Below are 72,089 nucleotides of genomic sequence, written 5' to 3'. Positions count from 1 at the left end.
TCCAATTTGGCTCCCAAAAGGCAATCAGAACCTTCAAAGTGCACAACAACGGGCTTCACACCGGCGCAGCGGGCGCGGCGGTAGCTGCGGGCGCTGCAGACAAAGTTGTTGGCCGGCTCTACATTAGCAATGCTAATCAAAGCATATGAGCCGCTCAAGTGAGCTGACAACCGAGCCCACCTTTATCTCTATGCTAACTTTGTACTTTGTTGCATTTAACAAATATAAGTTGAAGCTGCTGGTACCTACTTTGAGTAAACAAGTTATGTTCGATTTGCATGTTGATAGATAAGTATACCACTAACAAAGGAAGATTTTTGAATATATAATAAAAAGATGGGATATTTCATTCTTTTATTATTAAAAACCAATCATACCATATATAATTTATTTTACTAATCTTACTAGAATTATAAATGCGAAAGTTTGGATGTATGTTTGTTAGAAGGTATCTCCAGAACGGCTTAACCTCGATGAAATTTGGCATACACCTTACACTATACGCTAATTAAGTCTATTTTAATTCCACGCAGACGGAGTCGCGGGTGACAGCTAGTCTACAATAACTGTCCTTTAGTTTGAATTGTTATAACTTATTGATTTCGTCATTTGAGTCACGAACCTAAATGTCTTTTAATTTGTTTACTTGTTGTATTTCATTAAATTCTTATACGAAAGAAAAACAAAAAATAAAGTCAGATAAAACTTTTCCCTAAATAATCTAGTCACAAAGTTGTTCCAACACTTTGAGTCGTGTTATTCACGCGGGCTGTTAATGTTTAACCAGAGGATACAAAAACTACTTAAAAAAAGTTCGACAAGGCAATTTCACGGCAGCTCTTAAGGTTACTTACTGCTAAGAAGTTTCGCCGAGATTTATGTAACGTTTGTTTCGTGACTTAGAAATAAACGTAACGAGATCATCCCCTGCGACCGAATGAGGCTTGTTCTCAACGGAATTGAATGATTCAAATAAACAAGTGAGTCAGCGCGTGAGTGAGTCACTAGACATTTTGTGATCTGCAGCTCCGTAAACGTCGCTGTGTATAACAGAAACTTTTAGTAACTGCTAGACGCTATCAGTAAATAACATTATGTGCTCCGTAATGTATTAAGATAAAATAGAATTGTGTATTTTGTACTTGGATTAATAGACAAAAGTTGAATAAAAAGGTACATTGGTTAAATAATAAATAAGGCACTGTCAAAATATCGTCTATATTTGTACTGGTCGTCCATCATGGAAAATTGAGGGCGCGCGAGTAACCGGAAGTCGATTATAGAACGGAAATGGCTCGTAGGCCGACGCCATCGCATCAGCGAATCCGTGGATTACACTAAAACCGTTTTGTGTTAACGGATTTGCGATTGGATCTGCGTTGATTGCTTTAAACTTCAATCGGCCGGGTGTTGCGATCAACTACGAATAGTGTTGACTCAAGTTTATATCAATATTTAAAGCAAACAGATCAACCGAACTTCCTGCAATTAATTTATCATTAACTATGTTTACTTTCCATCAAGAAGTTATAGAGATTAATTAATTGGGGTTCTTTTGGACATGGCACGGTTTTGATTGAAAGCCACTCAATACATAATCAATCAACATCGAAGAAAAAAAAGATTTATTCTTCGCTATTTTTTGTGTAAATAAAGTAAAGCTTCAAAATCCACAAAATTCCACATGCTAAGTCTTTAGGCTAGTGTCTGACGAAATGGTAATAATTAATTTTGTTTTGCAGCGAGATGTATTAGGTCGTTCGGAAAGACATTTCGTTTTTTCTCGACTTAGGATTCGTTTATTTTCGACGAAGATGCGCCATGTCCTGGAAGGTCGGTTGGAACTGATAAAGGCATTATTAAACACAGAAAATAGAAACAAACATAGAAATAATAAATTTAAATGAAATGATTTTCCAAACAACCATAGTTGTGTGATTACGCAATTTTTTGTGTCATTTTATTATAAACTATTAAAGGAATACTAAATAACGACAGTAGAAACAAGTGATTGACAAAGGTCCAGGTTCAGACCTCGGCCGTCAATACGCACAGCAGAACTAACACGTCAAACCCTCCTCACTGTCACGACACACGTATTAATGTCCGCTTGATCACGTGATACAAATGTATTCCTATCGAAACAATTTTCATACGTTTACTTGACAACCATTCAGTACATAACCGCTTCTTAATGTTTAGGAAAAAAATTAAATAAGATTTTACATATCTGAATAATTCCTAGAGTCAGAATGTCTCTAACCTAAGCCGTATGAAAAATATTATTCCACATATAAACCCAATAAACTTTTAAATGTTATGAATCGACAAAGTAAAGCCGAAAGCAAAGTCATTAATTCTTCGGAGGAGAAATTAAAATCCGATACGACACAAATTTTCTTTCCTCATTACGTCTCGGAAAAACATTTACACTCGTTATTTACAAACTAAATTGAATTCACTGCCTATGTAAATACAGTTCAATTTCGAATAAAAGATTGTTACACATGTAACATTTTGATTAAAAAACAAAATGAAGTTTCCAATTTAATTTGCCGAACACTGCCTTATCTTTTTTCAGCATTTATCTGACTTTCATTACATTAAACCGTAATGTTTTCTCCCGTTACTCTTGGGCACGCCTGATTTACGCTGCAGCAGACTCTGGAAAACACATTTGCCTTCTGCAAAAGTTTGGAACCAACGTTTGGCCAACATACTGAGGATGGTGAAACTGTGTTATCCCGATCGGAAATGGGTCAGCGAGAAATTGCAAGCATTGTTTTCTTCCGCTGACAAATTGAAAGTTATTTTTATAAAAGACATCGAATTCACTTTACCAGTAAAGCATTTTCAATTTAAAGGCGTCAAAAAGTCTATTGCTAAATTTTTGTGCATGGCCAGAGTATAGAGTGGAAAGCGGATTGAATAAGAGACAAATACGTCAAGATTATGAAGTAAAATGACAACTAGCGTCATACATATTTTTAACGCTTCACACGATGAAGTAAAAAAGATTTAATTGTTATTTTTGATTTAAGATTTATAAGTATATATTACTGTGAAACTTAAACACACATATGTTACAGGTTTTTATTTAAATTTAACATAAAATACTAGAAATAATACCGTATATTTACGGAAATCAGTTACTGATGTATCCCCGTAGTGCAAATGTTATATTCCTTTTGTTTGCTGTCTCATTTAAAATTGGTGCATTTAACAAATACCCGATGTATCCCCAGCGGGGGCTGTACGGAATCCTTGCAGAGTAAACAAGACTGCGGCGTCGCTTCTCCTTGCATAAGCTTGTCGGCTTAAGTAACGGGATATGCGTCTTGCATATTTCAAGTCGGATTTTTAGTTTACCTGAGTTAGTGAAATAGTTCAAACAATGTTTACATACAAAAGGGATTCTAAAATACTGTAAAATTTAGAAATAATTTAAATTGTAATAAAGTTCGTCTTGAACTTGCTTGAGACGTAGTTTGTGCCTTATAGCTTACACCATTTGTGTAATTAAAAACAAAGGTTTCTTTTGTCTGTCTAAACATAAAAATACTCGAAAGGTTCATTACAAATAGACGTAGTGATTTATGAGACACTTTGTTATGTAAATTGTTATAGAACTATAAATAAAATGTTACAGTGAATTTCAACTGCCGTAATATTTGTACCTATTTTTCCAAATGAGAGAAGGTTCATTGTTGTCATACAAGTACTTCAACAATGGAAACCCACATTAATCGTATATATTTTCAACAAAGTATCTGCAGTATTTCCTTTCCTAGCATTTCTTATATCAAGTAAGCATTTGAAATTGCAATTAAATAGGATTTGTATCTGTGAAGTGTACACAATACACCTGAAAGTCCTCGTTGTTCGCGGCAGGAATAAAATAAACCTTCACGTACTCGATAAATTTCATTCGCTTCAGGGACAGTTTACACTAAACGAACATAAAGCTCCAGCTAGAAAAAGAATAGAACAAGCATTCTTTCTTAATTATCTAGTATTAACAAATAATCGTTTTTCGTTCTTGTTAGCGTTACTAAGAACTAAAAATCTTGCTTGACAGATGTTTAAATCAGTCTAACGAATGCTAGGGCTAGTACCTACAAAAGAACACATTGTATAGACCGCGGAGATCGTGAAAACGGGTCGTTCTTTTTCATCAATCGATTTTTTTTAATATTACGTAGGATGTTTGTAAATGCAGACAAAACTACAAAATATTGCTCTTCGTCTGTTTACACTTAAAGAATTTGATTGGATATAAAATGGGAATTCGTTCGTCTAATGTAAATCGGCCTTTATATGTTGTTGGTGTGCAGTGCACCGGCACAAAGCGGGACAGACGTACGGGTTCATGTTGCATAAGCTTGTACATAAGAAACTGGATATTATTCTATATACGTACCAGCCGCAAATAAACCTCTGCGATTATTGAACAAACTTTGAAACTCGATTTTAAAGAAAGGGGAAAGAAATTGCATTATTTTGCTATTCTTATTTAAATGAAAAACGTAAATACGTACGTACGTTGCATCAAAAATGGAAAATGTTTTAGTAATATATTACTTAAATTCTAAAATTTCCCTCGCATCTTCGCTAATATTAACTGCAACTAAAAATAAATAAGAATCCTTGGGCTAATTTTTTCAACACAATATTAACATAATGAATCCAAAAACAGTACATCCGTATTATAATTTCCTATATCACTCGAAATAGTAACTGTAAAACAAACATGTCAGTAAGTAAAAGTCAATAACTTCTATCCATAGTAAATTACGTTAAATGTAAGAGACATAAAGTGAAGTTGAGAGTTATAGAAACTTGTTAGGGAACAGGGAGCGCTGAGATAAAATAAATTTTACTGTCCTACAGGAGAGCGTATGGAACAAGTTTCATCTTCGGCTTATCAATAAAATTTACAAGAAGTACGAGCTTGCGAACTAACTCCGGTTCATTACCTTACATTAACGATAGTGGTAACACAAACACATTTTATTAGAAACGTTAAATCGAAGTAGTATCAAATATTTACATAATAATAATAATATTTTGATTGCAGCAAAAAAATCATCTTAAAGACCAGAAGATTCCTAAGCCTACTAAAAATACGAGTACTTAGTTGTAAAAAACAAAAGAAAAAGATATTTTTATTTTTTGACGATACTTTCTTTAGGAATCATGTTTGATAGTAATTGAAATTTCTATCCATAACCACTATTGTTATAAACAGGATAGAATTCAGATAAACTAGGCTAAGTTAAACTTTAACAACTGTATTAGAGTATTATTTATCTAACTAAATTGTTGCAAGAAACCTTAAAATAAATCATAAAATCTAAAGTTTGAATATAATTTAAGTTAGATTAAACAAGGTATAAAATGTTCTCGTATGTTATATAGTTACTTTGTTGCTATCGTGTGCAGCGGCGCGAAAAATGTGCCTAATGGATAGAATTTTATTTCCAATCTTTCATAATGTGTTTCGAATTCACTGCGTCAATATCCGAGTCAAATGTATTGACTTTTGATTACTTTTAGTCTATGAAAACTTTTAGAATAGACGTACTTTTTTATTAGTTAAATTTTCTTTAATTTATGACCACTTTTTAGTGATGTCTTTTAGAAGTTCGTTATTCAAATTGAAGCCAGCAAAATTATAATAACGAATTCTTCATTTTCATTATAAATATATATAGTACATAGAACTTTTATATATATACATTCTAGATAAGGGAGGTCTAAAATTATTTAACTCTACACTCTCCATTTCGTAGTAACGTTCTCATTGCGCGAGATGTCACTGCCATCGCAGTTGGCAAATCATGAATAATTGAATCATTATGCATCGGTTTGAGTTTCCCTTTCAAGTCGATTGACTGATTCTTTTTACTTTGTTTTAAGTCCAAGCGATATGTCTTCTTCGATTTTTCACTTTTTTCCGTTCTTCCTAATGACATCGGTGTTATGTAAATCAGCAATATGGCTTCGCGAATACTGGCTTAGTTACAATTTGGAATCTTACGAGTATTTTAAATTTATACATGTCAAGGGAGGGACGACGTGACGTAACATATTTATCTACAATATTAAGGGTCTATCATTTCGTAGGACAGATGTAAATGTTTTTTCCAGGTTAACAGCACGATCCATCGTATAGGAACACATTTTAAACAAACAAACAAACGCTTCGATATCAAAAAGTAAACAGCAGCGTGTGACGAGTGAACAGTAGAATAGAAAACATTACGAAACATATTTATAGAATGTTTCTACAGCGAGCGAGCAGAGCACATGCAACTCGCACGGGATCGAAAGCGGAATCAGCGCTTCGGTCAGCGGAGCCGCGAGATTTAACGGACAAACAGCGCTCTCTTTAGATAAACCGGGCCGCTGAAAAGCGCTTTGTTGATTTATTGACACGTGTGCTCCGAACGCATTTCAGACCGCGGCCGGGGTTTGTTCAACTGGAAGCATCACAAAACGATCCGCAGCACAAAACACATCGCCTGCTAATATTTATGCGCCGCACAAAGAGTTTGCGAGCAGGATTTATTCGCTCCAAGAAATAGGTTACCTTCGGTCAAAACATGTATTTACTTATTCAATAAGATTGGAACGTTTCGTTCTACTGGAAGATGGGGATAAAAGCTATTCTTTTTAATTTTATTCTCTACTTTGAGAAACTCTCCATCTTTCACCAAACTGTGATAGTTTGATCGTGAGAACTTACTCTCACTTATAATCCAGTCTGCGCACGTCCAAACTTTCGTAAACGGTTTGTGTGAGGGCAGAGCAAGGGCGTTCTGAAATGAAAGTGTTGCTCAAGTCATTTATTAGAATTCATAATTGCAGAGGCGGAGTGTTTTGGGAACAATTAACAAGTAATTTCGAAAGGAAATTTAGAGTTTGAACTCGCCAAAGATTGTCGGGAAGGTCGGTTAGAAATTAAATTAATTTATTTCGCTTTGAACTCTCGTGTTTAAATAAATGCAAAGACATTTCCGAAATAAAACTTGGTAATTTGTCCGGCGGAGGATTCTCGTGTTTTTATTTAATTTAGGTTTAAAGGTTGGAAAACGTTAATCTCCTATTGACCTTTAAGCGATTATATAAAACAGAGTAATTGAAATATTATCGATTTCTGATGTGTTTAATTTTGCTTGTAAAGTATAATTCATAGCGCCTATAGACCTAGAACAGGTTATACAAAATAAAATCATCCACAATAGTAGTTTCCCACTAAACATGCCGAATGACTAAAATGCAATCAAAGCATCGAACTATCGGCACTCGCAACTGTAGGCGTTCAATATTGTATCACTTTCGGTTCGCTCGCCTCACTCCGGCTCGTGCCGCAGCCCCGCCCGCTGGCTCACAAGCAATTATTTATACAGCGAATCATTCCGCATCACCAGCTTCTAGTGTTTTATATCAAAGCATACGTGTTCGTTGAATGACGCAAGATATATTGATTTGGAAGACATAAACATGCATCGTCCATACTAAAAAGTGATGCGACTTAGATGGTTTAAGTTCAGACAGTTGTAATGTAAACAACCTGTTCATACCACTTTTGTATGAATTATTTTCCAGTTAAACCGGCGACGCACATCAGGTCAAATTCGAAGAGTGTTAGTAGATCAGTGTTATTTGGTCGCATCATCTTTGTATGTCTGTATGTCTATACGAAAATCCGCGTTTGTTCCGGGCAATCTCCGGCTGATTTAACAGGACTTTGACTACAAGGTTGCAGATGCATGCAAGCATTTTATAGGGTACTTTTTTGTGCTGACAAAGTCACGGGAAATCGCTAGTTTAACAAAAAATACTTTTAGTTAAGAACGTGATTAATGAACAATGACTGAAAGATTTACATTAAGAAAGTGTTACTTCGTTATCGAATTAATTTTTAAGCTGTCAAAAACAACAATGAAGGTGTGAAATAAATATCACGAGCCTCTGATTCGATATTTAAATTCAACGCTTATATTTATAAAAATAACCTTATTTATTCAAAGCAATAGAATTGTCATTTTTATTACTTTCAGAAAAAAAAATATTTAAAATGTAACTAAAACTTTCTATCGGAAACATTTAGAATGCATTGATTGCCATGGCAACAGGATTCAAAAGTGCCGGCTTAGCGAGACGATCAGAGAAACTTAATTGAATAGTTGTCGAGTAAGTTGTGTCTAAGTCCGCAAGTAAAGCGCAAGAGGGCGACACTAACTTTGCCGTTAGCTTAGGATGCTATTTTCTCTCATAAGTTATGGCATAATAAAACGCGTTTTATTCAAATAGATAAATTACAGCTTTAAAATGAATTAACTTTAAAAATAATGTAACTTTATGTTATAAAGGAGATAACTTATTCTGTGAAAAAATAAATTATAAGACAAGTTAGAGACAAGACTATACTTATTGCCATAATTATTCACCCATACTGGATATTTTATTAGAATCAAATAATCTAGAAATTAATTAGATATTATTTCAAAACGGTGTAACATATCCCAGAGATGTGTCTATTTTTAAATTTTCTTAAAAATATTAATCAATTTTATCACGTACATGTTAAAAAGAATGACAGATATTATCTGTGAAGGAGAAATATGATCAAGGATCTAAACTTCAAACATAATTTAATTGTTTAATTATAGGAATTGTCGGTGGAAACGTTAATCAATCTTTTTTACACCTACCCTCCGCTAACTTGGAACCAAATTGCAAATTTAATTTTACTTATTCTTTGCAATTTCTTACACGAAACTTCGCCTCTCACCTTAGCATAATCAGATTTTACTTGAATTATGACTGAACAATTTAATATGGAATTGAAATGGAAAATATTAATATATTCTAGATTTTACGTTGAATTTCATGAAAGTAATACAAGTTAGAAAAATATATTGAAGTTTCGTTGAGATTGTAAATAAGTATACATTTTATAAAATGTAAATTAAAAAAATTTTGCTATTCTGTTGAGTACTTTACGTGATTTCTTCTCATCCCTTATAAAAGTTTATTTTATTTAGTAATTTTCTAGTTTAATTTCAACAGAAATTTTCAATCTAAGAAGAAGTTTAAAATGTAGCTTGGAGTTTCGCGTCACAGACTGTTTACTACAAAGTTGAAGTAAAAAAAATATAAGTTATGAATAAAGAAATAAATAAATAATCAAAAATAATTACATCTCACACAACTTTTTTATCGATTTCCAACTCGCGATGATTTTATTATATTAATTTTTTTAGTAAATCATAATTAACAATATATATTTTGAAGAGCTAATTTACGTTAACGAAATTATGATTCACTAAATTCAACGGCCATCGTGAAGTTACGTGTTATTCAAATTTATAGCATGATAAAAATAAATTCGATAGGGTAAAGGGAAAAAAGGTTAACAATATATGACCATTGCCCGAACTTGCAATCACAACTACGACACTCAAAAATAACTACTAACTTTTTGAACGAAAAATATGTTAAAATTAATTTTATTCAACATGACGTCAAACGTTTCAAAAATTTAATATTCCCTATTGCAATGAAATACCAAAACGATAGGCATTGTGTTATTATGTCACTGTGAGATTGTATCGCCGGCGCGGCGCCCGCGGACCGCTTTTATTATGAACAGATTAAATAAAACAATAAATGACGGCGCTAAATTGACAATATCTGTTGCGGACGTCGAGCGCCGACTGACCCACTGGCTATTGTGCCTGATATTATTGATTCGAGCCAGGTAGGATTTGTATTAAAATACGAAACTCTCAGTTACGAAACATAGCTCGATTTTTTGTACATTGTTCTAATACTTGTAATTTCGAAAAGACGACGACAATTTTTTTTTGGAACGAAGTTCCTTATCGCGCGTTGTGAAAGGGGGCTAGACGGAAAAAATTCTTACGAAAAGTTGTCACGACACTTTTTGCTATAGTAACCATGGCAACGACGTGACAATATATAACGAAAATTCATAGGAACTTCGTTCCATCCGGGTGTCCCTTGACACCTCTCAAGTTTTTTTTAAGTACGGTACTCCAATGAACTAATCTTAGTAACAACAATAATAATAATAATATTTGTAAAACATCCACCCTTTTACGGTTGCTGGTTTACCAAATCTTCATCATTGTTAAGACAATATGTCAGAGTGTGAGCGACGTGTTTCGATTTCGTTTTTAATCTAGCAGTTGGCGTGACGCGGCGTCAGACGAATGATTATTTCTGACGCAGCCATCGCTCCGGTTCAGCGAGCGAACTGATCGAGTGTGAAACAATCTAGTGAACGATTCTCCGGCGACCTCCGACCTCGGCCACTGCAATACGATTTGTTTCTGACCCTCCTCTATACATTTTCATAAAGGCAATAGATTAAAAAAATCCTGATTAATATCGAATATTGGAACGTATTATTATTATTTTTTTCGCTCCATGTTCCATAGTAAGAGTAAGAAAGAACTATGATTAAATAAACAGTAAAGTGAATTTTTTTTTCCAAAATTATTACATGAAAATATTTTTTCCTAGGTGCTGGATAAATTAAAACAAGATATATTAATAAAAAGCGAGTCTTCGATGAAAATAAAATTAAATCAAGTTGAAGTAAGCTTTAACAAATTTTGACCGACGAAGAACACACAGTGTCACAAAATATACAGACTTAATGGAAACTTAACGGCAAAGTCGACAGCGCCGGCTAAAACTTACTTACCAACTATTCACTTAGCCTTTGCTTAAGATCAGCTATGCATTCGTGACCTAGTTATGTTGAGGAATTATTAATAAGATTTTATCTAATATAAAAAATTCTCGTGTCGCGGTGTTTGTGGTTAAACTCCTCCGAAACGGCTTGACCGATTCTCATGAAATTTTGTGAGCATATTGAGTAGGTCTGAGAATCGGACAACATCTATTTACGGAGTCTCTATACGAAGTCGCGGGCGACAGCTAGTTTTTCTATAATTGTTGTAGGTAACCGAAGTTTCGTCAATATTTATAATATTTATAAAAACGGGCCCTGTTTTAATCAACATATTGTTAAAGCCACGTGTGCCTAACATTTGACGAGGCCGTAGAAATGAAGAGGGCGGAATGGTGTATCGCCTGGTCTGGTTAGTACCTAACACGTGGACAAGAAGGTGTCGACAGCTATAAAAATGGAGGCGCGTGAAATTTTGTCGACGTTATACTTATTTAAAATTACATATTTTTTATATATGTTATGTTTTTTTTTATCATAGATCTGTTAAATTTCTCCGAATTCGAGATTATTTTTCTCCTTTATATTATCATTGAATTGCTCCGCTCCGTTTGATCGCAGTCGCGCCAAAGCTTGCGATCGACGAGCAGATATAATTTCTCACGTTCCTTTTCCTCATTTCCTTGATTGGAAAAATATTGCAAACGGCATTTATCAATTTATTATCACGTCGATATGATAAGTTAATGGAATCCATTTGCTTATTTATCTTTGATACTTTAAATGTGCTCGGGAAAGCTTTCGATTATCCATTCAGTTTTAACTGGCAATCAATCGCTGCTGTTTTTGTTTTTGTGTAAAACATTCGGTCAGTTCATTCGTTAAAACAATGTACGTTATATTAATAATCCATGTTGTGAATATTACGTAGGTAAAAATTAACATTTTAATCCTCAATTATTAAAAAAAACTCTTCCAAATTTATTTCCAAGAAGAATAAAGAGACATAACAATAAACTAGAAATGGAATCAGTGACAAGTGTTTCCGAATACTGTGAAACTAATCTCAGATGTAGTTTGGAGCAATGCCTTATACATTCAGTATCAAGTGAACTAGAGATGTAAATGTGATGAATTTTGACAGCAGGAAGCGTTGCGAGCTGCGAGCGAGAACGTGGCAGCGCTCTCCGCATGTAAATCCGATGGTAGCCTTCAAACAAGCTGCCGGTGCATACAACACCTGCGTACTCGTGCTTACGTGCATCACTTCATAACACTCGCTTTAATCTGCTTCTAAATTTGCATTGATATATACACATCAAAGCATTGAACTGACTGTAAAATGACTGAGCAACGAAACGAGATAGAGCATGTAAACAAACTTTCAGGGGTACTAAACATTTTTATTTTGATATAAAATAACAGCAAGCTTGAAGTCATCCTGCATTACCTTCAGTAGACAAGTAGACAGAAAGGCAGGTCCTTCAAAACAAAATTCTAATACACTTAATATATATTTCATTTTCGTTTACTATATAATTTAATAAACATATTGTGATTTTAATCCTCAAGTCCAAGATTTCATAAACCTTACCTAAGAAATTCTTAAGAAGTAAATTACATGTAATGATAAGATAAAAAGTCCTTGTCTCGTCGACTGCGTCTTCATTTAAATAACAAACGCAGTCGCGACGGGCGCGTAAATGACAGTCGCCACGTTACGCTCCCCTGCTCGTAGACCCCCGTGGAATGGCGCACTTCAGCGTTGCGCAGACAACTTGAGGATCTCTTCAAAGTTACGTCGGCTCTCGCGGAATGCATTTGCGTTAGTTTGCTTTATTCCGTAATGTGAGGAAATTGCCACATGTCAACATTTCTGTACACGTATGTGAAATTATAATATGAAGTACTCTCATACATTTTTGAGACTGAATAAACGCGCTTTCTCTAACGTAATAAAGTTAAAACTTTTGGTATTGTTTTTTTTTTCTGACAACCCAGTGGGCTAATCTTAATAACTACGACTGGTATACGTGTCGGATCTACTCTCTACTCTGTACAAACCGGCGCCCCCTTCGAACCGGCCCCGGCGGCTAATATTTTTTTAATAGAGTGCCCACTTGCGAATAGAATTTAATAATAAAGAGCGTCGGTGGCTAAGGGTTTAAGCACTTGACTTGTAATCTGTAGGTCTTTGGTTTGAATCCCGCCATGTTCTCGTACCAATGTGTTTTTCGATTTACATATGTTCATTTATCCGACGTTCATACGGTGAAGGAAAACATCGTGATGCAACCCGCACATAGGAGTGAATTCCCGGGAGAAAAAGACGGCGACGTGGCTCGCCGGCCGTCACGTTCCGTCTCCCGAAATGGCGGAAAGTGGATTGCGGAGGTTCATTTGGCCACAGCAAATGGAGATCCGTGATCACTGCTTACCGCTCTGAGTTATAAGGTTACAAATCAATAATAATAACTAACACACTTTTGTATTTGTGATACAATGAAAACAATAATGTTTATTGAAGCATTTAATTAATAAAGCCTTCGTCAACAAGGGATCTGTTAAATACAGAACGCTTTCGAAATCCGCTTGAATATGTCGCTGAGTTCAATCCACTTTAACGAACATAAAGGGCCGCGATAAATCAGCGAGAGTAAAAACCTATTCAGCCTACAACACTGAGGGAGGCCTCGATTGAAACACGCAGATTAAAAAACATCAACGCTAAATAAACCTGCACTTTTTTTAGAATTTCGATTTTAACTTACAGTCAAAAACTATATAATTGTATAATTACTTTTTTTAATGTCCTAAAAATAAAATGAATACTCGTAAGTCATAACATATTGCCAGAACTTTAAGAATGCAATTTATTACTAATATTATAGAGGTAAATACGGATTTTTAGATGGATGGATAGATGTTTGTTTGGTTGTATTTCCAGAATGGCTCGATGGATCTCGATGAAATTGGGCATAGAGTTAGAACATAGTCTGAAAGAACATAAAAGCTTATCAATATTTTTTTAATTCCGCGCAGGCGGTATCGTGGGCGACCGCTAGTTGTATTATAATAACATATCAAGTAACATAATTGCCGAAAAAATTAAAAAGTTCCCTTTAACTAAGGTGCGTGTCAGTGCTTCAGTTATTTTATTTTACAAAAAATTAAACAATAAAGTTATAAAAATTCTGTTAATATTAATATTCAATAAATCATAGTCCCACGTTGACCAAACGATTGATTCAATATGGTGGACAACGGCCGTCAGGGATTAGCTCGAAAACAGAATTTATTAATTAACTATAGCGACAAGGGCAAAGCTTTCGCCGCACGAATTTAATAATGGCACTATATTGATACTTTAATGTTTTAGGTAAACCTTTTCAATATGTTTTAACGAAGACTTATTGTAGCTTTCAGATTGATTGAGCGCTTATGAAGGCCCTTAGTGTACGTTTTTAATACTTATTCGATGCTAAGTAAAGACTAAGTTAAGCTTAAGAACTTATAACAACTTATCTTCCAAAGTGCATATACGCCAATGCCATAGATTTCACTCGAAACTTTGATTTAGTTAAATGACAGTAATAATCTAAGATTTATTACCATCATTAAACTTGTTCTAGGGTTGTTTCATTAAGGTTAATTTTTATTTTTAATAAAATATTATCAAGAGTGTTGTTTACTGTCCTTAAAAATTTCATTCCAGTAGATAAATTATATAGCGTTTTTCTTTCATTTCCATAATTAAATAATATCACAGAAGCCATTTATCAATTTCTTATTGAGACAATATGATAAGTTGAATAATATACATTCAAATTACTTTTCTCATGTGAAGCTTAATGAAAGACTGTTTCGTTTTATTTGATTTTACATATAAATTATTTTTCGCTCTGTGTGCATTTTTATACAACGAAAAATTATTTGAAATTTGCACACAATGATAAGGAGACGTAAAAATCAATACGTTTGTTACAAAATTATAGCGCATTTTCAAATATAAACAGATGTCAGATGTTTGTATTTATTACTTAAGGCAGAGACTGAAGTAACTTAAGTAGTGTAAAGTTAAAGTTTACTTAGCCAGAAACTTGCAAGGAGCCGGGTTAAGCAAACGTGACCCACCGTTGCCGCTGAGTCATGTCAAAGCACAAACTTTCAGGTGAACACTAATTAAGGCAACTAAGAGGCTACAGTCAGACAACTGAAGGGCCACGCTTAAGAGGTCGTTCCGTGAAATTACGCAGCGAACTAGGTTCAAGTCGTAGGGCTTAACTTTGGGGTGCGGTCCAAAGTAAGTACAGAAGCGGTAAATAATTGACATATTACACGTACGTAAAAGTTTTGCCGATGGCTTCATGACGTCATTCGTAACTGACTGTACTGAGCAGACGAGCGCGGTATTAGTGGGAGGGAGAGTCATCGGCAAACCTTCCGCATGACTAATAAATTCTCAGTCCAAAAATTATTACAAAACATTAACGATGTACATTAAAAATGCTTACAATGACGTCATTTCCCACATCATTTTAATCATCCGTAGTCTGGTTCTCAAACAAAGCAATGAAATGAATAGATATTGTACCGTAGACAATAATTAATAGATAGTAGAGCCATTAAAATAACTTACATAGATAAAATTATCATTTATTTAACAAATGGTGTGACGGTGTAATACTGATCATAAGCGACTAGCAAAAACTGACTATATAACAAGACTATGTAAAAGACGTCATTCACTTGGTAGAAATAAAATAGTTGCCGTCATATTATTGTAACTAAAACAGGTCGTATGTTTGCTGCGTTTTGTGCCTATTTTGTTAATACGCTTCAGCTTTTGACTTGGATCGCTATAAGTCGTAGGCAAAGAGCTCAGTATCCCGTCAGTGTGACCGAGTGTTTATAATCGTGCCAGTGACCCTTCTCGGAGCCTCCCTGATTAAATATTCCAAATTAATCTCCGTACTTTGATTTAATACTATGTAGAATACTTACAGGTAATATTAAATATTATAAAGTTTTTAGTAAAGATGATATTTAAAATTTCTTTCTGAATCAAGTTAAATTTTTAATTCTATTAATCCAATCTCCATTTTATTTCGCAGAAATTTACATCATAAAATATAAATTTAATTATAAGAATCCGTACTTTGCTCAAGTTTTACTAAAATGTTTAAAACATCGAAAGAAGGGTATGAATTTCGGAGAAATAAAATTACAATGTAATAAGTTTTTAAAAATGTTGTACATTATTAGTAAAGTAATATTACTATACAAGTTTAAAAAATATACAAACACAGTAGTTACTAGTAACGAAGTAATATTTTCATTTTTAACAAGGAATTATTAAAAGTTTATTCAAAGTCATATAAAACATAATGTAATAATTAAAATCGACTTTCATGCATTTCAATGATTTAAGACATAGAATATACAAAAACAGAAAAGACAAAGTAAAAAAATCAACTGTTTTAGGCGTTTTTACACCAATGCGTTCTATATTTAAAGACTGGAAAAACGATTTAAATATTTTATAAAATATAAAAGTGGCATTACATTGATGAAGTTATACTGTTCGTGCGCTATGTTATATGCTCGCAGAGACTACTGTCAGCTGCTCCAACTAATTAACAATGTAATTTCCATTCATAGAACGTGCGCGGGAACTAAGCACCTGCCGCTCTGTCTCACAAATACGATGAAACGTTTTAAGCTGCCGGTTTTGATGTTCAAATTAAATTGTTTAAATCCTAGAGGAAATCCTGTACACCAAAACAAGTACTAACTACGGTACGTACGGGAAGTACGGAACTTTTGTGCTCTACGTATCATGTTTAAGAGTTAATGTATAACTTTGTAGACCTTATTTTTTGTCGTAGCAATAAGCTACGGCGTAGAGACTTGAACTCTGCCATGTACTCCGTGTACTCTATATGAAAAAAGTCGAACGATGAGTTAAAGAAACGTCCCAAATACATATTTATATATGTCTTTACTTTGTCACTGTTATGTGCGCTATCAAACCGATGAAGCTGAAAAAAAAAATTAATGATAAAAACAAAAGTATTCTTTAGAATTTCTCTTAGAAGTTATTAGTATTTATATTTATCACAAACAAAACTTCCATCTGAATCTGGTGCAACAGTATCAACGGATTTTATCTCATTTACAATAAAGTACTGGAACGTATTGTATTCAAACGTATCCTGTTGTAAACTGAAATAAGTTACAATTTTATAAGAAATTTTATACTAAATAACACAATTTTCTCTCTAAAATATGCACAGAGAACTTTGCACAGATGTTGTTAAGTTCCAGAAAGTATATAAAACATGTAGCACTCGATCTGTTCCTCAATAAATACGATCACATAGACTACAGAGATAAGTTCTGTTTATGGAAAGCTTTAAAGATTGTACGAGTAAAAAAACCTAAGTTAAAATGTAAACAAAATATTATACTTGATTCTACAAATATAACTACTTACTTCGAACAAAATTAAAAGCTATTAAAAAGAGTAATGTACTTACTAAAATTCATGATACCAAATAGTGCGAAGCCTATCGTAACATTTGGGCTTCCTGTTATAAAAATATTTTTCAACACATATAAAAAAGATTATCAAGGCAAGCGTAAAATAAACCCTACTAATTTGCTTTGTAAATATTTTTACAGCTTACTTAGCTTACAGCAGATACTTTAGCTTAATAATAGTTTGATTAATATAAAGACTACAAGACATGTTACATATTACAGAACCCCTTTGATCATTTAGCGTAAACTATATGTTGGCAGGATGTATTCAAAGCAATATGCCGGCAGCGCGTTGTCTTTAAGCAATCAGACAATATATATGTACATATATGTACATTATTTACAGTCGAATTATATCAATATACATTTATATAGAGAGATCATCTGTGCTAAATGAAATATGTAGAATAAAGAATGAAAATTCAATATCTGTACCGACCCTTATATTATGAAGCTGTCAGTTTTAATTTTGTCTTTATTTATATTATATATTTAGATGTGTGTTTTGTTTTCTAGACAATTACTTAACTTGTTACTTGATTAAACGTTGTATTGTTCAAGAATGATCTTCGTCTTCGAATTGAGCCAATATTTATTTCCGTTTTATGACAGAGAGCGCGCTCGGCGCGTGACCGCGGTATCAATGGACGGCTTAAGTTATACTTTTTGACCGTCGATTATTTTCATAAAGACATCTGCACTCCACTCACGTTCCCCTCATTGTATTCAAAAGGCTGAGACTAAAAAAATGAAATGAATTTTGTTATATAAACGTTTACCTTCATTTTCTTTTGTCAATCTCTGTTTTTTAAGCACCGAATATAATATTTTACAAGAATTTATTTTCTTCTAAGTTATTTCAATATTCAGAAGAGAAAATCCAAATTGCTTGTGTAGGTAGGATTGTTAAATAGAGTGTGGCAATTAGTTGCAAATGTTATATGTAATTTAACTGATGTTATTGACCCAATTTGCAAGCAGCACACATCATCATCATCTTCCTGGCCTCATTCCATTCACGTGGAGTCTGCGCACAAAGTTTTATAAACATTAATATTTTGGCTTAATTTTTATGGCCGGAACTCTCTTTGGGAAGAATAAATTAATTTCAAATATTCAAAATCACTTTTATAAATACACCAAAAATAAATAACAATAAACATGAGTAATTATATCTCTATCAACTGCAAATAGCAAACATATAATACATAAGTTTTATGTATGGAAAGGAGAAATGCAAGCCATGTTACATCTCTACATCATCAACCTCAAAGTTATTGCTTAAGTTAGTTGTGCGCAGAGGACATTTGATGAGTGTGCTGCCCCCTAGCGTCCAAGTTACAGCTAAGTTAGAACACACTAACTTTGTTACAATTATGAGCTATTGATACGATGATAGATACTTGTTTTATACATTGTTGTTATAATTCTTTAAAACGAATAATTTCTCGTGATTTATAATTATTGCTGCAAATTCCGAACCATGTGATAGACACCAGTTGTACAATAATAATTCCTAGATTTTCTTAGAACATGCAGATTGTATAAATAATATTTCGCTATGCCACCGTTAGAATTATTTAAACAGCATTAAATTTGTTTTACAACTGTTACAAAATTCGTTAATTTAGTGGGTCCCTTAGAAAAGCAATTAAACGCTTCGTAGACAAGACACGGACTCGTATTAAACTGGTAATGTTCAGGTAAACATCGTTTAAGACAAGGGGCCTCTCCTCTCAGATAATTAAAGGGCCCCAGCTTAAGAGATCATTCTGTAAAATAACAAGGTTATTGAAAGACTTCTTGATTGTAGAGCGCAAGTTTTTGTGTTAAATTTTATCTTCTCGTAGCTTGTTAACGAATTTTTTCTTTGGAAACTGTTTATTCTAATTTATTACATTAAAATAACATCAAAATTAAATTAAATAGGCACAAGTTTTAGATGAATTTAGTTTACTCTATAAATATAGATGGCGCTGGATTCATATACTGTATCTTCTTATTTTAACTATATCAAAGGTTTATCATACTAATATTATAAATGCAAATGTTTAGATGGATGGATGTTTGTTTGAAGGTATCTCCAGAACGGCTCAACGTCTCTTGATGAATTTAAGATATATGTAGGTCACTAATCAAGTTTATTTTTTATTTTCGACGGAGTCGCGGGAGGCAACTAGTTAGAAATTAAATGAAAAACGTGGATCATAATTTAGGTAACAGCTGAAGCCAGGAGCTTGTTGAATATAACAATAATTTAATTCAAGTTACATTTGAAATATTTCCTAGCAGTTCCTAGTTTTAGAATACTAGTTGTATTCTTGGAATAGCCCAAGTTGATCGTTCAGCTCAATTTTAGGTATCTCTCAGAGTATGAAGGTAACAGATTGTTACTTAATTGGATAGAGTTTTGACTTAGAAATAGTTGACGTTATAAGATCAATTGAAATGTCTGTTGATTTAATTCATGAAAACTAAAGATAGATTTCTATTCGGAACTGTTTGAATTAGCTATTGTTATATTATATTTGATGTTTACAAGATAAAAATAGGCATCGGCTTTTAAAGTCAATCGTTTTAGTGTAAGCAATGTCCATATTTAATAGGCACAAAGCATACAAAAGGTTTGACCGAGTTGATTTATCCCACAAGAGAGTCGGGCAAGGTCGGGCAGGCGGGCAGGCGGGCGTGCGGTCTACGCCCTAATTAAATAAGGCTTACGTTCTCGGACATCCTTTCTAAATTACGCGTCTAATGATCGGATTAAAATGTACAAAGGTTTGTTTAAATTTCAAACTACATTGAGGCTCACTCGATTACGTATGCCTGCTAGTTAACCGCTTGAGTTCCGAAGTGGGCGGTTAGACCGACATATTGTTATGCCGGCATTATTTACGACTAAACGATCTTACATTTGTAAAGGTTTTTACCATGAACTATGTGATCAAAACAAAACGGATTTATGTATTATGTAATTAAGAAAAATATCACTAAAACTAGTAGTTGACATAGGTGGGCACAGTTAATCAAAAAGTTAACTTCGTTAATCGTTAATTCGTTAAATAAAAATTTAACTTCGTTAATCGTTAAAGCGTTTAATTTAGGAAAATTTAACGCAAGTTAAAGTTAACAGTTAAAGTTAATTTTTGTTTATATTACGAGTATAAGGCAATTGCCATATGAATAATCTCCGAATCATATGGACCGATTTTGTCGAGACTTTCAATAGAACTTAGGCTATTTTTTTACTGCCCTTACGAAATCTCGGGCGAGCGCTAATCCTATCTATAGTTTAGTTATATAATATACTAAAATATAATTTAGACAATAGGAGCGATGTACTAATGCCTGTACCATAATAATGACATAGCATGCACTAGTTACACACACTTATATACTACACTGACAATGATGGACAATTGACTTTTTCAGTCAATTTTTTTATCGACAATCCGACGTCACGGATTTAGAGAGCTAACTAAATTTAGACAACACAAATTTTCTATTAAACAGTAAGACATGTGATAATATTCAAAAGAAAACAATCAAAACTTTTGTGCAGTATTTACATTTATCTGTTACTATTTGCACCCGGATATTCATTTGCTCATACTCCAACAACTGAACATTTAGTTTTATGTATAATTTGGTAATATTTTTTTATTTTATTTTACCTTAGGACCCACGAACAGACTTATCATTTTTTACGTACTTTTTATTTATTAATATAGATTTATTAATAAAACTTCTAACATCAGAGGAAACTTATTATAACATCGATAAATAAACTACATAACCAATCCAGTGATACATCTCAACGCATCAAACTATACAACTGAGATGCCTTCGATAACTTCTATCATCTAATGATCTATCGTCCGATCTATTGTTATATCGACGGCAGAAAGCGGAAATGTCGTATCTCAAAAATTGGCCCAAATAAGTTAACATCAATTGCTGTAACTAGTAAAAATAATCAATGGATTAGTAACTTTAGGACATACCAATTAACAGTATCAAATAACGCTTAGATTGATAGAAATACGTTCCAAAGTTCAACTTCCTATCTTTATTAATTTAGGAGTTGTGATTTTTTTGAAATAGCTTTTTGGCTCTGGTGTAAAACTAGATATTTTGAGATACGACATTTCCGCTTTCTGCCGTCGATATGTTAAATTACTCTCAGTGTATAGAGCATAAGTTACACGACATAACGAAAACAACCGATCGCGGGTGATGTCTTCTCTCTTTCTTATCACCTATAAAATCGTTATAGTTAATTAGTAAGAATATGTTTTGAATTATTTTCAACGACATTCGATTAATTTTAAAATAAACTTTCGATATACGTAAAAAAAGTCGATGTCTTTTTGTAAAGGTCACTTGTGGCGACATTTCATATATTAAATTTAGTATAACACAGTTTAACATTATTTCACTACCATAATTATTTTATCTTTTTCCTCATTCTTTCTCGTTTTGTCGTATACTTTTTTTTTTGCAAACAAACAAATTATCTTCGCTATTGTCTTTGCGCAGCGCACGTGCATCCCCGACCATTAGAAGGGTTGGGGCCATAAATCCATCGAGTTCGTTATCGCATTCTCTGTGCGGCTGTCCATTTGATCCTTTGTTCATATTTTAGTTGTTGTTAAAATTATTTTTCGTTGACTATGAAGAAGCCCCAAAAAAACAAACGACGGTAATAAACACCTAAATCCCTTTTGTTTTTGAGGAACGTTTATTGCGTGCACATTTCGTCTTTCGTATTTTTAAATTTATTTTTCATTGTTTGTTTCTTATCTACGCAATGACAAAAAATCCTATTTGTACGCTTTTTCAAATGAACCATAAACTATTTTTTTTTTATATTTTTTGTTGTCTTTAAACTCCAATATTAAAATAAACATTTTTGTCTGCAACAAAGTTTAGTTGTATTTTAGGTACGACGTTGAAGAGTAATGCACACTCGATTATTTTGATTGCAATTCAACGCAGAGTTTATCTTTTTTAATAGATTTTGCGTCTCACGTATAACAATTATTGTATTAAGAGTAAAGTGTTTTCGAACATTATGTTGATTTTATTACAAAGTCTTGTTCTAAAAAAAGTGATGTTAAATAAATGAAAACCAGTTTTAATGTGAAAAAAATGTAATAAAGTCTTTTCGAGATATTTGTGTGATAAATGTGAAATAATTAATAAACTTTGAAGGTTTCTAGCGCCTAAACTTCGCAATATTTGATAGAGGTAAGTTTGTTTAAATCGTCACTATTTTCTAACAGGGATTCTGTGGTACTCTTTTGATCACGTCTATCCCGGCCGCTCGGTATATTGTATAACATGCATCACACTAGCTCGTTCTCGTTCTCGTTCACCATTCGACTCGCCGACGGTCACCGAACATAGCCGAACTTACGAATGTAGCCTGATGCATAACTTAAAATGACAACACGTCAATAAGTGTCTATTGTAACAATTAACGGACTAAATTAACGGAAGTGAAATTTAACGGAAGTTAACAAGAGCGTTAACACTTTTTGAATTTAACTTAAAAGTTAATCCGTTAAGGAAAATGTTAACTTCGTTAATTAACGATTAACGGATTAACGAGTTAATGCCCACCTTTGGTAGTTGATAATTGTTTTGCAAAAATTATTTTACTACGAAAAAGTTATATCTAGCTTTCCTGCGTCTCAATTTCTAGTAATCAGGGCGAACGAATACAGTCCTATACTATCCCACAATGTTTCCAGTTTTGTGATACACTTTACTAAGAAAGTATTATTCTTTCAGATGTGTGCTTTAGCACAGTAATTTCAATTTATTTTTATATGTATAATCGTATCGTAGAAATTCTATTTTACGGAAGGAGTCGTTGGCGATTATTAGTATCTTATATTAATAAAAAGACAAAGTAGAAAGTTTCGCCAGCCCTCCTAAAGCACCTCTTTTTGCTAGTTAGTTTCTAATAATTCGTTAGTTTTGTCATCAATTTTCTTCTTATGAGAAGAATAGTTGGTGTGAGGGCGCTCTAACTGAGCTCTACCTTTTTTTTTTTTTTTTTTTTTTTTTTTTATACAAGGAGGAATGCTTAATGCATACTCCGTGCCTCGGGGAAGACACGCGAGTTATGTGAGATTCTCTCCCCGAATGGGAGCATACCCACTAAACCTCCTTGTTCCCTCATGGCCATAGTGTGGGGCGCCACGGGATCGCGTGAGCTTGCCACCGCGACGCCCCACTGACCGCCCCGGGAAGGGGCCCTCTCTGCACCCCCGAAGGGGTGCTGCGCCCTTAGGCGCTCCTCAAGACGACACCGTGCAATGCAGGTTCGGAATCCCCGCCTCCCCCGCTGGTGCCGCCAGGGTTTATAGAGACCCACCTCTTGGCCCCCGTCTTGATCAAGACAGGGGCCCGCGGTCCCGGTGATGGTATCGGGATTACGCGATGGGACGCAGGATCACACGCCATCGCATAACAGCTCTGCAAGCAGAGTGTTACCGAGGTCGTGCTCCCACGTCCCGACCGGCGGCCACGACCCAAGTGGGCCGCGCCACCCTCCACAATAGGCTTACCCTCACCTTTCGCTGCCCTGAAAAGGGCAGTTACTCAGCTCGGGTTCGCCGCCCTCTCTTGTACGGACCCACAAGTGGGCCCGCACCCTAACCTACCTTAACTAACTTAAACCTAGCCTACTCTAAACTAACCTATAGGTTCGCCCTCACCTTTCCCTGTGGTACTCAGCTCGGGCTCACCTCCCTCTCTTTTGCGAGCCCACAAGTGGGCCCGCAGCCTAACCTAACTTACATAACTAACTAACCTAATAGACGCTCGCCCATCGGCGAGCGCCGCCCTCTCTTTTGCGAGCCCACAAGTGGGCCCGCAGCCTAATCTAACTTACATAACTAACTAACCTAATAGACGCTCGCCTTGTGGCGAGCGCCGCCCTCTCTTCTGCGGGCCCACAAGGGACCCGCAGCCTAACCTAGCTAACCTACTTAACCTAGCTTACCCTAACTAACCTACCAGTGTTTGGTTCGCGGGGCCGAAGCCCTACCCCGGCAGAAGGCCGAGGCGTTCCCCTATCCACCACCCGGGGACGCGCCACGTCGGAGTTCACCTCTCCGCCCACTCGGACAACCGAGCAGGTCCGTGGAACTGAGCTCTACCTCCGCTAACTGGTGCTGAATATTCCCAACTAATAATTAATGCTAATTGCACTTGTATAACTTCCTGCCGCCTCTTACATTCGCACCATTGAAGTTTCTATGATTTAAATGGGTTTGTAATCTCTAAAACGTGATCGCCGCACCAGCCCGCGCTTTGCCAAACCTATCTTGACTTGACACTTTGATCACTTACAAATTTGTATAACGTTATCAAAATATCAAAGCTATTATAAAATGAAATTAAAAATATAAATATTGTTTTGTTAAATATTTCAAACTAAATTCACATCTTACTAATATTATAAATATGAATGTTTAGATGGATGGATGGATGTTTTTTTTTTCCGAGATCCCCCGACATATTTATGGGTCGGAGACTTTGTTAACTTTATTTTATTACAATTTATTAAATAGTTCTAATGTGTGTAAATTTAGTACTAAATAATGGTGCAAATATTGCTGCAATGTGCGGCTTTACTCTGAGTATGAGGACATACTCTCAAGGAAGCCGCACTGGTACTTGGCCGTTTTTGCCGCAATATTTGCACCATTATTTTACAATTACCTAATATGATAGACCCTATTGACTTAAATATTGTTTTCTTGCATTTTTCAGGTTTCCGCTGCATGGCTGCTGTGTTCCTTTTCCTTCGCTTGATTGAGAAGATGGTATGTACATTTTTTATTTTTCTTTCATTTATACTACTGACTTTGCCTTTGTTAATTTTAATTCCAGTAGATTTTCCCGGATCCGGGAAAGGTATGGACGACGCGGTCCATAAGAGGCCGCCCTCCGTTTGTGGTTGGTGGCATAGATAGGCACGCCACCCCTCTTTTATTACTTTTTTGTATTCCCCATTTTCATCCACTCCTCTCTCAGTCCGTTGACCTCTCCATTCGATGCTGCTTGTGATGTCCGTAGCACATCTGATTCCGTTTTTTCTCTCCGGAACCAAAAGCGGCGTTGATGGCGCAGACCATGCGAGGCCGCTCTCTGCAAGTGCTTGGCGACATAGATAAGCATGTCGCCCCTCATTTGTTACGCTATTGTTTACCTCTTTTTCCCCAACGCCGCTTTCGGGCCATTGATAGTCCAGGTAAGTGCTGTTTGTGGTGCCCCTAACATGTCCGTTTTTGTTATCTCTCTCGGGAGCCGAAGACAATGTGGGTGACGCTGACCATACGAGGCCGCTCTCCGTAAGTGATGGATGGATGTTTGAAGGTATCTCCGGAGCGGCTCAACGGATCTTGATGAAATTTGGCACAGATGTAGAACATAGTCTGGAAGAACACATTAGCTCATTACGTTTTTTTTTGCCACGCGGACATAGTCGCGGGCGACAGCTAGTTAAATAATAGTTACACAATATGCAACTTAATGAAACAAAATACGAGCACGTATTTTCTTGTGCACTTTACATTTCTATACACTGAAATCTTGAAAAGATTTTAAAACAATATACTATGCAATGTCTTTATTATGTAACAAAGAGAGAATTGAAAACGGACGTTACGTAAAAATTGTTGTGTTCCTTTGTATAACGGTGTAATGAGATTTATATTGTTTAAAAGACGTTTATTTTCCGCAATCCCACGAACGTGACTTTTATAAATAAAATATGAAATAATGTAACATGCTATGAACAGTTAAAATAATCTAATAAACTTGATCAGCAGTAAAACAAAACATAAAAGTGATAATGAGGTCTTTATCAAAAGGCAGTAGCGACAGAAACACGGCACAGTCTCCGCCGGCCGGTGACAGCGCGCGGCTCACGGCAGTGTCTTTTGCAGTTAATTATTCTCTCTCATGCAGCCGCCTTTGAAATGCTAATTCAAACACTCTTTGCTACTCGATGAATTACTGTGGCTTACAGCCTCACAGAAACTAGCGTACTGACTTCATAACTACACTATTTTTTTGGTGCTACTTATATATTTAAACGCTTAGCAAATCTCTAAACTAGTATTTAAAGTTTACCATTAATTTTATCATTTTTTTTTTTATAAATATTTTCTAATGGTTTTTAAAATATTTATTTACTAGCTGTTCGCCGCGACTCCGCCTGGGCGGAATTAAAAACAACATAATAAGTAGCCTATGTTATCTTCCAGACTATGATCTACATATATCCCAAATTTCATAGAGATCCGTTGAACAGTTCTGGAGATACCTTCAAACAAACATCCATCCATCCATCCATGTAAACATTCGCATTTATAATATTAGTAAGATTTATTTTGTACTGCTTGTAAGTACACTTAAAAATGATTGTAACAACAAGCATACGAAGTAACTCCAGTGTTAACATGGTCTCGACTTGTGATGCTGACCGTTATAGTATATTGTTTTTGAGCTGTTGGACATGTAAAGGCTATTGTTAAGTTACAATTAACTTAACATTTGGACCGTACACCGTATGCCGGCAGTTGGCCAGCAATTAGTCGGCAATGCTAATTCCCAGCCGCATGAGAACTCCGCGGACATTTAATTGCCTCGAAATACGTAATTTAGGTGCTTTGTTTGCTTTGCCCATTATTTGACGTTATACTTTGTTCGTTGAGTTTGAAGAAACTTAATCGTAGAATAAGGATACGAGTTACATTTAATTATTCTTACTAATTTAAGAGATAACTTCTTTTTTAGGGATCCATACTTCGAAATAAAAAAACGGAACCCTTATTAGCCCATTTCTAACGGAGGTTAGAGAGCAAAGGGGAAGTTAATGAGATAGTATGTAATGCCTTTCTATTACTACTTTCAAATAACGGAAAATTCAAACTTATATTATTCCAATATAAATGTTAACAAAGGTTTCCATTGCACAAAATAACTATTAACATAGTTAACCTAAATTTTATTTATAATAGCTACAATTTCCCCTCTATTCCTCGCATTGTTTTATTTAACGCCTTTCCAAACTGTAACATAGCGCATATCACAGTGTTTCACATTTGGTAGTGCAAAAGAAGCAAAAATACATTGCGCAAATATTCATAGATAGCATCCCAGGGGGCTGGGGGTGCAAGGGTAGTGGGGGGGGTGTAAATGCACTGCCGCCAAAAGTCTTTCACAAAATAGGTTATGTAAATTTGACAGATACAAAGTTCATATCTGCATCAGTGATATGAAAGCAACCAGGTTGCATAAGAACATACGGGACAAAATTTTTCCCATAACTTATGTCGTAAGATTTTTTTTTACTTATAGAAAATAATGTTTAGATGGTTAAATGTTTGTTTGAAGGTATTTCCAGAACGGCCCAAAGGATCTCGATGAAACTTGGCACGACTGTAGAACATAGTCAGGAAGAATACATAGGCTACTTATAAAGTTTTTTTTTACTGCCTCGCGGACAGAGTTACGGGCGACAGCTAGTTTTACAATAAAAGTATTAGACAAAATTAACGCTATATAAACCAGAGTGGTTTATAACTAGCGCTAAAGTGACCGTTTTGCGTATATACTCGTAAGTAATATTTTGCGTGTTATTAAAAGTAGTTATGAGCTTGATAGGAAAGAACTTTTAGTTAAATTGTCGTGGCTTTTGGTGAAATTTGTAATTAATTTAACTTGAAAACGAGCTACGAGTTGGGAGAGAGATAAAAAAAAAACTTGTGACCTGTAGCACAGAAAAGATTTTTATAATGTAGATTAAGTTTTAAGATTTAAATTTTATAAAATCTTTTATTCATATTTTTATTTTGGGAAATGGTGTCGTATGTTCTTACAGCGAGTGATATACTCGACTCGTAACGTTCCTTGGCAAAGCGCTGTCATAGATCTTCTGAAATTGTGATTTATTTGAAGTAGAAATAAGGCATCTCTTGTTTTATATTTGTGGAATTAAAATGTGACTTCCATATCTAGTTCATTTATTGAGAAAATATCGTAATTTATATTTCAAAATTCAAAGTATTAAATTACAATAAATATTTATTTAATTAAAAATACATATTCATTTATTTACATAATTCTATATAATACATTTTAAAAGATATAAAATAAAACATATTATATAAATATAGTGCACCTTCGGCTGCGGAATGCAACTCAGACAACTAGTAATCAGGACTGCAGTGACAAGAACCTGCTCTTATTTAATTTATATTTAATGCTTTCAATCTTAAGAGACTCTGGTTATCGGTTTATTTATGTATGTATATATTCTAATAACAATATAACAATACTCTGCTATACTTTTTACTTACTAATTCTGTAAGTGGCTTTTTCGTGATTTTCCTGGAAGCTTCACTTTGAGTAAGTCATTGAGCTCGCTGCCAACATTCGACTGAAGGAACATTTTGTCGAGGAATTATATCTTAAATCCGAGGTATTCCGATTCTCCGGGATCAATTTGAGCTGAGATCGGTTTAGCGGTTCAGCCGAGTGCAGATAATCTTGTTACGCGGTCCCCTGTTATCGCGGAATGGAGCGGCTCACCACGATTATGAGCCTATTTGAAGAAAAAACATTCGGATCTCTTATACAAGCTGATGTTCAAGACGATATCAAATAAAATTAAGGTTTTAAATACAAATTACCAACTAGTTAAGTTAGAATATTGTGTTTTATTAAAGTAATTCTATAAATAATTAAAGTATAAATGTGAACAAAATCATGATAAAAAGAAATGGAATTTATTCATTAATTTATTTATTCGAATTACAACTTAAAGCTTTGTTAAAATGTGTGCATTTATTTAGTACCAACGTTGAATGAGCCACGTTGTAGAGCACTCCAATAACAATAAAGTCGTCAGAAGATTTAAACAATTTGATACTTTTGCGCTTTCGGCAGACAATTTGAGTGTAAACTTTCAGGTAAACACTAATTAAGACGAGTAGAAGTCGAACGACTCGAGCCGTTCTTAAGAGCTCATTCTGCGAAATTGCGCAAGGGACTGCTCCTACGTCACACAGATTTAACTTTGTTTACGCTCAAATCAAAAGCTGTAGCGATTTTTTGCTGAATGTTCTACTAGCGTCTTGTCCGGACTTCGCAACTGTTGTAGTAAGTTTATACATTCCGCCCATGGGTGGCAAAAGTAAGCGGAGAAACTTATTGAAGACAATTTGTTTTTTTCTGTTCCAACATTATATCCAAAAAGCAATATTAATTTTATATTTTTCCGCTTTTGCCTTGCGCCCGGATCCGCTCCGAGCGAAAAGCTTTAAATCGCGTCCAAGTCGGCCGACTGTTTATAATCGTTCCGAGCTCCCAAACTTAAGACCAGAGAATTAATGAAAATAGTTAAAGGTAAATGCGACTAATTCAGTGTTATATTCTAAAACCTTAAGTGTTTAAAACGCAGACATTATTCCCCACAATGATTTTTATTAGTAACTCTCCATTAGGTTTTTTTTCCAATGCAAAAAACTTTGAAAAAGTTATGTTCTGGGATAAATTATTTTAGTTAGTGTGATATAATTTAACCTGACAAGAAAAAGTGAATCGTTTTTGATTGTACTCGAAGAGAATATTTGAGCGATGGCCGCGGCGGTTACGAGTCAATAACCCGCACGTAACAGCAGCATGTAGGTACCCGTGTTTCTAACATTTCATAACCCCCACGCAGACCTAGTAATCTATAAGTTACTACTCGTACCAACATTAGAAATATCGAGAGAAAATATTCTATCTATTTCTCTTAATTTCTATAATAACAAAACTTAACAAAAATAGTACCAAAGAGTACCGAATAAACTTATGTCGCTCAACTCACTAAAGTTGTAGCCGCCGTACAAAAATAAGCAAAATTTGTTGTTTAATGATTGTTTGCTATTGATTGGAAAAGTCAGACACGCATAGATAACAACTTTTCTCATCTTTCCTTTCACAAACATACCGCAATCTTATCTTTTCCATACACTATATGCTGTGTGGAGGACGCGGCATGCGAGTCACGCGCGGCGCACGCTGACGGATCGGCGCCCGCCGTCTCCGCCGCGTACACTCGCGGACACTTTTCATAAAGATCAAACCGGATTATAAGAAATGTTACCGCAATGTTACAATAGATGGAGCTCGTACGTTTCCTGACCCGCGCCCAGACAGAAAATTGTGTAGTAAAAGGCCAATGGCTAATCTAATATACAAGAAAACTTGACATACATTCCAAAACATATTTTAGTTAATGTTTTCTACAATTCAAACTGATGGTTATACAACACAGCAAGAAATCAACGTAGAGCGAAGCTCAGTCGACTAGTAGTATAAACAGAAGCATCTTGATCCGTTGCAGGACGTTATCAAGTTACAAAGGTCGGGCATTGTTTGCTGCTGGTAATTTTGTTTGCAATAGTTAACGACGATTGCCGGCAGGGGTCGACTCAGCTTCTATCGGTTTTCATTGACTATTGATATGGTACCTTAAAATGTGTTGCATTTCCGGACGAATTAGACAATTTAAAAAAAATAATTGTCAAACTATACTTAACTGTACGACAGAACTGATTTATGTTATCGATGTATTTTACTGACAGTAAAAAATATTAATTCTATATTTATGTAAAACTAGCTGTCGCCCGTTACTCCGTCCGCCCGGAATTAAAAAAACGTAATAAGTAGCCTGTGTTTTTCCAGACTATGTCCTACATGTGTGCTAAATTTCATCAAGATCCGGAGATACCTTCAAACATCCATCCCTCTAAACATTCGCATTTATAATATTAGTAAGATTTGAAATAGAAGGAAAGAACAAAAAACAGAACACTTCAGGGTTGTCCAAAATCTAAAAGTACGTTTATTATAAGAGTATACTAATCACTTTTGAATGTAATACATTAAACCAACTTTAGTGTCATTGAGGTGTCAGCGCCGGAGAATATTACATGTAAGCTCCGTTATTATATTTCCGGGATCCTCATAAACCTGTTCAAATAGTTTATTCTTAGAGCGAGCTGGCCGACAGCGGGAGGCGAGCAAGCGGGACCCTCCTTACAATTCTATCAAGTCCCCGATGTATTGACGTTTTGTATATCAAACCTTCTCTGTATTTGGTTATAAATTTATTAACATCAAAAACTTTTCTAATTTTCGTATAAGTAAATTACAAGATGGGTATTATCACTTTTTACTGAGTGAAACATTTAATCTATTGCTATATTGTAACATAAAAATTGTCAAAGAATGGCCCTAAGCATTCATTATGTTTCAACATTTTTTTTTATTATCTTACATTTCAGTATTTCAAGGTCACTGGCCAACAAGGATTAAAGGCCCGTTTCTAATTGCGTATACATTATTATATTTTTAATCTTTCCAACACATACTTGATCGAAAATTATGCATTTAAAGTTAACTTATTTCGAAGGTAAATAATTCTATATAAGAAATAGGAATTCGATAAGAATAAAATTATGAGCAAATATAGCGGAGGGTCGCAGTCGGAGGCGGAGGGTACATGTTGTCAATGTGAGCTGGGAATAGAATTTTAATAAGGGTATTTGATTAGGTCATGAATATGTTATATGGGACAGTTTATGGCAGGCCGGCGATACACAATGCCCTCTTATCTGACAACATACTTAATATGATATCAATGTATGTTGGCAATATATGTGCAAATGTATGTGCCAATGCTGGGCAAAAACTTTCATAATGGTGCTATGTTTTTTATTACAAAGTTTGTAGGAAAGGTTTGACTCGTTTAACCTCATTTATTCTGCAATTTAGTCTTAAACCGTTTCATAATTACATACACAGTTTGCAGGTTTTTATACATTTTTATTATTATTTTGTTAACATAAAAATAAAGTTCGTTGCACACGTTTTGTGGTTAACACGTTCAGTAATTTGGTTCTATTCAGTTTGATTACAATTGTGGCCGTATCTATGGCTTTTGATAATTTATCCATTGAAACTGATCGAATGAAAAACGATTGAACAATACAGTACGTGGGAACTGTCGGTTATTTGCTCAATCTTTGACTTTGAAGAGACAGGATCTGTCAAGCACGAGTAATCGACTCTAATTAAAAACCTATGTTCTATGTGCGTTTTCCTCTGTGCTCGTTTTGTGTATATAAAAGATTAAGTCAGAATGCTTTTATAAAGGCGTAAGTGTCAGCAAGACAAGCACGTGTGTGATAGTTACCTTATCCGCAAAGTGGCAGTATTATTTGTACAAAGCCGTCTCTTTGTCTAGTCCATTTCTCTATAGTCATAGTGCTCAATGTTTATAACGCTGTCATATTCGTCAATGATCATTGTGCGGTGCCACTGAATGGAACAATGGTTTATATTAGTTTTGTAATATTTAAAACTAATCAGCATTAAAATGGAAATAGATACGTTTATTAAATACCAACGCCACACAAACAATATGCACGTATGTATCTATGTAAATTATGATACATCAATTAAGCTTTGTTACCAAAACTTCGGAATGGTTATATGAAAATTTGCTATATGTCAACATTTGTTGAATGTCGTAAAATCATAATCCGATACAAAGGACTTATTCTATTTTCCCGTCATAACTTTTTAATAATTTCCTTAAATTTAATAGAATAAGATCGAAGTTCGACAAACTGGTTACTGATTAAAACAAAATAAAACCTCTTTTTATGTAAATAACATTTAGATTAATAGCTACTATCTATTACACGAAACTATGTTCAAACAAAGACCTCTGAGCCGGTGAGAAGGACGCTGCTGTCGAAGTTAATTCTGTCACAAAATATGTAAAACCTACATGGACATCGAAAATGGAATAAAAGAAAAAAACATGACATGACAGCTACAATACAAAGAGGATCTTGTGACACTTTTTTGACGCTGACAAGGGAGCGCTTGGGAGCTGTCATAATTTAGTTTGACTTCTGCCCACCGGTACAGATAGCCTTCACATCCCACTCACGGCGCACAAGGTATTAAAAACCTTATAGTTTTGGCTTAATTTTTTTACAGCCAGCCGTCTGTCTGTCGCCAACCCTACTTGGGAGAAAAAATAACAAAATAATAATGACAATTTAATTTATTAAATAATAGAAATAAATTCTTGGCTTCCTAGTAGCGTTATTAAATAGCACCATTAATCATAAATATTATTTCCCTCCGTGCTTTGTTATTAAGATTAATTGAGACAGTCGCCGCTAAAGAAAACCTCGTGAAAATGAGAAAGTTAACAAGATCTGGTTTTCTCATGTAACGGGTTGTAACATTTTTCTTTAACATGCAAAAAAAGTTCCAAATAAGATAGGAAAATTGTCTATGATTACGTAGCGGAAAATTGAAACTCGTTTTATTCGGACAGACAGAAGGACGCGCCAAGGGATTGACACTTGACAGGGTAATTGAATTACATGTACCTATATTTTACAACATCTATTGCGGGAATCAGTTACCACATAGCAGTAAGGCTTTTTAGACCATTAAGTAGCTTTTCTCATACTCTAAATGTCAGAATAACTTTTTTAATCACATTAATTCTTTAAAATATAGTAGAAAATTACTTTTATAATGTAGACTGTTCCCATGCGATTACGTCACGACACGACAAAGCGGTGCTCTTGCCGGACGCTAATCCCCGCGGCACGACGTAAAAATACCCAAATCGCTTATTCATGACCATATCAAGAACCCTTGTTAAAATTCACCTTCCACTCGCGTTCATCATCATTAACTCGGCGTGTTCTCTGAGCGACACACAAACACACGCTTTAATGTTTTATAATTAGGCAACTTTACTAATGATTCACTGAAGCAACGAAAATATTCTAGGAAAATCAAAGAAAAATATAGAATACATTAAAAAACAGTTCAAATCGAACAAATACTATAGAATCTGTTCATACGACGCTTTTAAAACGCGACGCTTTTTTATCACGCTGTGTTGCATTTTGAGCACTGGAAAAACGGAACAAGGGATTATAAAGCCTTCGTTGCTCGAGAGGTGCGAACGCCGAGTAAAACGGACGATAAAAAAGCGTCCGTGTGAATGAGAGTTTTGTAAAGGACGACTTACGGTGAAAAATTATTATTTTACTAGCTATCGCCCGCGATTCCGTCCGCGCGAAATTAAAAAAAATAAGTAGTCTCCATGTTCTTCCAAAGTACTATATTTGTGCCAAATTCAGCCTCAGTTATAGTTCCGGAGATACCTTCAAACATCCATCCATCTAAACATTCGTATTTATAATATTAGTAAGATTATTTTACTACAAATAATAATTTCACTTGTTGTATTACACGTTATAAACAAACGTAGAAGTTTATGTGAGAAATTATATAAAACCGTGCGGACTCGGCCCTTCATTAATCAAAAAATTTATTTCCACGGGCCTCTGTTATTGAGATTAATTGAGACAGGTTTCTTGGGACGAGAATCTCACAAAAACGGGAAAGTCAATGATGCTAAATTTTCATATAATTTCGCTGGAAAATGTTAAAAAAACATTCTTCTTAATTGGAACAATTTCTAGTTATATTTATGAATTAAAACGTGAATTTTAGGAAATTATTGTACTGTTATTAATTTCGTATACTTCTCCAGAGTGTTAGAAGTAAAGTCAGTCAGGCTTTGTGATATTTATAAATTAATTGCCATTTATTTAATTATAAAAGCACGAGAGGGTTTTGTATAAATAATCGTGATAATTATTACACATTAAAATATTGGTCTGTGAACAGCAACAACGACCGTGGAGTGAAAATGGCGGACGTAACCGCAATTGCAGTTGATTGATCGGAAAATTTATCAAAATCCGCGCTCGCCTCTGTTTAATTAACGTTTGTCCCGACATCAAACTGTATTCATTCGTTAAGCATCCTTCATCACAAATACCTCACAAAATAATATGTTAAATACGGTTCAGTAAAGTAAAGTAAAGTTAAAAAAATTTAAGGGATTACTAAACAACATAATACAATGCAAGGAAGTACGTGATAAATAATGAAACACACAACCAGCATTTACGTAACAACGTTAAGTTTTTTTTTATAGTTTTCCTTTTTGAAAAAATCAACAGTTATTTTTATCTCATTTCATATCAACAATAAATAAAACAAATGAAATTCATTGCAATCAATTATATAAATATTCTATTACATTAACCTTATCTTAAATGTTTTCATAAGTTTCCCTCCTGCGAAAAGGGCAGCAATACATAGGCAATGCGGTGAGATAAAAGCGGGAAAGAATTTCCACCTGTCACGATTTATATGCGCCATATCTCCCCCAATATTTATCGTAATAAACTTTGTCCTTCTTAACAAAAATTTAAAATATAAACTGGCAAAGTTTTCCCTTGATAAAATGAAAAATTTCTTATTCCAAGATAAAATTTTCTTCGATACTTTTTTGCACAAGTTAGACAGAGGGGTTGCTTAAAAACAACTTATGTATTCAAAATAAACTGTCTAGCTCTAGTTAGTTCCACTACTTTACAAACAGTTTAATCACAGATTTGCATATTTACATAAGAATGATAAAGGTGGAAAATGAGAAAGCGGCAACCTGAGTTTCGCGAATCGACTGCTGCCAATTGAGCTCTGCAATTACAGATGCGTTGCCTACCTTTAACCGACGGAGAAGAGGAAAGGAAGGGGATATTTCCCATTCCGATGCGTCCCCTTCACCACCAAATCCACATCCCCTTCTCATAATTTTCTTATAAAGAAAAGGTGGGAAGGAAAGGTGGACTAAAATTAGACCTCCGGCACGCACACTCATTACACGAAACGCGGAATTACATCCATTTGACGCCTGTCATTTGTGTGGTCATAATATTTCACCGGTGGAGCGGGCCAATTCGTGCATCCGACAAGTTTGTTATTTTACTGTTATTTGTTACATAAAATTTTAACATGACCGACTTCATTTTTACAATTTAACTTTGTTCCACGTTAGTTTCGATTTAGTTAAAATAAAAAAGACTGTTTTGACGTGCGAAAGTGTTTTATAGCGCACGAATGTTCCTGTTACCTGGACAGTGCTTGTACATCCAGCAACTGCGACATAAAATGTTAGACGTAAAAAGTGTTATTTTACACAGACCAAGAGAATATAAAAAATATCTAGCTGGATGTGTAAACAGTAATGTTAGTTAATTTTGTCACATGTTACATTTGAAGAATTTTGGAAATCGTCGGCTCACATAGTAATAAATAGATACAGGATGTATATTATTTATTAAATTTTAATTTGTTTTTGAATCTATTTATTACTAATTTTAGTGTTTTTTAAATTGTATTGTATTTAACATTTTTCATTGTATTAACATAATCGTGTGTAATATATATTACTGTGATAAGATTTTTTTTTAATTTCAAAGTTTAAACCGCTTTTTAATAGATAAATAGAAAACACTCCTTTTGGGTGCAAAAATATGTTAGGGGAACGAGAGAACAGCCATTAAAAAAAGATATAATATTAGCTAGCCTCATTTTTCAATATCACTTCACAATTTTCACTAAATAACAAAAAAAAAATCAAATATCACAATGGCCGCCATGTATGAAGTTTGACATTACATCTTTTTATTTAATTTTTTACATATTCATAAATACATTAGAAAACTTTCATTTCTATTTATATGATTTTCAAAACTTATATGTACAGCAAATAATACATGTGCCATTGAATTATTAAGTAATAAGAAATATTATATTTTGTCAATTATATAAAATTACATCTAAAATGATGTTATTCTTAATCCCTTAACTAATCCGCAACACAAAGGTCAGCTTGGGATCATGATGGCGGTGCGGCGACGAAATGAAAAGGAAGGATAACACAAGGATCGAAGTAATTATCCATTGTGGGGCTTTTTCTTCAACTTTTGGCTGAATTAATGTAGCATTAATAAAGCTAATATAAAACAGAATTTGGCATTATTTGTTGGCTATGCCAACTTACAAATTTACTGTATTAATACGACGGAGTCAACGTCTACCATTCGGTATAGACTATACAATCATTTAGTCTCTAAAACCAACTTTGGATAACGACCGTACTCAATATTTTGTAAGATTGACAAGTCTAATTCGATCTCGACCGCTAGATTACAGCTCACTGACTCGTAGAATTCAATTAAGGAGGGCTTAAGGATATAATTTTTTTTTAAAATAAATCTTGAACTTTATTTTCGAACAAATCTGTCGTCCGACCCTCCGCACATTACCCGCGGCAGTATATCTCTTGTTTGGGAGGTGGCGAAAAATAATTTTCCGGTGCCGTGACACGGTTTTTACTGAGATTTTCACTTTTTAGGCAAAAGGAAAATGATTGTTCATAGGGTTATTCGCCTTAATAATAAACAGACATCGAACACGGAGGAGATCATCGACGCCCATGAACATTTCAGTAAGAAATTAAAGCTATACGAATAGTATTTAAAATTTCATAGCAAACACACTTCACCGTACCATGATCAGTAAGTATACTGTATTAATGCATTATCTATAAAAAATATAGGTAACACGGGTCGCACAAGGGAACTCGGGTCGTGTAAGGGAACTTGGTTCGCTCGAGGGAAGTAGGGTAGCGCGGGGAACTAGTAAGGGATTTACGGCCGTCGTAAAACTCAACCGTCCGCATTGAAACGCATGCGTCGTCAGCTCCGCTAGAATTTCCCTTGTTCTATTATTATAACAAATTCTCTCATTACTGTTCCGGAATGATTTTTATTCGCACTCTCACACTCCGGTGCGTCACTTCTGTTTGTGATTTACCTTGCGTTTTAGTACAAGCGCACTTGATTTTAGTCACTGAGTTATGTAATTCTTCAGACTCCATGGAGCGTCCACCGAAGCGATCTAAGTGCTGGGTGACCTCCCAATCCGGTAATAATAACGAAGTAACAGCCTGAGCCGACGCTCCTGAGGGAGCCTTCGAGCCTAGTTACTCTTGAACGAGATTTAGGCTAAGCGCCATCTGAGCCCGGCCACCTCAAGCCCGGTGAAACTATGAATGCCTCTTCAAGGCAAACAGTCACAAAAAAAAACTTATTTTTTTTAAGTTACGTCACGAAGATAAAAACAATTACAAATTCAAGAATCGACTTTAACCCTCTTTAATTGTTCAAATTATATTTATTCCTACTTTAGTGTAACATTTCTTTCATTTAGTGACACAAAACAATCGTTCTTCTGTTTCCTATTTCCTTCTATGGTCAATAATAAGTTTCGTTGCCGAAAAGCCAAAAGGCCAAAAAAACTGGCAAACAAAGATTAAAATCCAGTCGGTCGTAGTGTAGGAGAGAGTTGGAGTTATTTACACTATTGGATTAAATGAACGAGATGATCTCGTCCCGGCTGCAGTGAGACAAAGCGCTGCGCGGGATAAAATTACATTAATCGAAGGGGAAAGTTTTAACCGTAGAAATAAAAGTATAATTTCGTCCAACGTTTTAATTTATAATGAAGTTGAAGCTTATAAATATTTATTTAAGTATTCGAGCAAATTAATTCGAAATTCGAAACTAAAGACATTCGAAATTAAAGAAAAATAACTGTATTGTTGTATTTCTTGCCATAGTTAAGTCTTATGTTGTTTTATTTGTTTGAACAGTATTTTTTTTTTCAATCATATCGACAGTTAAAATCTATGGTTGCGCTAATATTGAAAATATTTCATTTCAAAACTTCCTTCGATATCATCTTAATACATATTACGAAATGTATAGTGTACAAAATATTGGGGTCTAATGCGGTCATTACGTGAACGCACAATATCGAAGCGAAGAGATTTCCATTCCGTAGGCGAGTCGATATTAACGCAACCCATTTTACTCCGCTTATTAGATCCCGCTACGACGACGCGTAAATTTCTACCCCAGTTGCCGCCCTCACAGTTATATAAACACTAATAAAATAAACTATTAAACTCAAGAACTATTTGTATCTTTACACTACACATTCGAAATCAAATTAAAATTCTATTATTTTTGTTGAGTGCGGAATTTAACATTCTGCAAAAGAGGTGGCATACTGCGTAAGACCTTTGCCTTTTTTGAATGAGAGTAAAAGATATAAGAAAAGAGAATCGTGCGGGAAATGTTAACAACGAGATGTAGTACGTTAAAAATTGATTCAAATTTTAATTTAAATATGTATAAAGTTTTATTATAAGGGATTTTAAAAACGAAATAAAAGTATTCTGGTAACCGTGCTGCTGTAAATAATTTATACAACTTGTTTTTTTTATCTTTATAAAGCTAAAGACAAATAAAAATTTAACCTATTTAGTAGTAGCATTTATGTCAAAAATTTTATACATATTAAGTATGTCCTTTATTGTGGTTGAATCTCGTTACTGGTAATTACACTATTTGTATAAAAATGTTATCTCGTACAATAAAATTGAAAACGATAAAGTCATTTGTATTCGTGGGCAGTACAAAATTTCCGGTGGCCGTGCACTGCAGCCCACAGAAGTTAGGCTAATTTTAAAGTTCACGAATCGAAATATAAAATTGCACATCGTTGCGCTCCGCCGAGCACATAGCACAGAGCACAGAGCGGCGCGGCGCGGCGCGGGCGGTTCATTATTTTGTGTTGCTTAACTCGTTATTCCTGATATTTTCATTCGAGCCACTTGCTCATTTTAATATCGAACTATTTCAACGCGAAATGAGGTTATTAACTCGGCTAAAGTTGCAAATTGCTGTATAAATTTTACAGTTACCATTTCTATAGCATTCATGTTTTGAATACCTCAAATTCAATTTAATTTTTAATTATTCAAGTTTAGGATAAAACCTACCTATTTATGAGGTAGTATATTTATTACCAATTTTTGTCGTTTATCGATTATATACATTATTATTTAAAAATAAAACAATGTAATAGAAAAGCATATTTTTAAGGAACAAGAAGAAAATAAACATATTCTATCTCGTCACATATAGGAAAAGCAGACACAAGGACATTGGATGCAGATTTCTCCACCGCAAACCGCCGCAAGCCACCACTCGTTCGGAACTAAATTTTAAATAGTTTCAAAAGCTCGACTCCAACTATAGTTTGCGATTCAACTGAACTTTACAAATGGAAAGTCTCTCCGCACAACTTCTACTTATATTGCTATGATTTCGAAGAAATATCAAACTGCACTTAAAGCGCCGCAAAATAATCCTGAACTACAAACTCGAGGATTATTCGTAAAACTTTTTTGCTTTTAATAAATTGAACATCTGGCGACATTCGTAATCTCAATCAATAAAAATCCTTGTAAAGAAGACATTGATGTTTTTTGGCTAACGAAATAAAGAAATGATAAAATTTTTTACGGCATAGAAACATCAGAATTTACTTAAGAACTTAACACAACTCACGCCTGTAACTCAGAGAGGTAGGCAGAGATCACGGACCTCCATTTGGCGTGGCCAAACGAACCTCCGCAATACACTTTTCGCCATTTCGAGAGACGGAACGTGACGGGTGACGAGACGCGTCGCCGTCATTTTCTCCCGGGAATTCACACATATCTTTGAAATTTCTTTTCTCTGTGCGGGTTGCATCACGATGTTTTACTTAAGATTCTCTGATAATTAAAATTAAAATTAAATAGCATTTAATTCTTCAAAGATGTATTTGGATAAAATGAAAATGAACAAAGAAAATTCCTAACTTTGAACGGGAAAGCAAGGTTTCAAGAGTTAGGAAGTTTTAGGCAACAACACCAGTTTAGTGAAATTGCAGACAAAACTACACTGATATTACAACTCAAGAGCAATTACCAAGTTTACAGGAATCGCTAACTGCATTCAATTTAGCTCTTGTATATTTTACGTTAAGACTTCTTGAGCCAAAGTTACGGTTATTTTGTCTTGGTAAATCTGTAGGTGACCTTCTACATATTCCAAAAAACACTCCACAGTCACACATACACACTCTTACATAACACACACACACACACACACACACATAAATACAGGTGCTTGACGAGTGGTCGACGTCGCGCGTATCGACGACTAATTTTATTGACCTCTGATTGGCAATTTCAAAATTGCAACGCACAGCTGAGCGGGGGTCACTGACCGGTTTTGCACACGCACCGGACTTCAGTGGAGTTTTTACAGTGCCGCGATATACCACGCCGCTTACGATTTCTCAACGTGTACTTTGTTTCTCGAACAGTGATATTTCTCTTTCTCCTGTTACTTTTACTTTTCTTCGCTGTGTTGTACTCTCCTTCTATTTATTTATTGGTGTGTGTACGAGTGAGAATAAATTGTGTTGTGAATAACGGTCGCATCATTTCGCTACCTCACACCCTCACATCACCGCATCTCTCACCTTCCAACACCCCACACCACATTGGTGACCCCGAGGAGCATCAAGATGAGCAACACCGAGGATGCATTTCAGGAGGCACGAAGTTTGCAAAATGAACCTTCTGACCATGTATGTAAGGTTGGAATTCGCATACCACCGTTTTGGCCGGAGGAACCCGAGATATGGTTTGCCCAAGTGGAAGGTCAGTTTAGCATTGCCGGCATCACAAGCGACTCGACCAAATTTAATTATGCCATTGGTCAGCTGGGAAACCTATACTCCAAAGAGGTCAAGGATTTAATTGTCAATCCACCCTCCACCAACAAATTTGAAAAATTGAAATCGGAGCTGATTAAAAGACTAAGTGCATCAAAAGAAAAGAAGTTGACACAGCTGTTGATGCATGAGGAGATGGGTGACAGGAAGCCGTCACAGTTTCTTCGGCATCTTGAAAGTTTAGGTGGATCGCAAATCTCAACCGACTTTTTGAAGACAGTTTGGGTCAGCCGGTTACCTACCGGCATTCAGACGGTTTTGGCCGGACAGACTTCTACTACAATTGAAGAGATGGCGGACATAGCAGATAGGATCAATGACCTGGTCCCCTCGACACCTCAGGTGGCATCAACCAGCCGACAGAGTGAGAATGTCGACTTGGCCATGGAGATCGCTGCTTTACGAAAGGAGGTCCAACAACTGGCCCTCAGGCAACGAAGCGGCAGATCAAGAGGCAGGTCCCGACTACACGACCGTCAACGCTCTTCGTCGAGATCCCAGTCCAGCTACCGGCGACACCCAGTCTGCTGGTACCACTTTAAATTCGCCGATAAGGCGACAAAGTGTTGCCCTCCATGTGACTTCAAGTCGGAAAACTCCAGAGGCAATCGGTAATGACGACCGACGATTGCCCTTCTTCAACTGGTCGCCTGTTCGTCACCGATCGCAAATCCAAGACACAGTTCCTGGTCGACACTGGGAGCGACCTCTGTGTCTTCCCGCGATCGCTGCTGCGAGAGCGTCGTGCCCGGACTACGTATCAGCTAAGTGCCGCTAATGGTTCTTGTATAAACACATATGGTTATGTTCATTTACAACTTGACTTTTGTTTACGTAGAACTTATAAATGGCGTTTTGTTGTTGCCGATGTGACTAAACCTATTATAGGTGTAGATTTTTTAAATCATTACAATTTAATAGTTGACTGTCGTAACAAACGTATTATTGACAATACAACATTTGTAACAGCTTGTGCGTTGCGAGTTAAATGCAACGACATTTCATCGGTCAAAGTCCAATCGGGTGACTCGGGTTACCACAAAATTTTGTCGGACTTTCCCGATATTACTCGACCATCCGGCACGCACCGTATCATACCACACAACACGGTACATCACATTCGCACAACATCAGGCCCACCAGTTTCATGTTCACCTCGTCGCCTCGCTCCAGACAAATTAAAAATCGCCAAAGAGGAATTCCAGACCATGATGGAATGCGGTATTGCTAGGCCGTCTGAAAGTCCTTGGTCGTCGCCGTTACATTTGGTACCCAAAAAGGACAACGGTTGGCGTCCTTGCGGGGACTATCGGATGTTAAATGCCAGGACAATTCCCGATAGGTATCCTATTAGGCATATACAGGACTTCGCTCACAGTATAGCAGGGTGTAAAGTGTTTAGTACACTGGATTTAGTAAAAGCGTACAACCAAATACCTGTGAGTCCAGAGGACATTCCTAAAACCGCAATAACAACCCCATTTGGTTTATATGAGTTCCCGTATATGAATTTTGGTCTTTCAAACGCAAGCCAAACGTTCCAGAGGTTTGTAGACGAAATGACAAGGGGACTTGATTTTTGTTATTGTTATTTAGACGATTTTTTAATTTTTTCAAAGGACGAAGTAGAACACAAAGACCACTTACGTATTATTTTCCAACGTTTAAAGGACTACGGTATGGTGATTAATGTGTCTAAGTGCGTTTTCGGGGCCCGAGACGTGTCATTTTTAGGATATCACATCTCCGCGAGTGGCACCAAACCACTAGACACTAAGATAGAAGCGATTAAACATTTTCCCATTCCTACTAACATTCGTCAACTTAGGCGTTTTCTAGGAATGATTAATTTTTACAGACGTTTCTTACCGCGCGCGGCAGAATTACAAGCGCCACTAAACAAGTTATTAGTTGGCATAGTAAAAAACAACCAGCCGATAACATTGAAAGATGAGTCACTCGATGCGTTCGAGCGCTGTAAACAATCCCTTTCAGACGCTGCGTTATTAGCGCACCCGGATTGCCAAGCGAAACTCGCACTTGTTACCGACGCATCGGACACAGCTATCGGCGCTGTATTGCAACAATTTACTGATAACGCATGGCAACCGCTTGCATTCTTTTCGCGCAAATTAAGTCCATCTCAAGTTAAGTATTCACCTTACGACAGAGAATTATTAGCTATTTATGAAGCCATTAAATATTTTAGGCACATGTTAGAAGCTAGACATTTTATTATTTATACTGACCACAAGCCGATCAGTTTCGCATTCCACGAAAGGAAGAAAAACTGTTCGCCTAGGCAGTATAGGCATTTAGATTATATCGCTCAATTTACTACGGATATTCGCCATATTTCCGGTAAGGATAATGTTGTTGCCGACACTTTATCGCGTGTCGAAGCGTTGGATCAACCTCTAGACTTAGAAGCCCTAGCTAACAGTCAGGCTACGGACCCCGAACTTCAAAAATTAATTACTGAAGGTTCGTCGTTACGTCTAGAAAAATTAGCATTGCCCGGGTGTCGAACCCCATTGTACTGCGATGTAAGTACACCGACGTCTAGGCCATTTGTTACTAAATTTTTCCGTAGACAAGTATTCAATTGTTTACATTCGTTGAGCCATCCAGGCGCTAATACAACAGCGAAGTTAGTCACAGAACGCTACGTATGGCCGAGTGTTAGAAAAGACTGTCGTGAATGGGCAAAAACCTGTTTAGATTGTCAGCGCTGTAAGGTTACGCGACACGTTAGCGCACCGCTAGGCACATTTAATTTGCCCCGCGCAAGATTTAAACATGTACATATCGATCTCGTAGGGCCGTTGCCGTTATCGGATGGGTATCGATATTGTTTAACTTGCGTTGATCGCTTCACTCGGTGGCCCGAAGCCGTACCCATCGCGGATATTACAGCGGAGACAGTGGCTAAAGCGTTGCTTTCGTGCTGGATATCTCGTTTTGGCTGCCCGACGGATATTATAACAGACCGCGGCAGGCAGTTTGAGTCGGCGTTATTCCAACACCTCGCGAAAATAGCCGGATTTCAGCACAAGCGTACGACTGCTTACCACCCAGCAGCTAACGGTCTCGTTGAACGCTTCCATAGACAGTTGAAAGCGTCCATAATGTGCCATGCGCGAGAAAAATGGACCGAGTCTTTGCCGTGGGTATTGTTGGGAATACGATCTTCATTTAAAGAAGACTTGAATGCGTCCACTGCTGAACTCCTGTACGGGGAGCCTCTTAGGTTACCCGGGGAATTTTTTGACCCTTCAAGTAGCGGTACAACTGATGTCAGTGACTTCATCGCTAGATTGCGCGCTTTTGCGCAAAAGTTAAACCCAACCCCGGCCTCGCGACATGGAAACAAAAGCGTTTTCGTTTTTAAAGATCTCGCCAATACCGGTCACGTCTTCCTGCGAGAAGACGCGGTGCGGGCGTCATTACAACCTGCGTATACCGGCCCTCATAAGGTCGTTTCTCGGAGTGACAAATCTTTTACTATATTGATTAACGGGAAGGAAGTGACAGTCTCGATTGATCGTCTTAAGCCAGCGTACATTTTATGCGACAACACCAACAGTACCGCAACTAATGACGAACCTGTGACTGCGGAGTACACGACCCGTTCGGGACGTAAGGTAAAGTTTACCGATTTTTATCGCCCTTAACCAGGTCTCTGGAGGGGGGTGATGTAGGTGACCTTCTACATATTCCAAAAAACACTCCACAGTCACACATACACACTCTTACATAACACACACACACACACACACACACATAAATACAGGTGCTTGACGAGTGGTCGACGTCGCGCGTGACGACTAATTTTATTGACCTCTGATTGGCAATTTCAAAATTGCAACGCACAGCTGAGCGGGGGTCACTGACCGGTTTTGCACACGCACCGGACTTCAGTGGAGTTTTTACAGTGCCGCGATATACCACGCCGCTTACGATTTCTCAACGTGTACTTTGTTTCTCGAACAGTGATATTTCTTTTTCTCCTGTTACTTTTACTTTTCTTCGCTGTGTTGTACTCTCCTTCTATTTATTTATTGGTGTGTGTACGAGTGAGAATAAATTGTGTTGTGAATAACGGTCGCATCATTTCGCTACCTCACACCCTCACATCACCGCATCTCTCACCTTCCAACACCGCACACCACAAATCTTTAAAAAGTTACATTTTACTAGTCACTTTAGAATACAACTATCTACTAAGTTCTGAACTAATACTAGTAATAATTAACTAGCTGTCGCCCGCGACTTCATCCGCGCGTAATTAAAAAAAACTTAATAAGTAGCGTATGTTGTCTTCCAGGCTACACACAGGCGTTGTACATCTATACTAAATTGCATCTAGATCCGTTCAGCGGTTCCGAAAATACCTTCTAATAAATCCATCCATTTAAAATTTCGCATCTATCTATATATATAAGAAAGTCGTGTTAGTTACACTATTTATAACTCGAGAACGGCTGAATCGATTTGACTGAAAATTGATGGGCAGGTAGCTTAGAACCAGGAAACGGTCATAGGATAATTTTTACCCCGTTTTCTATTTTTTTTTCCGCGCGGACGGAGTCGCGGGTAAAAGCTAGTTTATAATATTAATAAGATCTAGAGAAGAAGTAAATAAATCTATATTAAAGACAAAATAATTAATTTTGAATTTGTAACAACTGGCGTCCAATTATTTATATATTTTTGTTATTACTCAGTGAAATTAAACAGAACTTATCAGAATGTACGACAACAAGCGCTTAAATAAATGATATTGAAATAAAATCCACTTTAGTGCGAGATGTTCGCATTAGGTTCGAGTTAAAAGATATCGTAGAATCAATTTTCCGGTCCGGGAGCTCACGTTTCGTTAGTTTTTAATCTTTTCGGGTCGAGCTCGAGCTTAACTAAATTGATAGAATGTTATGACTTTCAAGTTAAATGTTAAAGATCAGCGGTCACCTAAAATCAATTTGTTATAAGTTGATAAAAATATGATGAACCTAAGTTCATGAAAGTGAATTTTGACTTTCTCGTAAACAGGGATTATGACAGTACAAAAAATGTATTATAGAGGTATTTTCTGATCTCATTTAGCAGACTGACCGTGGGTTTATGATTTCCAAAATCTCCGTTTCAAACATATCGTTATTTCTATGACAAAAATTATGATTTTACACAGAGATTTTTGTTGACAACGTTAAACATGTCAGCTGTTAAGTAATATCTTACAATTAGATAAACAGTATCGTTCTCAGCTAGTTTATCTAACGGTATAAGTTAGATCGGAGGCTCTCATCGGGGCATTTTCAGTAGGGAAATGTTACAAGCAATTCGGCCCGCTGCCAAATTGTCCGCTGGAGTGTTCCATCACTCGCGGACTGTTTGAACGCTCTCGTTTACAGCCTCGCCTGTTTTCTCCATACAATTTACAACTTTATAGGCAACCGTTTCTGTTTAGTTGAGTAAACTTTCGAAGCATTTGAATAAATATTTTATAATATCCCTAGATTGTATTGTTCTATTAAATTATTGTGATTTTAACAAGAAATTTGTTGTACTATTTGCTATTGACATTATTAAAGAGAAATAAGAACACAGTACTTCATAAAAGTATTCATTCACAACACAGATTACCATCAAATTAAGTGTAGCGAAAAAAATTACAAAGGCGGAACTACAAAGTAATGAAAACTGAGTATTTTTCGTTTTTGATACAGCTACGGCGCGGCTCGTTCGAGCGCGTGTATTTAAATTAAAATTTGTTTCCAGACAGAACCGAACACCGATCGATGTTTCATAGTTTGGCAACGTGACTGATGATCTATCGAATGTTGGCTTGAAATGAAACCTGTTTATATGCAACGCAAGGTACATATTTAATCAACGGTCGTATGAACTTAAATATTACGTTTGTGCTCACTTAGTTGGTTTCTGAGACCAAAAAATCATTGACAAAAGAAAGTATGTTTTAAATAGAGATTTTTGTCTCGGAAACCCACGGTAAAAAAGGAAAATACGCTGAATTTTTTACCTTTTGAATTAGATATCATCATCACCATCAACCTGCCCTTATCCCTATGGAGGGTCGGCACAGTATGTACTATTCCTATCAGCCGTCATATCTGAATTTACCCCCTTCTTACGCATACCCTCTTTCACCTCTTTCTTCTTTCACTTTTGAATTAGATATATAATATAAGAAATTAAACTTTTTTGCTTATAATTTGTATTAAAGCGATAGAAACAGTTGGTATTGACATATCTGACGTAATCAAAATTTCCGCTCCCTTGTCAAAGAAAGTTTTCACTCGCCCCCAGCTTCCCGAAGCTTCTACAGGAAAAAAAGACTTTCAATTTTAAACCCGGTAGCGTATACCATAAAAGTAGTTAACAAACTTTTAAAAATTGCTTCTAAGCCGAAACTACCGAAAAACTTCATTTTTTAAATACAAAAAAAAAAACAATTTTTCCTGTAAAATCTGTTCAAAAACGAGACAATATCATTTTGCATACGAAAGAGACGTGTTATATGAAAAGTCTGTATTAATATAAAATTAAAAAGTAGTAACAAATAAATAAACGTAATAGTCACGTAATGTACCAAGGGGCGCAGTAAAATATACAAACACCACTATTTGCAATTACTACATCAGACGTACTCGTAAATGGAATTCCATAGTCTCTGTCTACCTTCTGGTATGAGCGTGAGTTATGTTGTGGTTGTATTAGATATAACATCACACTTTTATTTCTTTAATACAAATTTTAACAGAAATATCTTATAACTCTCCAAAGTATTTGAATTTAGTGAAAAATGCGGCAATTCGTATTCTAAAACAGCAAGAATTATGAAATTGTTTTGCTCAAGTTGCGGCTGTGAACAATTTAACAGAACTTAACAAAGTTCGCTCTAAGAAATCCGTGCGTCGCCTCTTACTTACAACGAAGTTTAAACAGCTGCTATTGTTTTTATTTGACCAAGTTCTCTCGCCGTGGCACCCTCACTGAGGCAACCTAGCCGAAGCTACTCTACGCATTATGTATCAAATCTTTGAACTAAATATATTATTTGAGTATTGATAAGATGGTATGTGCACTAAAGAGAGAAAATGTCACACAAAATTAGTGTAATCTTTTCTGATTATAAAAAAAAATTATTACATTATTAAACAAATTTCAAAATTGACTAAATTCATTAGTCAATTTTGAAATTTGCCGAATTATCAGTATAAAACAGACATTTTCTTCAACGTGGTCAGTATTAAAAGATATATGTATGTTACTGCCAAACTAACAAATCAGTTAAATCAATATTGTACAGTCGATTGTAAAATGTTTTCAGCGCTGCAGTTGCCGGCAGTTAGGCTAATTCAAACTTTCTCCATAGAAAACCGTTTCGGAATTATTCAACAAAACATTTTTACTCGTTTTCTTATTTGATTTATTTCTTCGACTAGATATTAGAAAAATTATATTTAAGTTTATCTTTGTCAAATATCCGCAACACTAATTAGAAACATACACAATTAAACAATGCCTATAGAACCTCCAACAATGCCTTCATGAACCTCTAGCGCCATCTATCACTACACCCGTGAAACTCTACATTCCATCTCTTTGATCAAATCAGCAACTTTCTTTGTAATACAATACCTCCTGTAAAACATTCCTTATTCAAATATCTAAAATTATAAATGGGAATGTTCAGATGGAGGGATTTGAAGGTATCTCAGTAATGGCTTAACGAACCTTGATGAAATTTGGCATTGATGTAGTGTAGAGTATAGGTCTGGAAGAACACATAGGCTAGTAACTAGTTTTTTTTAAAATGCGTAGACGAAGTCGCGTGTGACAGCTAGTAATTAAGAAACGCATCACACATTTTACACTTTACCTCTAGTAGATCTAACAACCAATGTTGTCAAAGAAACTTAAACCTAATTACTTAACTTTTCCTCGTACCCTCCTTTTTCTCAATTTAGTTGAAACACTTAAGTTTTGAATAATAATATAACTAAGATTTTTTATAAGAAGAGTCTATCTTGTCACAAGAAAGTTTTAATGAATAATATCAACGAAAGCAATTACATGTAGCAAGTTCCCCGCTGCTTACGCGCTGTTTCCAATTTATAAAATGTCGTTGGCGACGTTCAGTATTCATCAGTATTTGTTTTCAATCGCAGAGCAATCTTCGCTCCCCAGCTGCCGGTAGACAAAATTGCTCCTCGCCCATAAAACGGTGCATATTTTTGAAGTCAAAATAACTCCTTTTTCTTATAATAAATCTACAGATAAAAAACCAGGTATAAAATGGATTTCCATTTGAGATCAAGGAGTTAATACTGCAGAGACAGCGTTTTGCGGACTGCTACAGGATGTTCTTAGTGAGTGCCATTAACTAGAGGGGTAGCAAAAACGTGGTGTCGCGTAACCCCGATGTGTCAGCGGCGTTCCGGCGGTACGGCGGCGTTGCGGCGGTGCGGTCCTAGCTAATGGCGCGCATATCTCACCCGCTCCTTGTTCTTACTCAAACCCAACCTCCACGTAAATAATTATCAAGTGTTTTTGTCAGATATCCTTTTTTACCTTCGTTTATTTATTGTTCGATGTTTGCTAAAATGACCATTGCCTATCTTCCTTCAAAACGTATCTAACAATTTTGTATGTAAGAAGTAGGTAATGTAGCACAAATTTACGATCTTAATTCTGAACAATTTATAATCTCAAGTGATCTGAAGGGTGATTATAAAAGGATTATTTGAATTGAAGTTACTTTTACTAACAACCGTCGGTGTAACATTTATTGTGTTTTTGAGAAACCTGTATAAGCTTATTCTGTTTGCGGGTGCAGAGCGCGGTTGGAGCGATTGACAATTTACTTATAACAAGACAACTTTTTCCATTCCATTGTGTAATTCTTGTGTAAACTTTTTATAATAAAAGTCTAAATGATTGACAAAGATATATTAAAAAAAAATCTATTTTTGTAATTCAAAATAAATATCTTAATTTCATGAATAAAAAAAATTAAAACCATCATAATTTAGTGATTAAATTTAACACAAAATATGAATTAAAAAAGACATTTCCAATGATATCCATAATTTTTATTTAATGACAAGGGTCCAAAGTCTCGAGCAGGTGCCCGCTTCTGAGGCAGTAGATAGGGAACATGAAAAAGATCTGCTCATGACACAAATGCGGACGCGGCGACTGATGATAACGTTTATCATTACGACTTCAATGAATTCCTTACATCCTCCATTCATTTACGTTTCTCATTTTGAATTCATAATAGAAAACATTTAGCTTGACATCTTACATACTTATTATTAACACACTTTATGCACAGACACACGAAGTTTATTAAAATTATTAGTTGTTTTGAGATTCCTAACGCTAAAAATTGTGATTTAAACTCATATTCTAAGTGTGAAATTAACTTTAGGTCAATTATTATTGAGCCAAAGGCATAAAAGAGTATGTATATTTGTGTATAAAAATATATACTAGAAATAATGACGTTCAAATTCCTTCCATATCGTTCGCGTTGAAAATATTTTTTCAATTACTTAAATGTTCGCCGTCTCTTTTTGTCGAACTTAATGAAATTCCGATAGCCTAATAAATATGGTCGTTAGAGCCTTTTATGAGATCGCTTAATGAGTATCTACAGCTTTTTCGATTTAAATTAACGCAACTCCAATCACTCTGAATACGTTTTATTACTTGCTCCGAAATCGTTTTTTACAAAAACATATTGTCATAGCTCTCATTCTTTGAATGATAAAAAGAGAGAATAACTGTTTTATAAATGTTGCGGCAATGGAATATGTGTATAATGTGTTTGGGACAAGACATATTCTTGACAACAGAGGGCGTGATTCAAATCTCTCACACCTGAGTCTCCACGATATATTTCCGGCACAAATTCATCAGAATTAAATAAAGTTAATTTCAATAAAAAAAATAATAAAAAAGAGTATAAGAAACATTCTTATAATTTACAGTTTTTTCTGGAATCAAAGAAGCAACATGTTATTTAAAGATAAACATTGTACTAACATCCAAAGAGGTTATATGTACATATTCAGTAAAATCCAGTATTATATAGGTACAAATAGCATGAAATTGAAAATACAAAAGATACAACATTTTTCTATTTTCCTTGCATCTTAAGTTCGTAGTGAGTTGTCTCATTTCTACGAATTCGCGGCACAAAGCTAGCGGTGATGGTAAGCAAATAATAATGAATATGAACTCGGCATGACTCAACAAAGTGGTAGAAATAAAAGTAGCGGATTTAATAATTTCTTATACAAATACGACATTACTATTATAACATTTAAAAGGATTGTATTTCATAATTAATTATTTAATAAAAAAAAAACTTATAAGTACCATATAATAATATTGAAAGTAAATCTTAACTTTTAATTAGTAAATGGTGATAATACTTGAAAAAACAAAGATCACATAACTTCGAACTTTGCCAGTAAATGATTGGTAAATCATAGGTTCTTCCGGTAAATCCTGAATTCACATAAATATGCACTGTTGAATGTTACCATATGCTTTAAAAAATGCAATTTCTTCACTTCTAAGAAAAACTGTGATCTTTATTTATCAAAAAATAATACTTTATTACTTTTTATCACTAAATGTTAGTATTATTACAATCTAACGGTTGCGATTAACATCGATTAAGCGACCAATCCGAGCGGCGTAACTGCCACAGATTATGGCTGCGATTATCCAAAGCCAGCTGCGGAACATAAATTAATAATACCAGATAGTTCAACGAACTAATTAAATACCTTATTGTTTTTATTACTTTCTATTTGAAATTCCTCATCGATTGTAATCAGTTTCATTGTTAGTCAGTCAGTTTATTTTTACATTTTCCTGTTTCATCTAGACTTTTGTTTTACAAAATATTGTACTGTAATAAAATATTGAATCGTATTTTAAAAAGTTATTCTTCTGAGTTCATTCTAACAAGTAAGCTTTATTTAATTGGAACACATTACTAATGAAGGGTCTATTTTATGAAAAAATTCATTATTAAATTGTTAAAAAAATTTATTAAATTTACCTCATTGATATGGTTTCATAATTGTAGTAAAATTATAAGTATGAAAATTCTCTAGTAGACCGGTTGCGGTATCTGCTTAGTGGAGCAAAACAAGTGCTATTAAAAATTCCGACAACTCCCCCCTCGATCCCCTTGCCACTTGCGAGACAACCCTTGGGGCTGAGATGTTATCGCGAAATTATGCCATCGCCTTCGCATAACACAGCGTAAACTAAGTTTTTTACATAAACTTTGAGCCAACAAGTTTAATAACATTGTATTATATAATAATAAAGTAAGTCACACAACACATTGACGTAATCCACTGTACCTTTATAGATATACAGTGAAAATCTGTTATAACGTCATCGAAGGGACTACTCATATTGAGTCGTAAAAACCGATAGTTGTAACAACCGGTGACAGGTATTAATAGGAAAGATATGTATATAACATTCAGCCAGGACCTTTGATTTTGGTCAATTTAACCGGTATATTGTTCTAAACGATGTCGCCATAAACGGTTTTGACTGTATATAGAAATTGTAAAACAGCAGTATTAAGACCGTTATAATATTTAAAGCTGAAAATGTAACAAATTTACAAACTGAAAATGAAACGTCCAAAAAAAAACTTTTTGCGAACTTTCCAAAATGTAATGGAAAAAGTTGTCTTATTTTAACACACACAAAACAGTGGGAGGCCTCACTTTAACCTTCGAGATGTAGACGTTTGTTGAATACATTGTGTATACGAAACCTTAATGTTCTAGAAATATTCTATTTCCTTATCATTAACTTGTCTTCTATTTCATATCGGTAAAATATACATCAAATGATCACCTTATCTAGATCCGTTCGATACTATCTGTTAGCTGTAAGAATTTCATCTATAATCGTAAATTTTATAAATCATTTAATATTACTAAGCCAACAATAGCGAAAAACATTGTACAATTTTTGGCCTATTTCGATTTAATAGATGAATTATCAAATATAGATAATCTAAAATAAAGTAAAAAATATAACAATAAACGAAGCAGACGAAGCACTATGTTGGGGTAATAAACCTCATATTTGAACATCTGGCAACGCCGGCCTCAATATCTTACCGAGCAAATTTCCCCGCATCGAAGTCGACGCGTTTTATTCTTCTTCCAATTTCCCGAAGCCACCGGCTTGTACCGGCTCGAAGCGGATCGTACCAGATCGCGGTGCTCGCATTTATTAATATTTGTTTTCAATTACAGAGTGATCTCGCTCCTACAGCCGAAACTACCAGAAAAACACTCATGTCACGATACCTAGAAATCAATGATCTTCATATTGATTTGTCTCAAATATAACAGATAGATTCCAAATGTAACAAATGTGTCTTTGCGTTTTTATTGTCCTTGAAAGCATGTATATGATAGTATGAAAACAATTACATCAAACTTTAAAATTGAAAAAAAATTTGTTGTCTGGTGAAATCTGAGAATACTACCCGTAGTATTTACTTATTTCATTTGTAGTAATATAGTCGTGGGGAACGTCCACACGACTATGTTAAAACTAAAAGGCTTTGCAAATATTCATCAGCACATATAAAACAAAGCGTTAAGAATAAACATTTTTAATCTTACATAAAAATGGAAGAAATATTTTGGTAGACGTTTTAAATTTCAATCGTGGGGTGACATTGTTCCCTCAGACAACAATGGGGATGATTTTGACTCGAGTCTGCTACAACAATTCACTCAGCGACGCCAGAAAAGAAAAGAATTAATGGATTGAATAAAAAATCTGATGTCGTTACCAAAAATACTAGTTACTTATACAGGTCAAGTGAAAACATTTTCAAGACATAGAGGAAAGTTTATTATACTTATTAAAATGCATTAATAAATACACCGAGTTTATTTTATCAATTAAAAAATATCACAACACATTACACATATATTTATTTATATTAATTAAAATTATAAATTAATAAAATAAAAATAAAGCTTACTCTTGTAATGTGCACCGCTTCTCTAAATACGAGTATAAGCACACACAAGCTATATCAGCTATGTTATTACAATCCATTCATAAATAATATCACATCAATCTTAAGAAACAAAATCAATATTATCCCGAAGCGGTAGGACAAGTATAAGAGGTGGTGCACATTCTGGTAACGGGACTGAAGACGGATATGGTAGGACAGTTGTACTGGTACTGTATGTAGGTGCCAGTAGTGGTGAGCACGCACAGATAGTAGGTCTGGCAAGTGGTGTCCGCGCTGTTAGCGAACCTACCAGCCGCCGTGCACGTGAAGGCACACACGTAGTTCACTTCGCACAGAGTAGTATTAGGATTGTAGAATGTCCCGGTTGGACAGGTTAGTGTCGTCTCGAGGAAAGCTCCGTTGATCAGAACGCACTGGATGTAGGAGGAGCAATCGGTCGAAGTGGGATCCGCGACAAATCCATCGGTGGTACAAACGGAGGAGCTAGTGGTGTTGGTTGAAGTGGTATTAGTAGAAGTGCCGTTACAGGAGTACGCGGTGGTGCACTGTGCAGTAATGGGATTGAAGAGGCTGGTGGTAGGGCAGACATAGTTGTAACCGATGTAGCTGTTATTGGAGGTCACCAACACGCAGAGAGTGTAGTTCTTGCAGGTGGAGTCCGCGGGGTCCGCGAACCTGCCTGCCGCCGTGCAGTTGACAGCCCCATATGCCAACCAAGCCGCTGATAGTATCTTAAAAGACAGATTATTTAAATAAGGAATTTATTCGAAGAAATATAGTATTTAGTTAAGAACTCCGTTAGAAACAAATTAGACACACAAATCAAGAAAAACTCTGTGAATATAACGTTATATTTCGTTTTTTCTCGAATTTTTTATTCAACGAACTTACAATGAATGCCTTGATTATCAATTTTCCGTACATGTTTTCGTGTTTGTTGGAATTTTGTGATCAAACGTTTGAAACACCGCGACTTTTTATACCATGCGAGGCAATAAAGTGGATTGTATCAATAAAAATGGTAATCCTGTTTGCTACATTAATGCAACGTAGTTGACATGCATCAACACATCAATGTTACTATATTTTGATTTCGTCTGAAGAGCCCACTAAGGAAATCAGAGCTTATCCTAAATCAGGGGTGACTAGGCTATAGTCAACCATGGTAGCCCAGTGCGGGTTTCCTTTCCAATTATGTGCAGCTTGAATCACGATGTTTTTCCTTCACCGTAAGAACGTCGGTTAGATGTACAAAGACGTAAAACAAAAATAGAAAAACACATTGGTACATGTCGGGGTACAAACTCAGGACCTGCAGATTACAAATCAAGTGCTTATTCCCTGAGCCATCGCGCTCTTATATATTAGAATAATATAGATCAGTATTTTAATTATTATTATATAACTAGCTGTTGCCTGCGACTCAGTCCGCGCGGATTAAAAAAAACATAATATTGTAGACCATGTTCTACATCTGTGCCAAATTTCATCAAGATCAGGTGAGCATCCATCTAAACTTTCGCATTTATAATATTAGTAAGATATTGTCTATTAGATTTCATACTTCATCATAAATCACATTTTATCACAAAAATACGAGTGTTTCAAGAAAAGTTATTGTGTGCGTGAAAATATACATGTCTAATATTACACACAAAAAATTGTCATCTGTTTGTCATAGTGAAGGTTTACGATGCCATGATTAAATTTTTCATTGAAGATATGAATTGTTAAAGCTATATATGAGAGTCGTGTTTAACAATGGATACCTTATCTATTGAATGTCATAAACTGATAGGGAACTGATGTAATGACATCATGAAAAAAGTAAACGACTTCAAACTTATTACATGCAATTTTAAGAATGATAAAAACGTATCAATATAACCGCGAACATGGTACATGTGACCGTTTGTTTGTTAATCATATTTTACTGTATTTAAATGTGCTGATTGAGTATTATTACAGACGTAGGGCATGTCGTGGGACCTCCTGCAAGCTGCAGTAATAAATACCAGAGACTACGACACAATTTACTACTTTTCGCAAACATAAATGTGCTATAAATTGAAGCACCTTAGCCAATGTATCAGCTACAATGGAACTGTTAGCGACGCTCCATACTATTTGGATCGTTAGCAATTCTAATGCGTTCTCCATCTGACCTACCAAAATCGACTCTCCTTGATTGACATAAGACTTAAAATAGCATGAAGGAAAATTATCCTGAAGTATTTAAGCAGAAAGAAAGAACTGTCCCGTTAAACTGAACTTCCATAGCTATAGGAAGTTATTTAATGTAGACGGACGGCAGATAATAAATCTCAGCACATTTAATCTTGAAGAATTTGTTTTAATAATTCTCTTTCGCCAGATTAAGATTTTCTGTTGTCTGAAATTACTTTGCTACGAGAACGTTTCAAAATCTTATATAACAGTGATGTTGAGTTAAATTATTGTTACTTAATATTAGGTAATTATTGTTACTATATATCTAAATATTTACTAAATAACTATTCTTTTCCAAACTAAATAGACCAGATAACAATAGGAATTTTGAGAAAACAGAGTTTTATACAAGGTAGTTAATATAATTATGGAATGAATCTCAAGGATCAAATATTGACTTCGGTCCAAATCCATGCAAAGGTGATCAATTAGTATATAAGCAAAACACTATCATGTGAAGTAATATTTAGTAGATCATATGAAGTCGTGTGACTGCGACATCGTGTAAAAATATTATCGTATATTCTGCGGTATAATATCTGACCCTCGTCGGCCCCGCGATATTGGAATCGGGATACACAAACTTGATATATATTTAATTCAATGTTGCCCGATCTTAATAAGAGCTCACTTATTGCACGGAGTATTAACTCGACTTCATATTTACCAACATTGTAATAAATGAAAAAAACATCATAATCCACAATCCAATCAACATCAGAACAAACACAAAGAGTCTGGTATGTTAGAGGTATTTAGTTAGGAATTTTGATTGATCTTCTATGTTCATCATAATCAGCCTGTGTTCGTCCACTGCTAGACGTAGACCTCCCTTATCGATGGCCAAAATGCCCGGTTCTGTGTCGCCCGCATCCAGTGCACAGTGCGTCTCTATATTTATTGATGGAAAAAAATGGTTACGTAATTAACATTAATTTAAAATTTTCCAATATCTTTTGCAAAAAGGAAATGAAAACCATTAAAAGGGTTACAATAGGAATAAGCCAGCACGTTTGGAGATACATTTTATTGTAAGTGTAATATGTGCAAAGGGCCGGCGTGTGCAAACTGTCTGTGATCTAGGTCAACCCTTGTCACAGCTCGATACTATACTGATATTACACTCATACTATGATGTACAACAATGGCGTTAATCGAAAACCGTGACTTTGATGGCCCTTGTCCATTGCACTAATTCAGAGATAGTCATGCTTTTAAAATAGAGCATTAAAAACTTAAATGAGAATAAATTCTTCATTTTTTTCTTCTGTGTTTTTTTTAACTCATTTTGTTGTAATTCATGATGAGTTGCACCAGTTATATAAGTATAGTATAATACCCGCTCAAAAGTTTCCCAACAATGGCTCTTTAAAATTAATTGATAAAAAAAATTAACACAATTTTATATTACATTATATAGACGAGGAAAAAGTTGAGCTTCCGTTTAACTTCTTTGTAGTCAGCTAAAAGCACTACTCAAAAACAAAGTGTACGGGAAAAAAAGAAAAATAGCGTAGAGTAGAGAAGGCGTGACAGAGGGGGCTAGTGTTGCTCTTTTGACAGGCTCTCGTCCGTGTAATGCGTTTATTGTCTCCTGACACCCGGCAAAGAGAGCGAACAGGGGAGGGGACATTCAATTACACAGATCGATAGCAAGTTCATTGTCCAAAGAAAATAATGGCGGACAATACGGGTGACGGTGTACAATAGAACCTTTCTTATCTCTGTCTACCCTTATTATCTAAAAAGTCCTGAGACTGGTCATTATTTTGAAAATAAATAGGTATATATCTGCACATTCAAATTAGACATATATCTGCGCATTCAAATTCCTTTGTCGCGAGAACTCTTACGTCAACAATACTCGTTCTCTCGACTCAATATTGTTAGATGCTTTCATCTTATTGAATGAATAAATGATCCACTCTGCGCGTTAGTTGCTCTATGTCGGCAATGTACAAGCTACTTAGCTGTAATCAGATTATGAACGTTGCGCGGTTTAATTAATTGAGCATTGTGCCGCCTCGACTCCAGCGAAACCGTAAAATACCAATTTGTGAAATCACTTCAAGTCGCGGAGACTATGGCGGGAGGCGTTGGGCCGGAGGGGGAGGGGGAGGCGAGCACCACTCATTGTCTTATTAACGACTATTATTTGTCACAGTGTCCTCATTTCCACGATTTAAAAATGGCTACGAAATTTTTCATTTCAAACTTAATAAGCTGACAATAATGATCGCGTAGAGTTACTAGTTTAAAGCGATTTAAAATTTGCCGGTACGAATTTGCATTTTCGTATGTATAAAAGTAACAGACTAAAGACTTTATTTTTACCCAAGCTTCGGTTGAAAGATGATTATAAGTACTGTATTGAACTTGGTCGAGTTTGCAAGTGGATTTTTCTTTTTGTCCATTGCAAAAAATCTCTCAGAATCACCTCAGGATGTCATGAGACGACCACTTTATAATAAACTATCAGTAGATGTATTAAGGCTTGTATCTTTTAATAATATAAATTGTCCTTTGTTACTAAAACTTGTAAGAAAAATAAATTCCTCTTTATTTTCTATTATAAACACTGTTCTTGTAGTTTACTTAAAAAGTTTATTCTAAACTCGGACGTGGAGGATTCTCACAGAGATGTTTACACGCGAACAACATCCCCCGAGGTTCATCCATCAAAGGAAACCACAAGAAAAAAAAAACAAAGTGGATAACAGCAAGAGTTTCGTGTACACAATTGATTTATGGTGATACATCGAGTTTTTTTTTTTTAATATTTACATACTTTATGTTCACGTACGTATTTTTACCTGGCCATTTGTTAAGCAAACATTCGAATATGGATTTTTTAAAGAAGATAGTACTCACAATTTATATGATAAGGGAGTAGATAATGTTTTTTTACTACTGTAAATTAGTTATATTTCCTGTCCTGGTGGTGCAAAGTTTAAAAAAAAAGTTTTTCAACTTAGCTGTGACTAAGTGATATCTCTACATCAACTTACTCTGTGTTACATGAAAGAAATGTTCCACAAAAGAGATTATAAACTACCCACAGTTTTAATTGAATGTTGCAAGTAGACTGAAATTATCAGAAATGAATTCATTCATTTTTACGTTCAATTAGTTCCTTTAATGTAATTTAAAATAATTTACATTACTTTATCATAAGGATCAATTATTTAATAAAAAATCCTTTTGTTTAAGTTCAACAGAATTTAATTACAAATTTCGTCCCAAATATGTACATAATAAAAATAATAAACACAAATTGAACACATTTTAGTAAATCTCGACATTCAATGGATAGTATTATTTAGCAAAGGGCTTTTCTACGAAAAGGACGATAAATTAACGAGAACAGCGATATGTGTGAGCCCGGATTTGTTGTAATTACATAAGTTTTCTAGATAAAATTCCGCTGATTTATCTACACGTAAAATATTCCGATAAAATGAAATCAACATGATCTAAATTTAGCTTAAGTTTTTTAAACAAAACTCAAGAACTATGTTACATAATCTGCTAAAATTAAGTGCTACTATGTGATCTATTTACACAATCAAGTCAGGACATTGTTCAACAGATGTTACCGCATCCTCGAACTTTACTTTAAAACTTTTATACCTAACTTGTACCTTCAATAAAACTCTATCTAACATGCGTACGCCAACCTTCGCTATTCGGAGAGGCACCTCAAGAAGAAGAAAAACATGCGTATATTATATAGACATATCTTCAAATTACTGTTTCTATAATTATTTTTAAACATGGTTGATACTAAACAAATTCAATTAGTCTCATTTTTAATATTATGTAATACGTTCCCACTTTATATGTTATCAGCAGATCATATGAGAGCCTTCTATCACTACTTCCTCTACTGCGATATTCGTTTTATTCTAGTTTTTGTCTATACAAATGTCAGTGTAACATCTTTCGGCATCAAATAATACATGCAAACAGAACAAATTGAATTTGCAAGCAAAACATAACAGAGCTCCCGAACTGAGGGAATTGCAGACAATACTGTTACATCTAAACTTGCAAGTTTTGATTTACGACGTACATTGTATGGAGAACTAAATTGATACACGGAACATATGCTTCTGTATTCTGAAATTGTTTATCTTGAGTTTGTAGTTTATTTGACAGGTTTTATTTTATTAAATTATATAAATAAACATATACATTTTTAACTTTACATCATCGTTGTCAGTTCCCACACAATCCCACTAAGAAGCTCTGAGCCTGGTTTTAGTTGGTCAAGTCCCACATATCTTCTCCCCAGAAGGTAGGGCATCGTCCGAAAATTCACCTCTCTCGATACCAAAAAAAAGGATTATATTTAATATTGAAACGTACAAACGGCAAGTCATTCTGTGGCACAGCAACAAAGTGTACGAGTACGCCCGCACGCCACAGCTGTAGTGATATTGAGTGTAACAATGACAAGGGTCAGATATTGCACGTTTTGTCCTCCGATACCACATACAAAAATAAGTCCTACATTTGTAATATTAAATTTATACACGACTAACAGTAATGAACAAAATCATTTAATAAATATCTCAATAAAATTTACTAAAGGTCGATTAATCTAATATATAAAATTCTCGTGTCACAGTTTTCGTCACCGTACTCCTCCGAAACGGCTTGACCGATTCTCATGAAATTTTGTGAGCATATTCAGTAGGTCTGAGAATCGGCCAACATCTATTTTTCATTTTTTTTTAACTGCGCGCGGACGGAATTGCGGGCGACAGTTAGTTTGATAGAAATTTTAAAGATATTATTTATGTTTAATTAGGAACACATTATTTTTCCAGATATTCGAATGCAGGTAAATAACCACTCACATTCTGTTTACTAAAGTGAGTAAATAAATAACAGTTATGTTTTATACAAGAGTGTCGGCACTGGAATCACTGGCTAGCGCGTCCTCGCGCCTCATTGTATTGGATCTCCACTCAAACCTAATTATATTTGTGGACTTTTGATCGATCACTTAGTTGGCTCTTTGTGTTCCAAAATTTGTGGATTACATAGGGTACAATATGACATTCTAACTTCTTTAATATAAAAGGCTTTATTAATTAACAAACAGCGGTTTTTACTTATTCTACTAACAGACATTATTATTGTCTTATCTTCAGCCTAAAATAGGATACTTAATCAGTTTTTTTTTTTAATTAACTAGGTTTTGCGACCGACTTCGAAAAAATCTAGTAATAAATATAACCTATGTTACACAGTGGTAATGTAGCTTTCTTATAGCAAAAGAATTTTTGTAATCGGTCCAGTAGTTTTTGAGTTTATTCTTTACATACAAAAGTACAAATCTTTGAGAAGTATAGGCTTGATTTAAGTTAACGTTAAAAGTATTGTCGTTCGTAGAACATAGATTTTACACTAACGTCGTTCTCGTTTATCTCTACAGGCGTTCACATTCGACAGTGAGCAACCTTCACACAGTTTCCTTGCATGCTATACTCCTTGCTCTATAAATCCACCAAGAAATTGTTAGTCATAGATAAAGCGGCAAAACATTGATAACTCCGCCTCGATTGATCACCAATGAGTATAAATTCATCCATCCACAAAAGCTAAGGATATTTTCTTATCATTGGTTTTAAAACTTTAATGTTTATGTATTAACGCTTACTTTAGCTTGACGCTTCTTGAAAGGGGTTAGGCTTAAGCTGCGGCTTCTCTAAGCGAAGTTTGTTCGGAGTATTCACTGACTAATCCTTTTGATATCTCAATTTAAGACATTTGCCAGATACTTGGACTGTTTTAGTTTATAAACTTGCGCGTTTAACTTCATTACATCACGTTCTAATACAAAATATTTTACTGTAAATTACTGAAGTGTATTGATGTAGATCGAATAAATTAGATTTCAATTCTAAATATTTTTTGTGATCTTCCTGAAGTACAGTTTTCTTTTCCCACCACCCTCTTTTATTCCATACGTACTTCTGTTGTTTACATAAAAGCCATCATACATCGTACAGAGGAGTTTTTGCGAAATAACCAAGAGAAAACCTTTCGATTCGTTTCAATGGAACCGTAACTTATCTCGCAAGGCGGCACATAATTTGCGACCGCTATCGACACGCAGATAAAACCGTTCGATTCGGCGCGACTTTAATTCCGTTCCCCACGATGAATGCCACCTACCTCTCCCTTTCACACATGTGTTGAAAGAAAAGAACGGATCCTTGGCAAAGACAAAAGAGCCAAGTGTTGAAACGGAAAATAAAAAGCACAGCAATAAAAACCAATAAATTGCTTTCAGGTTAAATGGCAACCGTTTGCCGTCCTTATTCCGCGTTTATATTACATCTACGCTCGCCGTTTTGTTCTCTTTTCTTTCACAATCCTTTCAAAGCTACTGTATCAACCTAGCAATACCAGTATTGCTTCTTTTTCCGGTCAACGATCCACGTAACTAAAAGGATAATACAATTTGAACTAGTGAAGTAATACCAAACGGAAATGTTTTATATTCTTGACATAAATCAATACCCTTAAGCTTATAACATTAGAATCGTGGCAAGTCGTAACAAGATAAAGGCATCAATCATCAAAACACAGGATTTAACGCAGCAAGTTAAACAATAAAGTGTGAAATAGGAAAGGTCTCGGAGCGATCTCGACTCAGTTACATTTTATCGCAGTTGTTTTATGAAAGGGAGACGCGCCGCGGCGACGACGCCGACGGCCCGCAGCGCACAGCCTTTCTCTCAGATATTGTATTTTTAGCGAATATCTTCTTTGCCTAAAAAATTGTTTGTAGGTCACGTTATAGGCCTCCATATTTTATTTTCATTTCATCAATACTATGCATGCAATCTAAGCATTGTTTTTTTTTAATTTTATGAACGTTTATATAGAGTGAATGTATTTGAATATCGGAAGATATAGAATCCGAAGTAGGTAGGCTTTGAATACCGACACTCAATCAGTCGCTCGTAACTCGTAGCAGTCGCTCGTAGCGCCCGAGCCCATATCTCCCGATACCGCAGGTGTCTTGCCTCAGCCTGGCTCACGCTGCTCAGATTAAATGCCAAACCCGGCCGCATATTACACCGTATCGTAACAGATCAACTTAGCAGGTAAAAAAAGTATTATAGTAATCTGCGAATACGAAATTATTGGTTATAAGGTAGAATATTATCAAAACACTGCTAGTATTAATCACGAAAAAACCACACAAAAAGCATTTTCGTGGCATACTATCTAGGCCAAAAGTTGTCATATACTACTTTACACTTTTTCACTGCATTTAGTGTTAAGTGTTTATAAATACTAGCTAACGCCCGCCACTCCGATCGCGCGGAATTTAAAAAAAATAATAAGTAGCCAACGTTTTCTTCCAAAACTATGTTCCACATCTACATATGTCAAATTTTAGCGGTTCTGGAGATACCTTGTAACCATCATCATCCATCCATAGATCTTAACATTCATATTTATAATATTACTTACACTACTTTCTACAAATACTTCAAAGAAAAGAGTGTACACCTCCCTTAAAGGTAGGCAACGCATCTGCGGTTTCTCTGGCGTTGCGGATGTCCATGGGTGTCGGATGAAATAATTTTAGGCGATCCGTTGCTCGTCTTCTCCTATAAAAAGAAAATAAAAAAAAAATAATGTGAATCAGCTTTTGTGTATTATAAAATATGCACACGCCAATGAAACACAAGAAATGACAACAAAATAACTCCTATGAAAAGATAATATCTAAATCTCGTTCTTGAAACATAATTCTTGCTCAATCTACATGCAACGTGATTGAGCAAGACAGCAGACTCGTCCACGATTTCTGTGTCGCAGCTGCCAAGCCGCTGTTTAAACAACATTTATTGGAAGTCGTAACATCGCCAAGAGGTTCGAGAAGCAAATACATATCTTCCGTTACCTCAGACGTCTCACATTAAACTTCTGGCTCAGTTACACCGGCAAAGATTAAATGTTCAATAATGCTGCGTGTTACACCGTTAGGTAACTACAATAAACTAATTGTAAATCAATTTATATATACTGTAGAATACATTGTCACCGTATGGTGTTTCAGCAATCTTACTAATATTATACGAGTAAGTGTGAAAATCTGGGTGTAAGGACCGATGGATATTTGTTAGCAGATAACTCCAGAACGGATCAACGGATCTCGATGAATTTTAGCACAGATGTAGAACTTAGTCTGGATCAACACATACTCAGTAAGCTTGTTTTATACCGACAGCAGCAACATTGATAGATCTTATTGAACATGTAATCAGTTTTAAGACATATCATTGGCCGACACAGTACGAATGGAACATTGCGCAACTCCACGGTGTGAATGAAGTCGCCTAATCCGAACTTACGAAGACAAAGCTGTGTCGTTCCTTCTTGTTTCATCAGTCGTCGTCCAGGTGAGCCTTTATCTGATACTTGATTAAATATTATTTATAATAAAGTAATTTAATATTATATTAATTCTTGAATGTTTCCTTTCACTACTACTAAAAAAGTTATTCTAAAATAGTAAAACAGTATTGCGTTGTATATTGGTGGAACGCACAAGTTATAGCAGGGCGACGACACCACCTGAATTGGTTTTTTAAATTGCGTCAGGAAAATTAAAAAAAAAAAGAAAAAATCCGTTCAAAAAGCCATTTTTGAACGGATTTTATACTCTTTTTAATAGAGCGCCAGCTCTGTGAATTTTACTTTAGACTACTTTCGTATTATACAAATAAAAATTATGTCTCATTTCAATTGAAAGTCTTTCATGGCGGTTATTACGCTATTTGATATTTTCATCAGAATTTTTATTATTACGTTAAAATTGTGAGATAAAATAATCTGTGGACATAACACAATATTTGTGACAATCGCCATCGTATCTTCATCGAGAAAATTTGTATCATATTTAGTAAATAAAATATAATTTGAATGAAAAGTATATGACTTAAGAAACAAATCATTTTCAAAGTAAACGCTGAACATCTAGTTCGTATTATTAAATTAAAATAAACACATAATTTGACTTTTTTCACGAGTTGTTCAAATTAATTTGGTGACACAAAGTCTCGAACGTTGCCGTTTAGGTAATTCCCCTGAATATTAATACGATAATGGAATCGTCGAGATCTTCACGAGATAAAAATTCAATCTGCAAATTACAGCTCTTTGAAATTTAAATTCGTATTCCCACCAAAGAGTTTCCTTTTCCAACAAATTAATATTTTAAGTAAGTGATGTGCGGTACGGTTAATATTATGAAACGGTTCGCGTATAAAAATTATTTGTAATGATTATTATCGGCTCATTGTGTGGTAATAAATATTGTCAAATTGATGAAAATAATTTTATAACAATTCTTGGTGCCATTTTAGCTAAGCTTAAAGCTTGAATCAGTAGTGGAAGATCGTACTTCGTTAAGGCGAGCTTCCACTATCGTTGCATATCTACCTTTCTACTTGAAAGAAAAAAAGAGAAACAATAATTTTTGTATACAGGTGTTATCACAGATAATATTTACGGTAAAAGCGATACCGGTATTGTGTAGGGCAGTGACAGTTGTCAAAGGGCATTTATTAGGGCGACGTATCTGTCCCGAGGTGGTTATCTCGGACCAGAGTTACACAAAGCACCATTCAACTGTGGCAACCCATAGGGTGCTCTGTCGGTAACTTTGTTCCAAAATATTTTAATCTTGTAAATAAAAAACGAGAACATTTGTAAGGATGGACATAATATTTGAAGAGTATGGAAGCCGGGGTCCTAATTTATTCTTGACCATATTTTAATAAAGGCTAATTAGAAAAGGACAGGATAGAAGTATCCTTAATTTATGTTATAAACTACGTTAACGAGCTATTGCGCGGTTAAAATTGTCCGTTAAAAATACGAACAGGTGCGCGATCATGTGATGAACGATTTTCAACCTTGTGAAATTATGATACGGTAGTTTCCAGTTATACCATCAAGAGCACCTTTTAACAATTTATAATGTTTCAACTGTTCCAACTTTTTAAGCACTTTGAGAAATTTCGTAGCTTTCCTACGTCATTAAGGCGGCGGCGGCGCCGTTCTAAAAATGAACTCGTTCTGTAGCTCTGTACAGTTGGAATTATTTGCTCCCTTTGGCTTTATGTTAACTAACAAACTTTGTAAAGTTAAAATTTAACTAAATATGTTTTTCTTAAAACAACTTCCTAAGAAACGAGTAAATTCCAACTACAATAAAAAGAGGTTTCCACTATTAAAATACTCTTAACCTTTCTTATAAAGGTTTCAAGTACATTAGAGGACATACTGAAGTGATTTCAGTAGATTTTTAATCGTATCAATAAAATAAAAAAGTATCGACAGCCTCAATGGGCCTAGCACGAACATTTGTGACAATCGTCTTTGTATCGTTGTCTTCAATTATGTCAAAATTAGTATGAGATTTTTGATGTACTTTACGCCCGATACGAGGCAACGCAACACAAATTTTGTCGAAGACGATACGATGGTGATTGTCATATATTCGTGCTAGGCCCACTGTAATCTATGAAACGGTTTACCAACGATTTCAAAATTCTGGTATTTTACACCACTTTTTAATGTATGCAAAGGAATTAGTTCTATATGTTTCCGCAATAATTAATTCATATTTAGTTTAATAACTTTCACCAAATTTTTAAACTTAAATCAAATTTGAATATATATTTGCAAAGTTATTTTAATTCATCAAAATAATTACTTTTGCACACATGTATTTGATAAAAGTTTATCTTTCCATTACTGAAAATCCATCCATTTCAAACTGCAGATAATATTTATATCTGGAGCATTTATCTATCAACAAATAAGTTGAGATATTCCGTTTGCAACCAGGAATTATTGCAAATTAGAATATATTAATCATATCAGTAATATCAGATTATTTAAAGTTAAAAATACATATTAATACATGCGTAAAAACATTGCACACAAACGAGCATTTCTTTCATCAACGTCATCATCTGGCGACTGAAGGCTGAAGTCTAGCGATTGGCGGCTGGCGGCTCACGACTGGCGCACAGCCAATAAGTTTGTGAAAAATTATAACAGGGAGTGGCGCTAGCATCGCAGCGGCAACTTGTTCAACTACTGCCAAGTTATTTGGCTTCGAATTCATGCTTTTTATTGCGTGTCGAAGTTTTGATAAATTGCTTGTTAAATGTTTTTCAGTTAAATGTACGAGACTAATTAGTGAAGTTTACAGCAGTTTGTGATTATTAAGCTCTCTGATTTGTGACGAACTTTATTGAGTTAACGTGTTGTTTCTTCTGTTTAGCAGGAAAATTATAAAACGTCTAGTATAATCCTAGAAACTAGGGTAGAGATGTTTCTATGAAATTAAAATTAAAATCTTCCATATTATCTTAACTTCTAAACACTTAATTATGATAATACGGTGGTGGTTATAAACGACGGGTGAAGTCAGATCGTGAAGCCGGTACGAACTCCAACCTAATTCCGGCCAAATTTGTTAGCCTCACACACTAAAACTGCCAAATTTCATATTTGTTATCTCGTAGTTTGAACATATCGGGCGCTCGATCTCCGGCCGTGGCGGGCTGGCGGGTATAACGGGCTGGCGGCGGAGGCACGGGCACTCTCTAATTCCCGAATATAATGGGATACCGCAATCGGGTTACCGGGACCTGACGGCTCCGCGCCAAACAATAGCCTGCAGATATTTGTAAGCTCCGAGCTCAATGCTGGAATTTTGAATTACGTTCGAGTATTGTCAGTCCTTTTAATGTCATTCGAGCAAATACACTAAACAAGACAGATACGAAATCAAAGGTAGACGCGTAGATCTATATCTCGTTATCTACTTTGTCATTGGGAATAATTTCCGACATGTTTAGATAATAATCCTTGTTGACTTATTCGTAATAACAGGAATGAAATATATAAAATTTTAATTTGACTTGCATTTAACTGAAAATATTTAAGCTGAACATATTCACATGATTAGAGTATAATAAAACGGTTCAGAACTGTAACAAATCGTTTATATAAAATTCATCAGAACCATTCCTTATCCGGGATAGAGATAAACTAAACGGCCACTAAACTCACTATCAGTGGCCGGCTTATTTAAAGCGAGCGGCAACAACACAAACAAGTCCTCGGAATAGTTCAAGATTATGTTAAATGGGGCCGAGCGGCGCGAGCGAGCTACCTCTTATAAAACATTGCGGCTCTACACTCCGCAGCGGCCACAGAGCAGCAATGTCAGCGGGACAACAACGCTAATTATATTCATAACCTATTTCAACTAATTTTCAAAGTTATATTGAACTAAAGATACCTACGCGTTTAGTTTTAAATATGAAGTCTAGAGGTTAAGGAGGTTAAAGAATAGAGACAGTCTACTTTCTTAATAATCTTTACTCAAAAGAATTAAATATAATAAAATACGTCAAAGATTATACGACCAACCTCAAGACCTCATATAGAAAGCTGACATAGAGAACAACAATTTAGTCAATAGACGATGTGCAGAACTTAATGCAAATCATAGTGTATATATTCTTTGTATTTCAGACTGTGTGCAGGCTAAGGCAGCGCGGGCGGCGGATGGATCTGGTGCTGTCCGGCAAAGCCTCATGCGATTGTTATTGCCAGCCGGCCGGCGCCATGCCGAGCCTTCTCTACTTTATGTACACGTTATATACCATCTTTTCCCACTTCCTGACACTTTACGAACACATAGCTTGTAGGTATGTAATAAAACAAATTTTCGTGCATCCATTTAAAACGTGACTTCGAACGACTTGAATTTACTAAATCTTTTGATACAGGTGACTACTGTTATTTTATAAAAATAGTTAGGAAACCAAACATAGGACTTTAATAAATAAACATAGTTCTTTACTTCTGTTATATAAAGTACAAACAAAAACGACGGTACATTTTAATAGACGACAAATAAAAGACATCACACGAAACAGTTACTTTTTACCAGCTAACTTTTTCTTGAGCGAGAGCGGCATCTCGGCCGGCGGCGGACGCGGCATACCCGTGTACACCTTGAAGCCGTCATAGATGAACCACTGCAGGCCGGTGAGTGTGCCGATCATGACGATGCGCGCTACTAGGCCGCGCCAGATGCCGAAGAAGCCGAGCTCGGCCACCAGACCACCGATGGAGGCGCCCGGCTCTTTGTTCAGCTTGGAAACGAGCGTATCGGCGGGGTGCGACACAATAGCGCACAACACGCCTGCGATGTAGCCCGCGGTGAAAGTTACCACCAGCTGTTCCTCCTTAGTGCACTGGCTGCGCGGCTTCGGTACAAAGTGCTCGTACAGCAGCTCGATCGTCTTCTCGAATGACGAGAACTTCATCATCGTGTAAGGAATCTGGCGCGCCCACAGCGGCACCAGACCCTTATAAAATACGCCCATGCCCTCTGTTGACATCATATGCGGCATGGCCACGCGCATCTTGGACGTGTAGCCCGGTGTCGTCTGGATGCGCACCTTAGTCGCCTCGAAGGGCGACAGGAACACGTCCGCGCAGAACTCCGCGGAAGCGGAGGCGGCGAGATAGAGGTAGGTGCGATAGAGGTACGCGTTCTCCTCACCCGTCAGGTTCGCAAACGCGTATTTGAAGTACTCGTATCCGGCGAACTTGACGCCGCCCTGCATCGAGTATCCGATGAGCGTAGGTGCCCAGCCCTTGACGATGTTAGCGAGGCCGCCCTCACGCAACGACACGCCGAAGCCGCGGAAGATCGACTTGTACTTGGCCGGGTCGACTTGTAGCCGGCACTTTACGAGGTCGAGCGGCGTGACCAGCGTGTGCGTGGAGCCGCACGCCACGGCGCCTCCGGCCATACACAGCAGGAAGAACTTGTTGCTGTACATCTCGCACGAGAACTCCTCCTTCTTACCGGCCATCGCACGCGACTCTTGCCTCGCTCAACAACCGATACTCCATCTACCCTTGCGGGTCTCTTCTTCCGATTCTGTTTATTTTCAAAATCTAATCACTACTAAGTTATCATTTGTGACATGTTGACAGCGGCATCTGCCAGAGATTATTTTCTTTTTCTTCTTGTATAGTATGCCATATACATGTAGGTGGCCTTTTTCATTTAACACATATACTATTGACGCTTTGTACTGGATTTTTCACTTTAAAAAAATACTTGTTATTACTGTATGTACAAATAAATCGATACAATCGCAGAGGTGTATTGTTTTCTTGTATTTAAGTATTTATCTGTCGTGCACCTTTTTCATAATCACGAACTCAATAAATGTTCATTAGTAAACTCCAAAACTATGTCGAGCCGAGCTTAAGTTACGCTTTGGTGGTATCGAGATAGAAGGTAATCCGTAACAAACACAGGATTGGCAGCTATTATTCACCTTTAAGTATATATAAATAAAACAGCAAAATTATTATATTATAAATTTATTAACATCATAGTCGACGGCGGCTTAAGTAACTAAGTTAAACAATATAACTTACAAAACCTCAGTTATATTAATCTGTATACACATATTTACATAACCTCCTTCTTTTTGAAGTCGGCTAAAAATAAACTCTATTGCATTGCGAGTCCCATCCGTTTTAAAACTCAAAGAAGCGTTAGAATTTGTAAAAGTAAATAAAAAAAATAAGTAGACGTCAGTGTCTATAGCAGTGTTGTAAATAATAATAAATAAATTGCCTTATCCCTAAGTATTATGCGTCTCTATTCACTGGCACTACAATATGGCAACGTACGAACTAAACAAGATTTTAATCCTTAAAATGTACTATATTTTTAAGATCTTTACAACA

At 35.5% G+C, this 72,089-nt stretch overlaps 3 protein-coding genes across 3 annotated transcripts; 1 reads left to right on the top strand and 2 right to left on the bottom strand.

Annotated features, from left to right (window-relative positions):
• Positions 1–41,734: 41,734 nt before the first annotated feature.
• On the top strand, positions 41,735–42,559 carry LOC123722159. The gene has a single exon (XM_045683032.1). It carries the CDS (start codon positions 41,735–41,737, stop codon positions 42,557–42,559), a length of 825 nt encoding a protein of 274 aa, XP_045538988.1.
• Positions 42,560–55,022: 12,463 nt separating this feature from the next.
• Positions 55,023–55,963, bottom strand: LOC106711483 (probable endochitinase). Its single transcript, XM_014503804.2, has 2 exons — positions 55,914–55,963; positions 55,023–55,753 (listed from the first exon to the last, which is right to left on the bottom strand). The coding sequence occupies exons 1-2, from the start codon at positions 55,944–55,946 to the stop codon at positions 55,142–55,144; spliced, it is 645 nt and encodes a 214-aa protein (XP_014359290.1). The 5' UTR covers positions 55,947–55,963; the 3' UTR covers positions 55,023–55,141.
• A 14,286-nt stretch (positions 55,964–70,249) lies between these two features.
• Positions 70,250–71,276, bottom strand: LOC106711508 (phosphate carrier protein, mitochondrial). The gene has a single exon (XM_014503829.2). It carries the CDS (start codon positions 71,195–71,197, stop codon positions 70,250–70,252), a length of 948 nt encoding a protein of 315 aa, XP_014359315.1. The 5' UTR covers positions 71,198–71,276.
• Between the last annotated feature and the right edge of the window lie 813 nt (positions 71,277–72,089).

Source organism: Papilio machaon, chromosome 20, assembly GCF_912999745.1.
Source record: "Papilio machaon chromosome 20, ilPapMach1.1, whole genome shotgun sequence".
Lineage (NCBI taxonomy): Eukaryota > Metazoa > Arthropoda > Insecta > Lepidoptera > Papilionidae > Papilio > Papilio machaon.
The sequence above is the reverse complement of the archived record's forward strand: the minus strand, read 5'-3'. Positions and strand labels throughout refer to the sequence as shown.

Bases quoted from the DNA above. Each gene is read 5' to 3' on its own strand.
- LOC123722159 (XM_045683032.1), top strand. From the start codon at position 41,735: ATGAGCAACACCGAGGATGCATTTCAGGAGGCACGAAGTTTGCAAAAT.
- LOC106711483 (XM_014503804.2), bottom strand. From the start codon at position 55,946: ATGTACGGAAAATTGATAATCAAGGCATTCATT. The intron at 55,754-55,913 runs GTAAGTTCGTTG...CTGTCTTTTAAG, and splicing joins TGATAATCAAGGCATTCATT to ATACTATCAGCGGCTTGGTT.
- LOC106711508 (XM_014503829.2), bottom strand. From the start codon at position 71,197: ATGGCCGGTAAGAAGGAGGAGTTCTCGTGCGAGATGTACAGCAACAAG.